This window comes from Myxine glutinosa, chromosome 5, assembly GCF_964187855.1.
Source record: "Myxine glutinosa chromosome 5, kmMyxGlut1.1, whole genome shotgun sequence".
In the NCBI taxonomy this organism is placed as follows: Eukaryota; Metazoa; Chordata; class Myxini; order Myxiniformes; family Myxinidae; genus Myxine; species Myxine glutinosa.
Genome location: NC_136265.1, coordinates 59,893,984 through 59,963,345, shown reverse-complemented (window position 1 = coordinate 59,963,345; position 69,362 = coordinate 59,893,984). Strand labels below are relative to the sequence as shown.

Genomic DNA, 69,362 nt, shown 5'->3' with positions numbered 1-69,362 from the left:
GACGCCATCTGAAACTGGCCTGAATTTCCCTCCACCTCTCCCGGTTTTATTTTACTGTTTATTTTCTTTATATCCTGGCGAATATTTCTTTGTGATTTTGCTACCCTCTCCCTCCCCTTTGGGACTAGCTCGGGATACCGGGTGGGTCGTTTAATTGTCTTGTCTGTTTTGTCTTGGCACCTGTCTGTCCTTTAATTACTTGATCTTTGCCGCTGCATATCAGCGGGATTTCTTTTCCTTGTGATTACCTTTTCCTTGGTGTTGTACCCTGTGTTTTTTCTTGATTTTGAGTAAAGTATTTGCATTTATTCCCATGTTTTGAATTTGCATTGCATTTCTGGATTGGCATACTGTGTGTTTAAGAGTGGGTTGGTGTAAAATTGCATCAGTGTTTGGATGGTAAATTCGCTCGGTCACTTCTGACTACTCATACGGCGCGACCCACCCACAGGGAACGTATTGGTCTCCTGAGCACATGGATTAGGATCTCCGGAGCAAGAGGTAGTACCCCGAACCCTTCACGCAGGGGCCAGGTCATAACAATACTGTCACGGTTCTCGACGCCGGCCTTCTTCCCCTTATCAAGGGGGGATTAATCCCCTTGTCTTTGCTGGGCCTGGCGGAACCGAGACTTGAGACGTCCCTCTCGGACACACGTGGAGTAGGGTTTCGGGACCACTGCTCGCTCGTGCATAATTCCCCGCGCTGCCCTGAGAGCGAGGAAACAAGCCTCGCACGAACCACGTGTGGTTTGAGTACGCCGAGCGGATTGCGTACACGTGGTCCGCGCAGATACTTAGATGTTGGAACCCGATTAGAGCAGTTATACCCATACCACGCTTAGCCAAACGAAGAAACCACAGAAACGGTCGAATCGGGAAGAAAGGAAGAACAAACGGTTTAATTATTTCCCACACGTATATACAAGTTCAAGGACGCAGACCCAGAGCAACCTTAAGCAGTCTTAACTTATCCCTTGGACAACGGGCCCGTCTCACACTCACACAGGGAATTGCAGATGGGTAGATGTACCCCACGCGTCGATGTCGTCGTCCAGAGACGGCCTCCATCCGGGTCTCCACGGCCCCGGCACGTCCCGCGAAGATGGTGGCAGGCGAAGGCAGGGACTCAGAGCGCATCTCTCGAACAAAGCAGATGTTGGGGCGTGATGGCAAAGGGTGGACTTTAGCGTGGCTAGCGGTTACTCGGCTGTTCTCACTCGCGCGTCTCAAATGCACGGTATTCGGTTCAAGTGCGTCTGGCTGCGCCCGCGTATCTGTACCACTCTCGTGCAAGTGCGTGAAGATCATCAAGTTCAACAACTGCGGCGAGTTCTCCTTTGCTCTCGGCTTTCCCGCACTAGTCCATTATCTTTCTTTCTCACAGCAAGTCCTCTGCTTCAGTCCTTTGCTGTAAGTCCTTCGTTTGCCACAAGTCCTTCGCTGTAAGTCCTTCGTTTGCCGCAAGTCCTTCACTGTAAGAAGTCCTGTTGAGGGCTTTCGCGCAGCCGGTTTTATAGCTACGCCCCCCGAACCTTCTGGAACTCACTCAAACCTTCTCACCACGCCCTCTGACGCCACGCCGCCGTCACCACTTCCGAGCTCTGATTGGCGGCTCATGCTTACCGTCAGCGCTTCCGCCACTCCACCCTCGACTCCGCCCCGGTCCTCCTAGCCTGCCTCATGTTAACTCGCCCAATGATCAACCAACGTTTAGCAAAATGGATTGAGCCTACGGATGTAGAATGATCGGTAGAAGTAGGGCCTATTCTCCTGGCTCCTACTCAATGCAGAACTAACAAAGGAAAAGGACTAAGCTTACAAATACTAAGACATAACTATACTATCGCGAGGCTACATGTTGCTTGTGTGACTAACTACGGGGGGGCAAAATTTAACCTTTATTGGGCTCACTCGACAAACTCAAAACTGCAACACTGCCCCCCTCCCTCGTCAGGCTCGTCCCCGAGTCGAACCTACAAAAACTGGAACGACCGGTTTTGAGAAAGATTTGGGACGAACTTTTAATGACGTGTGACACTAAGATGTGGTTCCCCCTAACATTTACTCTAACCCGTGTATGCGACAGTTTTACAACACTAAATATGTCCCACCTACTGCCTTGAGTAGCTAACTAACAGACTCACGCCCACAATTACCCGAATTGCGGAATTATTTTCAAGCTAAACATGGAGCCGGTGGGCAGCATTTTATATACAAGCACAATACCTAACCTTATTTACAATTATATGACCCAGGACCTGTCCTTTTTGAAAAGAAAATTGGAGGGGAGAGAAAGCACAGCAATGCACAAAAACACATTTCAAAAATCACATTTCACAATTCACATTTGCTGCTGGCTGGCATCTTCTTCTTGCTTCCTGCATCTTCTGTGTGCATAAAACTTACAGTTCTTCTTTCCTAGCACATCAATAATAAAAAGGTACAAAACACGTGTTCGTTTTATTTGCCAGCAGGGCCAACCCTATGTGGTCCAATTGTGTGACATTGATGCCACTCAAAACAAGCGGTCCGAAGATGCAAGGTGAGTTTGCAGCAAAGTGCTGCACAGCAAAGTGTAAGGCCACAAAACCTGTGGTCCATAATGTGTAATGTGGTAATGTGCAGCAATGTGTCTGTGGCAGCAAGTGCTGCACTCGTGCAGCAAAGTTATAACAAATGCAAGGAATATGGCAGCAAAGAGCCACGCAATTCAGCTGCACAGGTGTAGCAAAGTGCAGCAAGGGTGCTGCACAGGTGTAGCAAGGTGCAGCTGCACCGTTCCACCTCCAAAATTGTCCTGGGGTGGGGGAGAGACAAAGCACAACCGGCAAAGCGGAAAGGGCACAGAGGGACACAGCAATACAAGGTAATGCAGCATGAGGGGCACGGGAGAGCGAGCAGAGCAAGCTCATCCCTAACCGTTCGTGCCCCCCAATGTCACCCTACACTACCCCTGCCCTTCCCTGTATTTACAAATTCGTCACCACGTCCTGTCTCCCATATCCTCCTCTACTCCAAATTTGTCTCCCAATCCCTCCCTGGATGGAAGGAATGGAACAAACACATTGCCTCATCACGTCATGATGCGTCTTACTTACTCAACAGTTTACAAAGTCTTGGTGCTGATGTGGAGCTTTGTCATCCTCGGTGAATGGATGTGGATGGCGCAAAGGGATATCTCTTCCTAACTACTCTACTGATATTAACATTTAAACTAACCCGGGGTCATACCCTGCCAATTGGCCTCTTTAAACTATGTGGTTCTAAAAACGGAATTCCCCATTGACCACTCTGCGGTGCCCTACGAATTTGGGTCTCACTCCCCAATTTTTCACACTGTCCCTTTGCACAATTTCAGGGCTGGGTCGTGTGGCTCCACTAGCAGGTCTACCTACCTGCACACCTCGCCACTGAAGTCGCCACCCGAGCTGACCTGCTCCTGCGACTACCTAAACTGGGGAAGGCCCCTCCTGGCACTTTACCCCTCTGATGCCCTCTCTGGCATTGGGCTACCCGGGTCCTTCTCTTGGATCCTCGGGCCCCATTGAACAACGACTCACAACCCTAACTGGCTCCCAGAGCCTACCTGCGGCCTCACCTGGCCGACAAACTACCAGTGGCGGAGTGCTCCAATAACCATACTTACCAATTAAGCCCACACGCCCAGCCATGTCACTGACTCATGCACCCAACCAAAGCACTACTTTCCACTTCCCGCACCACAGGTGTCAATATCCAAACAATTTACCTAACCCCTCTACCTGGCTTTACACTACCCACCCCGGGTATTCGTGAATGGGTCCATCTCTCCCCATTCACTCCTTCGCACCATGCATTCCACACCTTCTATTCCACACCAAGCATTCCACACCATTTATTCTCACACCAATTATTTCACACACCCCTCATCTCGCACCCCTTTTGTGCTCACACACTTCCAACACAATTCCTTTTATCTCCACACAATTCCTCGTTATTCTCAACCAATTCCTCATTTGCTCAATACACAAATCCTCACACACACAGTTATTCTCAACCAATTCCTCATTTGCTCAATACACAAATCCTCACACACACACAGCATCATCTAACTGACTACTTCCCCTAAAACTCGTGCTTCCCCGTCTTCCCTTTAGACTATGCACTCCCTTATCGTTATCAACCAGCTAAGCTACCTCCGTCCCCTCTATAGTACAAATGTCCCTCCTTAAATCTTGTCTTCTAAAGTCATCTAAATTCCCTATCATTAACCTAGCCTGCCCTCGGCTAGCTTCGGTGCCCCATGGAGGTAACCATTGCTGGCACCTCCATGTGCATGTCACTGCCATCTCCCTAATCTAATGCTCATGAGCCCAGGTGAGGAATGGTAAAACTACCCTTCCCCCATGCCGGGTAACATTTCCCAACACTACTTCCATTCGTCCACTATACTTGAGCCTCTCCGTGCGGAAATACTCTTTCACAGCTCGGCTTCGCAAAGCCGAGCGATTCATGCGGGTGGTTTGTCTACTGTTGGTTGGGTCCGTCTGGCATTTTCGATCCAGGGGAGGAGGAATGGAAGGGCCAAGGTTAAAAGCACCATCCCTACGCGAGGCCTTGCGGTCCCACGCACGATGGCCCAACCGCCCACGGTCGGTGCACCACATCCGCCAGGGGGCGTGGCTCCGAACTCTCCTACCCCCCCCCCTTGAACCTTGCCGATCGCCTTCCCCGCCAAGGCGCGGCACCGACCATACAGGGCGGGGCCCGGCGCGAACCATGCATGCCGGTCCTTGTGAGACCGCCGCGGCAACGATCCCCGCCAATCCCCGCTGCACACAAAGCACACAGCTCACCGAGGGCTCACGTCGGCTATACGTCATGCTAAACGCTACCCCGGTCTGCGTTGATGCTCGAGCCGCGTTCTCACCACACGCGACCCACTCCATACTCGCACACCAAGGTGCTCCAGCGCCTCCCATACACTCCATGCATTCTGTTACGGCACTCTCCTGTGCACACTCTTCTCTTGCACACTCAGGTGCACACCACCCAGGCGCACTCACGCCGTTCGCACACTCCATTATCACACTCCCTCGCGCACACTCTGGTGCACTCATACCACTCACACAATCCATTACACACTCTGTAACACAATCGGCCATCGCACACCCTCGCGCACACTCTTTTGTTACGTACTCCGTAACATCCACTGGTGTGCACTCTCCTGGTACACACCCAATCACGTGCTCTGGTGTGCACTCCTGCACACTCTCTACAACACGCTCTGGTGTGCACTCTCTCTCACTCTCCTCGGCCATCGCACACTCTAACACACTCTTCTTCGACGCACTCTTCCCACACACATTCCGTCATACACTCGCGCTCCGGTGCACACTTCTCTCGCACACGCGCGCCATTCTCTCGTGAACACCGCACAAAGGACCTTCCACGAGCGCCCAGGCTTCGTCTATGCCCCAAGCGCGCCAAAAATCTTTTCCCGCCAAACACTTTCGTGCCATACACACCCCTACTCACCTTGGGGACGTTCTTCTCCGGCAACACCTCCAAACTTTCCATTTTGTTAGGAAGCACAACATCACAATGCGAACACAAACTTTGTGTGCATTCCATTTCTTCCCTCGATTCATTTCCCGATTCTATCTCTGCCGTCTCTGCGGCCCCAATTGTTTCTGCAATTTCTATGATTTCCTCGACGACCGCCGGCGCGCATAAAATTTTCCTCTCCAATTCGGCGGCCGTCGGCTCTTTTACACCCCGAGTCGCGATTTCTATACCCTTGGTCAATTTAGCTGCGCTCTGCTCTACCCCGCTCTCTACGCGCTCCTCACATCGCGTTACCTCGTCGCATACCAATGCGACCTCCTTGGTCAACCCGCGCCCAATGTTCTCCCCTAATTCTTTCATTTCTTTCTCCGACGCCACCCTCATTTTCTCCAATGTCTCCCCTCGGGTGTCCACTCTTTCATCGAGTTTATTTATGTCATTCTTCAGTTCGCCCATCATTTCTTTCATTTCCCGGGTGGATTTGTCCATTTCCTTCTTAAATAGAGTCAAGAATAACTGCATGTCAAAACCCGCCTGCACAGTGGGCTCGGCTCCCGCCGCCACGTACGAGGCGCCGCCATTACCAGTTGCCGCACCCTTATCTGCTTCCATGACCAACTGCCTCTCCTGGTCTTCCTGTGTGTCCTGGGTCATTAATTTTTCATCTATTTCTACCCCCACCGGCATTCGACTGCTTTGGCTAGCCATGGCACGAATTTAAAATTTTGATTTTAAAAACTAAATTTCGGTTGCTCATGATTTTGGGCCAAATTTGTCCAAAAAAAATTGGTTGGGTTCCAAATCCCACTCCCCGACACCAATTGTTATGGCCAATATGAACAATTGGTGTCCAAAATTTTGTCCAAAAATTTGTCCCAAATTTTTTTGTCCCAGGTTCCAAATCCCACTCCTGACACCAATTGTTACGGTTCTCTACGCCGGCCTTCTTCCCCTTATCAAGGGGGGATTAATCCCCTTGTCTTTGCTGGGCCTGGCGGAACCAAGACTTGAGACGTCCCTCTCGGACACACGCAGAGCAGGGTTTCGGGACCACTGCTCGCTCGTACCTAATTCCTCACGCTGCCCTGGGAGCGAGGAAACAAGCCTCGCACGAACCACGTGTGGTTTGAGTACGCCGCGCGGATTGCGTACACGTGGTCTGCGCAGTTACTTAGATGTTGGAACCCGATTAGAGTGGTTCTACCCATACCACGCTTAGCCAAACGAAGAAACCACAGAAACGGTCGAATCAGGAAGAAAGGAAGAACAAACGGTTTAATTATTTCCCACACGTATATACAAGTTCAAGGACGCAGAGACACAGAGCAACCTTAAGTAGTCTTAACTTATCCCTTGGACAACGGGCCCGTCTCACACTCACACAGTGAATTGTAGATGGGTAGATGCACCCCACGCGTCGATGTCGTCGTCCAGAGACGGCCTCCGTCTGGCTCTCCACAGCCCCGGCATGTCCCGCGAAGATGGTGGCAGGCGAAGGCAGGGACTCGTAGCGCTCCCTTGGACATCGGGCCCCTCTCACACTCACACAGGGAATTGCAGATGGGTAGATGTACCCCACGCGTCGATGTCGTCGTCGAGAGACGGCCTCCGTCCGGCTCTCCACGGCCCCGGCACGTCCCGCGAAGATGGTGGCAGGCGAAGGCAGGGACTCGTAGCGTGTCTCTCGAACAAAGCAGATGTTGGGGTGTAACGGCAAAGGGCGGACTTTAGCGCGGCGAGCGGTTACTCAGCCGTTCTCACTTGCGCGTCTCAAATGCGCGGTATTCGGTTCAAGCACATCTGGCTGCGTCCGTGTATCGGTACCGCTCTCATGCAAGTGCGTGAAGTTCATCAAGTTCATCAAGTTCATCAACTGCGGCGAGTTCTCCTTTGCTCTCGGCTTTCCCTCGCTAGTCCGTTATCTTTCTCTCTCGCAGCAAGTCCTCTGCTTCAGTCCTTTGCTGTAAGTCCTTCGTTTGCTGCAAGTCCTTCGCTGTAAGTCCTTCGTTTGCCGCAAGTCCTTCGCTGTAAGTCCTGTTGAGGGATTTCGCGCAGCCGGTTTTATAGCTAAGCCCCCCGAACCTTCTGGAACTCACTCGAACCTTCTCACCACGCCCTCTGACGCCACGCCGCCGTCACCACCTCTGAGCTCTGATTGGCGGCTCGTGCTTACCGTCAGCGCTTCCGCCGCTCCACCCTTGACTCCGCCCCGGTCCTCCTAGCCTGCCTCGTGTTAACTCGCCCAATGATCAACCAACGTTTAGCAAAATGGATTGAGCCTATTGTTACGAATTCCGGATTTATGTGAATTACTATTCAGGTCATTTCTTATTAATGTTTATTCTATTAAAGGTTGTTGTGGTTAAATGTTTAGAAGCGCTCCTGGTAAGAACGAGACCGGAAACGGGATCGTAAACCAGAAGAAGAAAAAGGAAGAAGGTCGAGAGAGGGGCAGCCATTTTTGATCTTCGAGCAGCTCCGACACGAGCCGAGTCGATCTTTACTTGCTTTGGAACGCTGAGTTTGAAACGCCCGTCTGGCGAGAGGAGTTACCTGCGCGGGGTGATTGCCTGTTACGTGTCAAGTTGCCGTGGGTTCCTGGAAGGAACCAATCAACCAAGCGTCCGGCACTGTTCGCCTCGACGCCTACGAGGGCGTGTACAGGTCGCACCTTGGGCCTCGCGCGCTTTGCGAGCCGTTCACAGCCCAGAGGCCGCGATCATGGGCTCCGACCCCAGTGGCGTCCCGAGGAGGTGTCCGCTGCAGCAGCCGTTCCCGGTACGGGACGTGCACGTTTGGAGCACGTCAGCCAGGGGTCCGTTCAACCGCCCGTGTGCGGAGAAGTCGACCTTCACCTTGGTCTGGAGGGGCCCAGAGACATTGTGAGGGACAGTGACTATTGAGGGGGCCGTGAGTGGGGGAAAGGGGGGGAAATATATAAGATGGCCATCTTAGAAATATTGTTGGAATATTCATACTGAGCGTTGAAGTATTGTGTTGTTGATGATTCCACCCAGGGGTGAATATATGATTGATTGATCCGGATCCTTGGTGGGGTTTCCTTATTGATTTGGATTGTTTCCTTCGTGGGTCCACCGGAGGGTTTAATTAGTATTGATTGCGTTACGAAAGCGTATAAATCATATATCTTTCTGGCGGGGTCCTCTCAAGGTCCGGGGGTCACCGAGACCAGGTGGTCACAGGGAGGACCACGTAACACTATGGATGTAGAATGATCGGTAGAAGTAGGGCCTATTCTCCTGGCTCATTCTCAACGCAGAACTAACAAAGGAAAAGGACGAAGCTTACAAATACGAAGACATAACTATACTATCCCGAGGCTACATGTTGCTTGTGTGACTAACTATGGGGGAGGGAGGGGGGGGGGGGGGCAAACTTGAACCTTTATTGGGCTCACTTGACAAACGCAAAACCGCAACAATACAAAAGGTAAACTGTTCAGCCAGGCTGGGTCGCCCGCTTCGGCGCACCGGCGCACATCTCGTCAGACCGCGGACCACAGTTCACCTCTCCGTTCTTGTTAGGTATGGAAATATCGTCGATTTTTTTTACACCTGTACCCCCAACCCCCACCACCTGTGTGCTCCGTATATTAATTAATTACACTTCCATTGTGTGCAGAAGGTTAGTAGACATGAGTGTACATTTACACGAATTACAAGGACAGGAGGACATAGTTAATTACAAGGATAGGAGGACATAGATAATTGACACATCTGGTACACGAGATTTGAACCTGGGTTGCTCCGAATCACGTGACAGCTGGGAATCTGGGATTCACAGAAACAAGAAAACATGGCGGAACCTCTTTGGAAACTCTTACTGATATGAAACAGGACGAAATGGTCCGAATGTCCAACTTTTAAACTTGCACAGTACGAGGACAGGAACCGCAAGGTCGTTGTTAAACTTGTTTTAAAATCTCGAGAACGAACATCGTCACTCACGAGGCGCCCAGGTTACATTTGGGGCGTGGTCTACGGAGATCCGAGAAACGGTGAAAACTCCGTCACAGTTTTAACAAACGGAAGAAGAAGAGGCCAGCAAGGAAACGAGCACGTGGTTCTCTGTTTCGTTGTCCGTCAGAGTCAGTTCTGTTGTACCGGAATGAATTGTGCCGAAGTTACAAACATGGAGCTGTGTCTGATGAACGGAGATATCTCAGGTGAGGAACACAAGGTGAACCCTCCGGGATCCACGAGGGTCTCCGATGGGAGGAACCTGCTCGGTCCGGGAGAATCTGCCGCGGATAAGGAGTTCAGACCCGGTACGTGACGTTCTTGTTCCCGTGCTGTGCACTATGTATGTTAATAGTTTATGTAGGGATCAAACCATGTACGGATCTGGTTCCCCGCGTACAAAATTGTGTCGATGTCCTGATCGGGTTCCCTCGAACAAGATCGTTTCGATGTCCTGATCTGGTTCCCTCGTACAACTTGTACAAGATCAGATCAGGACATCGACACAATCTTGTACTACAAGATTGTGTCGATGTCCTGATCTGGTTCCCTCGTACAAGATCGTGTCGATGCCCTGATCAGATTCCCTCGTACAAGATTGTGTCGCTGTCCTGATCTGGTTCCCTCGTACAAGATCGTGTCGATGTCCTGATCTGGTTCCTTCGTACAAGATTGTGTCGATGTCCTGATCTGGTTCCCTCGAACAAGATCGTGTCGATGTCCTGATTGGGTTCCCTCGTACAAGATCGTGTCGATGTCCAGATTGGGTTCCCTCGCACAAGATCGTGTCGATGTCCTCAACCAGTGAATCGATCCAGTTCGTTGTAATCGGAGCTCGAACAGACATTTTTATTCCTCAGAGCAGATTCGTTATTAATGGACGAGTTTCGCTGTTTCCAAGTAAAATTTATTCCAGAAGCGCCAGTTCTCGTTCTTCTCGTTCTTGAATCGTTTTAAAACTTCAATACAATAATGAGTTTATTATCGTGTTTGATTTTATTCATCACTTTATCGATTATTGGAGTCGTTATTGAGTTGGTTGGGGTCATTATTGGAGTCGTACGAGTTGAGCCCGCGGAACAGACGTGTGCCGGAGAGTGCCGGAGCGTGTCGGAGAGTGCCGGAGAGTGCCGGAGAGTGCCGGAGAGTGTCGGAGAGTGTCGGAGAGTGCCGGAGAGTGTCGGAGAGTGCCGGAGAGTGTCGGAGAGTGCCGGAGCGTGTCGGAGCGTGCCGGAGAGTGCCGGAGAGTGTCGGAGCGTGCCGGAGAGTGTCGGAGAGTGTCGGAGAGTGCCGGAGAGTGTCGGAGAGTGCCGGAGAGTGTCGGAGAGTGCCGGAGAGTGTCGGAGCGTGCCGGAGAGTGCCGGAGCGTGCCGGAGAGTGTCGGAGCGTGCCGGAGAGTGTCGGAGAGTGTCGGAGAGTGTCGGAGCGTGCCGGAGCGTGCCGGAGCGTGCCGGAGCGTGCCGGAGAGTGCCGGAGCGTGCCGGAGCGTGCCGGAGAGTGCCGGAGCGTGTCGGAGAGTGCCGGAGCGTGCCGGAGCGTGTCGGAGAGTGTCGGAGAGTGCCGGAGAGTGTCGGAGAGTGCCGGAGAGTGCCGGAGAGTGCCGGAGAGTGCCGGAGAGTGTCGGAGCGTGTCGGAGCGTGTCGGAGCGTGTCGGAGCGTGCCGGAGCGTGTCGGAGCGTGTCGGAGAGTGTCGGAGCGTGTCGGGGCGTGCCGGGGCGTGCCGGTTTTGGAGGGTTGAACGAAGCTCTTCCAGGACTCGAAGTATCCTTCCCCCCTCCCCCGGTTCGGTGAAGAATTGCGATTCATGGACGAAGTTGTGAAGTTTTGTTGTTCTCAGGGTTTTGTTCCGAGGGCTCTTTTCAGGATCGTCACTGAGCCCCAAACAGCCGCCTCCAACTGTACTTTGTTTGTGGTAATATTCCCAGGGATGGTTTTTAAGATCCCCGTGAGGTTCTTCTTCCTGATTCCCGTTGCTCCAATTATCACTGGTACAATTCAGCACTCTTCAGCTTCCAGGTTCTTCCAGGTTTCACCATCGTTGTGGTCTTGGTATTTGGTAATTTTCTTGATTTCTGCATAACTTGGGCCAAACTCGCTGGGGACTGATATTTCAATCAGCAATGTTGTCTTTTCCTTTTTGTTCCTGAGTACGATGTCCGGTCGCAGTGCTTTGTTTTCTGTTTTCCATGTTTATGCTGGATGGGATCATCAGGACATACGTGAACATTATGTCCTTGTTTTCAATGAATGTTTTTAGTTCATCTTTCCATGAGCTTTGTGGAACTGGGATATCGAAATTTCTGCAGATGAGCCAGTGGATTGCTCGACTTACCTTGTTGTCCCTTTGGGTGTACAGCTGTTCTGACATGAGTTTTTTACACCTCCATGGGAGGTGGCTCGTGCTTTCTGTTTCCACCTTGCAGAACCTACACTTGTCCGATTGATTCAGTCCTGCCATCTTTTAAAATCCATTGGTGTCGTGTCCTTGTTCTTGAGCATTAATAATGATTCGTTCTCCATCCCCGTTGAGTTGACCTCTTATCCTTTCCAGTGATCCTTCTTTTGTCTATCCCCAATCTCTCCAACTCTTTTTTTTTTTTTAATATATAAATATAACGAGCGTGCCTTCGAGGGATCGGCATCTTTGACCATTTCAATGTCTTTTGGGTCTTTTGGATCTTCATAATGTTTTGGGTCTTCAGGGCCTTTAAGGGTATTTTTGGGTCTTTTGGGTCTTAAAGCTCTTTTGTTTCCTCTGGGTCTTGTCGAGTATTTGGGGTATTTTGGTTCTTCAGGGTATTTAAGGGTATTTTGGGTCGAAATGGTCTTAGGGGTCTTCAGGGTGTTTTGGGGTGTTTTGGGTCTTCGGGGTGCTTTCGGTCTTCGGGGTGCTTTGGGTCTTCGGGGTACTTTTGGTCTTAGGGGTGCTTTTGGTCTTCGGGGTGCTTTTGGTCTTCGGGGTGCTTTTGGTCTTCGGGGTGTTTTGAGTCTTCGGGGTGTTTTGGGTCTTTGGGGCGTTTTGGGTCTTCGGGGCGTTTTGGGTCTTCGGGGCGTTTTGGGTCTTCGGGGCGTTTTGGGTTCTTCGGGGCGTTTTGGGTTCTTCGGGGCGTTTTGGGTTCTTCGGGGCGTTTTGGGTTCTTCGGGGCGTTTTGGGTTCTTCGGGGCGTTTTGGGTTCTTCGGGGTGCTTTCGGTCTTCGGGGTGCTTTGGGTCTTCGGGGTACTTTTGGTCTTAGGGGTGCTTTTGGTCTTCGGGGTGCTTTTGGTCTTCGGGGTGCTTTTGGTCTTCGGGGTGTTTTGAGTCTTCGGGGTGTTTTGGGTCTTTGGGGCGTTTTGGGTCTTCGGGGCGTTTTGGGTCTTCGGGGCGTTTTGGGTCTTCGGGGCGTTTTGGGTTCTTCGGGGCGTTTTGGGTTCTTCGGGGCGTTTTGGGTTCTTCGGGGCGTTTTGGGTTCTTCGGGGCGTTTTGGGTTCTTCGGGGCGTTTTGGGTTCTTCGGGGCGTTTTGGGTTCTTCGGGGCGTTTTGGGTTCTTCGGGGCGTTTTGGGTTCTTCGGGGCGTTTTGGGTTCTTCGGGGCGTTTTGGGTTCTTCGGGGCGTTTTGGGTTCTTCGGGGCGTTTTGGGTTCTTCGGGGCGTTTTGGGTTCTTCGGGGCGTTTTGGGTTCTTCGGGGCGTTTTGGGTTCTTCGGGGCGTTTTGGGTTCTTCGGGGCGTTTTGGGTTCTTCGGGGCGTTTTGGGTTCTTCGGGGCGTTTTGGGTTCTTCGGGGCGTTTTGGGTTCTTCGGGGCGTTTTGGGTTCTTCGGGGCGTTTTGGGTTCTTCGGGGCGTTTTGGGTTCTTCGGGGCGTTTTGGGTTCTTCGGGGCGTTTTGGGTTCTTCGGGGCGTTTTGGGTTCTTCGGGGCGTTTTGGGTTCTTCGGGGCGTTTTGGGTTCTTCGGGGCGTTTTGGGTTCTTCGGGGCGTTTTGGGTTCTTCGGGGCGTTTTGGGTTCTTCGGGGCGTTTTGGGTTCTTCGGGGCGTTTTGGGTTCTTCGGGGCGTTTTGGGTTCTTCGGGGCGTTTTGGGTTCTTCGGGGCGTTTTGGGTTCTTCGGGGCGTTTTGGGTTCTTCGGGGCGTTTTGGGTTCTTCGGGGCGTTTTGGGTTCTTCGGGGCGTTTTGGGTTCTTCGGGGCGTTTTGGGTTCTTCGGGGCGTTTTGGGTTCTTCGGGGCGTTTTGGGTTCTTCGGGGCGTTTTGGGTTCTTCGGGGTGTTTTGGGTTCTTCGGGGTGTTTTGGGTTCTTCAGAGGTCTTGGTGGTTTGAAGGTTCTTGGGGGAATTAAAGGGTCGTCAAAGGTCTGAGGGGTCTCAGCAGTCTTAACGTAATTAAGAGGGTGTTAATTTTACGTGAAGAAGAAGAAGAATACCTTTTAGTCGCATATATACATAACGACATAACGGCATGACCATATACATTTGATCTTTTACAAAAAGACTAGTGGGGTCACCAATGGGAATCCCACGGCATGGACGTGTGTGACATCTGGATATCTTGATTTAGATGCTGCACATTAAATTTTACAAAATGGTTACTGGCGATTCATCAGATCCAGAAATGGTGCAATGAACACTTATGTGACGCCTCACCCCTCTCCACCTGACACTCTCCTCTCTCCACTCTCACGCCTCTCCAATCTCACTCCTCCTCACACTCCCTTCCAATACCTCCTCACACTCCTCTCCAATCCCTCACACTCCTCTCCAATCCCTCACACTCCTCTCCAATCCCTCACACTCCTCTCCAATCCCTCACACTCCTCTCCAATCCCTCACACTCCTCTCCAATCCCTCACACTCCTCTCCAATCCCTCACACTCCCCTCCAATCGCTCCTCACTCTCCTCTCCAATCGCTCCTCACTCCCCTCTCCAATCGCTCCTCACTCTCCTCTCCAATCGCTCCTCACTCTCCTCTCCAATCGCTCCTCACTCTCCTCTCCAATCGCTCCTCACTCTCCTCTCCAATCGGCCCTCACTCTCCAACTCCTTGCTCCTCACTCTCCTACCCCCAGCTCCTTTCTCTCCAACCCCTAGATCCTCGCTCTCCAACCCCTAGATCCTCGCTCTCCAACCCCTAGATCCTCGCTCTCCAACCCCTAGAGCCTTGCTCTCCAACCCCTAGAGCCTCGCTCTCCAACCCCTGGATCCTCGCTCTCCAACCCCTAGATCCTCGCACTCCAACCCCTAGATCCTCGCTCTCCAACCCCTAGATCCTCGCTCTCCAACCCCTAGAGCCTCGCTCTCCAACCCCTAGCCCCTCGCTCTCCAACCCCTAGCCCCTCGCTCCCCAACCCCTAGCTCTTCGCTCTCCAACCCCTAGCTCTTCGCTCTCCAACCCCTCGCTCCTCGCTCTCCAACCCCTCGCTCCTCGCTCTCCAACCCCTAGCTCCTCGCTCTCCAACCCCTCGCTCCTCGTTCTTGAACCCATCGCTCCTCGCTCTCCAACTCCTCGCTGCTCACTCTCCAACCCCTCGCTCCTCGCTCTCCAACCCCTATCTCATCTCTCTCCAACCCCGAGCTCATCACTCTCCAACACCTAGCCCCTCACTCTCCAACTCCTCACTCCTCACTCTCCAATTTCTCGCTCCTCTCCAACCCCAAGCCCCTCGCTCTCCAACCCCAAGCCCCTCGCTCTCCAACCCCATGCTCCTCGCTCCCCAACCCCTAGCTCCTCGCTCCCCAACCCCTCGCTCCCCGCTCTCCAACCCCTTGCTCCCCGCTCTCCAACCCCTCGCTCCTCGCTCTCCAACTCCTCGCTCTCGAACCCCTCGCTCCTCGCTCTCCGACCCCTCGCGGCTCGCTCTCCAACATCTCGCCCCTCGCTCTCCAACCCCTCGCCCCTCGCTCTCCAACCCCTCGCCCCTCGCTCTCCAACCCCTCGCCCCTCGCTCTCCAACCCCTCGCCCCTCGCTCTCCAACCCCTCGCCCCTCGCTCTCCAACCCCTCGCCCCTCGCTCTCCAACCCCTCGCCCCTCACTCTCCAACCCCACGCCCCTCACTCTCCAACCCCTAGCTCCTCACTCTCCAACGCCTCGCTCTGCAACCCCTCGCACCTCACGCTCCAACCCCTGGCCCCTCACTCTCCAACCCCTGGCTCCTCACTCTCCAACCCCCGGCGCCTCACTCTCCAACTCCTAGATCCTCACTCTCCAACCCCTAGCTCCTCACTCTCCAACCCCTAGCTCCTCACTCTCCAACCCCTAGCTCCTCACTCTCCAACCCCTAGCTCCTCACTCTCCAACCCCTAACTCCTCTTCAACTCCTCGCTCCTCTCCAACCCTCCTCATTGTTGTTGCAGCAGCATCCTGTGCGAGTCTGTGATCACGTTCGTCGAGGGTCTCGTTCTCCCGTCTCGGTCTTTTTCTTGCTGCAGTATCGTGGGGTCACCCGTGGAAATCTCACGGGCGTGGACGTGTGTGACATTTGGACATCTTGATTTAGATACTGCACTTTATAAATTTTACAAAATGGTTACTGGCAATTCATCAGATCCAGAAATGGTGCAATGCACACAATTTATTTATTTCACAAAATATGTGACTCCTCACTCCTCTCCACCTGACACTCTCCTCTCTCCAAATCCTCACACTCCTCTCCAATTCCTCACACTCCTCTCCAATTCCTCACACTCCCCTCCAATCGCTCCTCACACCCCCCTCCAATCGCTCCTCACACTCCCCTCCAATCGCTCCTCACACTCCCCTCCAATCGCTCCTCACACTCCCCTCCAATCGCTCCTCACTCTCCGCTCCAATCGCTCCTCACTCTCCGCTCCAATCGGCCCTCACTCTCCAACTCCTCGCTCCTTGCTCTCCAACCCCTAGCTCCTCGCTCTCCAACCCCTAGCTCCTCGCTCTCCAACCCCTAGCTCCTCGCTCTCCAACCCCTAGCCCTCCGCTCTCGAACCCCTCGCTCTTCGCTCTCCAACTCCTCGCTCTTCGCTCTCCAACCCCTAGCTCTTCACTCTCCATCCCCTCGCTCCTCACTCTCCAACCCCTCGCTCCTCGCTCTCCAACTCCTCGCTCTCCAACCCCCCGCTCCTCGCTTTCCAACCCCTCGCTCCTCGCTTTCCAACCCCTCGCTCCTCGCTCTCCAACCCCTAGCTCCTCGCTCTCCAACCCCTAGCTCCTCGCTCTCCAACCCCTAGCTCCTCGCACTCCAACCCCTCGCTCCTCACACTCCAACCCCTCGCTCCTCGCTCTCCAACCCCTCGCTCCTCGCTCTCCAACCCCTCGCTCCTCGCTCTCCAACACCTCGCTCCTCGCTCTCCAACCCCTCGCCCCTCGCTCTCCAACCCCTCGCTCCTCGCTCTCCAACCCCTCGCTCCTCGCTCTCCAACCCCTCGCTCCTCGCTCTCCAACTCCTCGCTCCTCGCTCCTCTCCCATCTCATTCATTTTGAAAATGGAAGTTTCCACGCAACGCATGAATTGTCACGATCTTCAAGAGGAAGTGTCTCGTAATCATCAAATGGCAAGTAAATTACATTGTGAAAATTAAAGGTTTCAAATAAACCTATTTAAAGTGTATGCACACATAACTAATAAAAAAAAAACGAAGAAAAATCTCTCGGTAATTTCCTGAAACATATTTTCGTTTTTACTTCCGGATAATAATGTTGAATGAAATAAGAACGAATAAATATTTGACGTTTTGTGACGACTGCCATCAAAAGTAAAAGTAATATATCTTAACGGAAAAGAAAAAGCGAATTTTTAATATATGTCTACATTTTCCCCGACTGTTATTTTAGGCGGTGTATTTTCGTGTATCATCGTGGCGCGATTTAAATATATATATCTCTGCATTTTCCCATGTGTGCGTGAATGTTCTCAATTATTTCTGACACCGAGTCGAAAACAATCGATAAACAGGAAATCGGATGGTGAATTCGAGATAACATCGTGAGGGTGACTCAAGGAATGGGCTTTATTTTACAGGCCTTTGAGAAATCATTTCGTTCCATAAATGGAAACTTTCATAGGATTCTCTTCCCATTTTTTTCAACCGAGTCTAAAACTATGTTAACGACTGTTAAAAATGAAATGTTATATCGAATTAGAGTTGAAATGAACCTGTGTGAGAGAGAAAGACAGCACGGGCCGAACTAAACAGGCCTCAAAGCTATTCGAGGTAATAAAATGGTGGATATTTGTTTACATGAAGCCTTTCCCAGAATGGGTGGAGCTACTCTGTAAACGGAGTAAGCCACACCCCCAGACAGACAGACAGACAGACAGAATCACCTTCGCCAATTATAATATCGATAATAAGATATACAGTCACGTGAAAAAGTAAGTACACCCCATGTAATGTTTTGACTTTATCAACATATTTCAACATACAGCTATTTGATCTTCATTTCAACAATATTGATAGATAAAGGTGATATAATATAACAAATATCACGAAACATTTACATTTTGTAGTCCATTGTATAATTTAAATAAATATAAATGCAAATTTCGCATGTGGAAAAAGTAAGTACACCCTTGGCTCGAATCGGTGGTATTTGCCCCCTTTGGCAGAAACAACTTCAAGTAGGCGTTTCTTATAACTGTCTACCAGTCTCTGACATCGACTGGGAGAAATTTTTGCCCACTCCATGCAGAATTATTTCAGCTGTGCAAGGTTTGAGGGGTTTCTTGCAGGCACAGCTCGTTTCAAATCCCCCCCACAACATCTCGATGGGATTTAGATCCGGGCTTTGACTTGGCCATTCCAGAACCCTCCATTTCTTTCTTTTCAGGCATTCCTTTGTGGATTTACTAGTATGTTTAGGGTCATTGTCATGTTGCAAGGTCCACCTTCGGTTGAGCTTCAACTCTCCGACAGGTGGCCTCACATTATCCTCAAACACCCTCTGGTACAATGAAGAATTCATGGTGGTGAGCTGTCCAGGCCCTGATGCAGCAAACCTGCCCCAGACCATAATATTTCCTCCACCATGCTTTACAGTTAGTATCAGGTTCTTATGGTCAAATGCTGTCTTTGGTTTTAGCCAAACATGTCTTCTGGTACTGGGGCCAAATAGCTCTACCTTTGACTCATCTGTCCAGAGCACATTGTTCCATAAGTGCTGGTCTTTTCCGAGGTGTTCATTGGCAAACTTTAGTCTTGCCCTGATGTTCTTTCTGGACAGCAAAGGTTTCCTACTGGCAAACCTCCCATGTAGATCAAATTTGTGCAGCCTCTTTCTAATGGGAGACTCGTGCACTTTGACATCAACAGTGGAAAGAGCTACCTGTAGGTCCCGTGATGACATTCTGGGGTTCTTAGAGACTTCTTTCAGCATCTTGCGGTCTGCTCTCGGGCTGACCTTGTTGGGGCGGCCTGGCCTGAACAAGTTGGCAGTTGTTTGGAATCTTCTCCACTTGTAGATGATCTTCCGGACAGTCGAATGATTGTTTTCAAATTGTTTGGAGATCTTTTTAAATCCCTTCCCCGACTCGTAGGCATCTATAACCTTCTTTCTGAAGGCCTCGGGGAGCTCTTTTGATCTAGGCATGGTGACGCCGCACACTTTAACAACAAAGAGCAAACCAAACTAAATGTCTGAGGTTTAAATAAGACAGGTTCCTCCAAGATCCTCTCTGACGATGTTTTAATCAATTGCACCTGAGCTGGTGCACCTGATTCTAATTGTAGGTATTTTAAGTAGTGATAAATGTAGGTGTGTACCTACTTTTTCCACATGCGAAATTTGCATTTATGTTCATTTAAATTATACAATGGACGACAAAATGTAAATGTTTCATGATATTTGTTATATTATATTGTGGCGGACACGAAAGCTCACTGGCGTGAGGACATCATTCCGCGCACCAAGTGGGCGGCGGCCACGCCCGAGGGGTAGGCGTGGCCGCGGGATATACACCGGGCGTGCAGCCCGGAGCGCTCCAGTGCTACAGTTGAGCTCTTATAATAAAGACTCTTGAACTTACCGCGTTGTCCGCTTCCTCCTTGTTATACAAGTAGCGCGCGTAGCACCGCGCTTCATTGGTGATCCTCCGACGTTCTGGTCAGCCTTCGCTGACCACCCGAACCCGCCACAGCAATGGCAACCAACGCGGTCCAAATCAAACTCCCCGAGTTCTGGGAGGCTCAAGCCGAAGTTTGGTTCCTGCAGGCAGAAGCCAGTTCCGACTTCGAGGCATCACGGTGGACGAGACCAGGTACTGCCACGTGGTCGCCTCCCTCAGGCCCGGCACGGCCGCCCGCGTCGTGTCGGTCCTGAGGAACCCACCGGCCGACGGCAGGTACGAGGCGATCAAGCGTCTCCTCCTCGCCACGTTCGGCCTCACGGTGGACGCTCGGGCCGACCGCCTCCTGGACCTCCCCGAGCTCGGTGACACACGACCGTCGGTCCGCATGGACCATATGCTGTCGTTGATGGGCGACGAAACCCCGAACGCTCTATTCCGGGCGTTATTTCGATGCCAGCTGCCGGCACGAGTCCGCCTCGTGTTGGCTGGTTCTGCGACGACGGAACCCCGAGCTCTCGCTGGCGAGGCCGACAGGTTCTTCGCGGCTTTGGACACCCAGGTGAGTTTTGGCGCGGCTCTCGGGGCTGACCCTGATGCTGATGCACCACACCTCATGGATCTCGAGGCTGATGCGCACTTCGTGTCCGCCGCCACGCCCCGCCCACCACTGCCGCCGCGGAGAAAACCGCGGCCTCCGCCGCCTTCGCCGCAAACCTGGTGTTTTTTCCACGCCAAGTTCGGCCACGAGGCTCGGCAATGTCGCCCGCCGTGCTCATTCGACAGGTCGGGAAACGCCCGGGCCGGCCCTCGGTAGTGGCACTGAGCGCCGGCCGTTCAAACAGCCTACTGTTCATCACGGACACCTTATCCGGGCGCCGTTACCTGTGCGACACGGGAGTGCAGGTGAGTGTCATTCCCGCCGGTACGTCTGACAAGCAGTCCGCGGGCCAGGGCCCCGCGCTGCTTGCTGCCAACGGTACGTCCATTCGCACGTACGGAAAACGCTGCCTTTCTCTGCGGTTCGGAGGGCAGGTTTTCCGGTGGTTGTTCGTCACTGCCGACGTGCCTATGGCACTGCTCGGTGCGGACTTCCTGTGTGCCAATGGTCTGCTGGTGGACGTAAACCACAGAAGGCTTGTCCAGACTGAGACGTTCAGCTCGCTCGCGTGCGCGCTGCCCGCCTCGTTGAGCAGCTCCCGGAGCGGCTCATCGAGCGGCTCGCCGAGCGGCTTGCTGAGCGGTTCGGTTCCGGCCAGGTTCATCTGTACGCTTCTGGCAGCGAACAAATTCACCCGCCTCCTCGCCGGTTTCCCGGCCCTCACGCTGTCATCTTCTCTGCGGGGGCCGTCAAGCACAGGGCGGAACACCACATCCCCACCGCCGGGCCACCGGTCTACGCCCGGGCACGCCGCCTCGAGCCGACGAAGCTCGCCATGGCGAAAGCGGAGTTCGCTACGCTGGAGCGGCTCGGCATCGTGCGGCACTCCGAGAGTGCTTAGACGTCGCCGCTTCACATCGTGCCAAAGCCCGGCGGGGGATGGCGACCGTGCGGGAACTACCGGCGCCTCAACGACGCCACCACCCCCGACCGCTACCCCGTCCCCCACATTCAGGACTTCTCCGCCCGGTTGGCGGGCATGTCCTTCTTTTCGAAGGTGGACCTCATACGCGGCTACCATCAGGTCCCCGTCAGGCCGGAGGACATCCCAAAGACTGCGGTCATCACGCCATTCGGACTTTTCAAATTTCTTCGGATGCCCGTCGGTTTGAAGAATGCGGCTCAGGCGTTCCAGCGACTAATGGACAGCATCTTGCGCGACTTAGATTTCATCCTCGTCGCCAGCGCGTCCCGCGAAGAGCACCGACACAATCTCCGCACGCTCTTCAAATGTCTGGGCCAGCATGGCCTCATCGTGAACCCCGCCAAGTGCCGGTTCGGCATCGCCGACATTGACTTTTTGGGGCACCGCGTCACCAGGCATGGGGCCGTCCCCCTACCGGCCAAGGTGGAGGCGGTGAAGGGGTTTCCGTGCCCCCGCACGATCAAGGGGCTCCAGGAGTTCCTGGGCATGGTAAACTTTTACCATCGGTTCCTGCCCCGCATCGCCCAGCTCCTGCGCCCCTTGCACGAGGCCCTCCGAGGCAAGCCGGGCAAAGGTGACGTTACCTGGACCGAGCAGATGGACGCGGCGTTCGTGGGTGCGAAGCTCGCCTTGGCTAACGCCACCATGCTCGCGCACCCGGCGCCCGATGCACCGATCGCCCTCACCACCGATGCCTCGGACTACGCGGTGGGCGCGGTGCACGAGCAATGGGTGCGTGGTGCTTGGCAACCGCTGGCGTTCTTCAGCCGGCAGCTTCGCCCGCCCGAACGCCGCTATAGTACCTTCGACCGCGAGTTGCTCGGGCTTCACCTGGCGGTCAGGCACTTCCGCCATCTGTTCGAGGGCCATGCGTTCACGGCCTTCGTCGACCACATGTGCGATCCAGTGCTACAGTTGAGCTCTTATAATAAAGACTCTTGAACTTACCGCGTTGTCCGCTCCCTCCTTGTTATACAAGTAGCACGCGTAGCACCGCGCTTCAATATCACCTTTATCTATCAATATTGTTGAAATGAAGATCAAATAGAAGTATGTTGAAATATGTTGAAAAAGTCAAAACTTTACATGGGGTGTACTTACTTTTTCACGTGACTGTATGGAGTGTGATGTAACACCAAATATATATTTTCCTGCTCCGTTGTCTTTCTCCCAGTTGTCGTTTTATATCAGCTGATATTTTATCTTGTGTTTTTTTTTGTCTATTTTGCAATTGTTGGGGCTTTATTTGTTGCAGTTTCGGTTAGGTATGTGACATCATCTAAACACACTTGTGTTTGGAGGCTTTTTGCAAGGTGCCTGAGAGATGCCTTTTCTGGTTTGTTGTGTTCATGTTTGTACACAAATTGTAATCAGTAGTCAGTTGTTTTCACGTGCTCTGCTAGTCCTACAGTCGTTGCTCTGTGCACTTGATTGAGTTCCATCAGGCTGCCACCTCCTCCTTTCCTTGGCAGGTACATTATTGGGATGCACTGATTTTTGTGAAACATTTTGCGGATCATGAGGAGTTTCCTTGTTTTGATGTCTAGTTTTTTTGATTTTAGCTTGAAGCCAGTTTACTATTCCACAGCTGGACTGGAAAAATGGTACTGCTAGTTGGTTTTTCACCACCCAGCCATTCCCATTGTTCCCGGCTCCCCCATAGGGGAGGGAGATGGGCTCATGCTCGGGACAGGGAGGTTTCACTCCTAACCTCTGATCCCCCTTTCTCCGGCTTACTTCCATAGTCTCCGTGCTCCCCAACCCACTCGGCTAGCTCACTCGTGAGAAAGCAGTTCTTCCGTGCACATTTTTTTTTTACCTCAGACAGGAAAAAGATTTTTTTTTTCCCCGAAAATAAAAGAAAATGTCCCGAAAAACACGATGTTGTACTTCGTACACCAATTTATTATTGAATTTGGACACCCCGGCACTACCATTACCGCCCCCTCGATGAGAGAAAGAAAATCGTCAATGAAAATTCGATTCCGAGAGCTGAGCGCAATTTGTCCTCAGCAGGTGTTGAACTCGCAACCCTCAAACACAAAATGTCTGCGAGGTTCGAATCCCTCACTCCTATCACCAAATGTCATGTGACTACCCTTGGTGAACACCTCAGGGTAGCTCGGATGACCAAACAAGCTGTTACTCCGAGGCGTTAAGTTCAAAAAATAGAGCGGAGTTAATGCGCGTGGGGGAACAAGAGTGAGGGAAGAAACTGGAGCCTTATTTGAACTGCTTCCACCTGACGTCTTCACACCTGGATAAATAATCTCAACGGACACGTTTAAAATGTACAAGAATAAATGCCGGCTTTATTAAAAGAAATGCCGGTGATACAAAATAATGCACGGTAAATAACATCCTAAATGGGACGTCCCGCTCACAGATGCAGTGCACAGACAAAGGGAAAGATAACTGAAAATAAACGTGTTTGGTTATTCAATAGTCTTTGAGAATCCTGGTTGAAGGGATTCAGGAAAACCCACAACACGTGCAGTCTGGACGCGGCTCTGGTGTTGGTGGGAAATCCGTTCACTCCCGCGCTGCTTGGCCTCAGTCCGCCTTCATTCACGAGGCCACACTCGCTGGCGCGAAACAGGCCTTACTCGCGAAGGGTATGACAGGCATGCAGCCTGCTCTTCCACACCGTGCTTATCCACCCGTCCTCTGCACGAAAAACCGCAGTTCCCGGGCTGCGGTTGTGCCTCTGCACGACCACCAGCAAGTTGTCCCAACACGGCCGCTCGTTCCAAATCAGAATGGGCAAGATACGAAATGTCACAAATATCGTCTGACACCATTGTTGCTAATAATTTGAAAATGATGATGTCGTGGGTCACGTGGTTTGGCATTCATCTTGGATAGAATGATGAACCTTGTCTGATCAAAACGAAACTTCACAAACGTGATCCCTACCCATACATATGCAGAGTCTGTATTTTTGAAGGTCATATGTCATGTGGTATGGCAGCCATGTTAGCTTGAAAGCCGATATTTTTTTTTTAAACCTTCTCTGAAACCGCTTCACTGATCGATGTGAAACCTGTCATGGTTGGTGAAAATGTGATACATGAAAACAAATGAAGGGATTGAAATCAACCTTGTTTCTTTTTGGGACAGTGAACGAGGGCATATACCCGTTGTGGGACTATGTGGTGGCATATTTGCGACAGTTGCATTGCTCTAGTTTTAATGATTGTCTCATCATAGAAATCCAATGGAGTGAAAATTAGACATTGCATATAATGAAACAAATGACAAAATGATCAAAACAAATGAATTTGTCCCACATAATCTACAATGATAAGAGTGAGAATTGCTTTGTATTACATGTCCCCTTCTGCTCCCAATGAATGTCTAAGCAAAAAGGGCTAACTCGATGGAAAATTGGCAAAGCGCCAATTAAACTAACTAGCAACGTACCCGTCCTATGGGCGGGGCTTCAATTGGGAAGCCCAAATGAAAAGGCAAAATATCAGCAATTGAAGGCTTTTTTTTATTATTAAACGATTCATATAAACATCCGTTGAATCATATCACACGCAAATCATCAAAATCTAAACAGTACATGGTGCCCATTTTGAAAAAAGATTGAATTCTGCAAAACGGAAGCGGCCGCTACACGTCTTTCTCAGTCGCACGTTTGTGTGAAGAGTGCACGCCAAATCTGTAACACGGAGGTGGCCGCGACACCTGTTTCTCAGTCGCTTTGCACACGCTGCCATGTTACTTCTGAGCCGCACGTTTATATCAGAAGAGTTCGTGAGGAGTCGATCTACTCTCTCCTGGTATGTAGAATTTCAACAAAAGCCACATCACTGTTCATATCGGTAAATATTGTTGCGGATTCGGGGGTCGGCTCTCCCCTTATCAAGGGGGGGGGGGGGTTAATCCCCTTGTCTTTTTAAGCTGGCCGTCCGGAGTCCTGGAAGCTACAACGCTCCTCCCGGTCGGTCTTGGGTCGGGTGATTGGTCAATTTGGGTCCCAAATACCTAATTACCAACACCGACCGCGAGCAGGGATATAACTCCCGCTCGAACCACGGATAAGATGGAAATTGCCGAGCGGTTAGCAATCCGCGGCCCGAGCCATTAACCAGGAGACTAAACCCGATTATCGCGGTTCCGAAATCGTGCCACAGGTACTCGATGGAAAGAAAGGACGGAGGCGATCGTATTAGGGAAAAACCAAGAAATAACTAGGTGGTTTATTTACAATCAAGAAGAAGAGGAAACGAAAGGAATATACAAGGAAGAAGAAGAAGGAGCAGGACACAGGGCAGGCTTAACTATACAGTCTTAACTAAACGACTCCAGACAAACACAACACACTCACACGGGATTGTCGTGGTAGGGTGGAAGGTCCAGGTAGATGTCCAGGCTCCTCGTCCGGTCCCGACTCGTGCCGTGGTGGTGATGGAAAAAGGCAGCAGGCCGGCAGCGCGCCGCGTGTCATTGACCGCAAGCGGACCTTACATATATCGGGGGGGGGGGGGGGGGGAACGGGAGGCTGCGTACATAATAAACGTATATCGTGCCAAACGCGCTCTCTCTCTCGATCAATGTTCGTATTAAAAAGGCAGTTCGTGGCGCAGTCCGTATGAAAAGGCTTTTCCACGATCAGACGTTTCCGCACAGTCCGTGCAAAAAGGAGTCCCCCAGCACAGTCCTTTACAATCGAGCTCCCTCACGCAGTCCGTGGAAAGAAGTCCCCGAAAGAAGTCCGTAAAAGGGCTTTTCGCTCGCGCTTATATAACGCGCTTTATTTCAGATCACTACGCACTCCACAAAGGCCACGCCCGCCAGTGATGTTTCATCAGCCCTGGTTGGCTGGTCGGGGCTTACCGGCTCCGCCTTTGATGGCTCGTTGACAAGCCAGACCTTGTTCCCGGCGCTCCGCCCCCTTCTTCCTCGAGCTTGACCGCGTGGTTAATGGCGGCGCCTGTGCGCACGCTAACCAAGGCGCGTAACAGAATTGGGAGAGAGAGGTTGGCAAAATGGCCAGAATGGATTGGGACCTATTCTTATTTAATTGATGCAGCGCAGATTCAACTATTGGGAACACAGCCTTAACTAGACACATAATAAGGAAATAACTGAGATTTCTAAGGTGACCTACGTGTTGCTGTGGCCTATCTATGGTTGCTACCTTTGACCTTTTAATGATGAGAATTATTTACAAGTACTTAAAAAGTGAGGGTTCTAAAACCGTAACAATATTATTCCATCGTGTTTGGAAAAACTGGAAAATTGGAAAACTTCGAATATTGGGGAAAAAATTTGGAAAAACAATACAGCCTATTTTACTCCAAGGGGTCCCAGGAATACCCACCCAAAATATCGTTGCGATCATTTCAGCCGTTTTTGCAGTACCTTCGAATGGACGGACGGACATTTGGTGAATTATAGTAAGTTGATAACTTATGATAATAACTTGTGATATTAACTTATGATATATGATATTAACTTATAAATAACTTATGATAATAAAGCCATGTACTACCTTTCAGTTAAATATGTTGAGTATAGAAAAAAAGTGCAGAAAATCGCAGGTGGGATGGACAAACAGAGAGAAAACCTTTAGTCCCCTCTGAGAAGGAGTAATAATTATGGTCCCTTCACTGATCGCTGAGGTACACCATTACTTACACCCTACCGGCCTGACATACTCCCACTCGCAACCACTCTGCTTCCTGTCATTAATCCAGTTTTCAATCTAGTCAGCTACCTGAACTGATACTGTGCGTTCTTTCACTAATCCAGATTACTATCTGAACAGCCACTCTGTTTTATGTTTTGTGCGATATTTAATTTTCAGATTTTATTGTGGCTGTGAAGGTGGAGTCCGAGTTCTTGGCCGAGTCCTCATCGCTTGACAAAGGTGTGAATGACAACAATCTCCATGTTATATTTCTACTTGATTGTTCTCCACTGTAAAATGGGAATGATATGCTTATTTGTTTTGTGAACTGAGCTTTCTTATCGGTCTTGACCAAACGACAATCATAACTTTATGAGAGACTGTTGGCCGATGTATTACTTTGATGCTATGTTCATGCGAATTATTCCAGCGATTCGATGTGGAATTAGTTTTTTATGATACAGTACATCCTTGTTTTACACGCACGTCGCTACGATCCTGGAAACATGGTAGTTAGGTTCTGAGTCATGTACAGGTTGTCCCAACACCTTAGCCCCCCCCCCCCTGCCCAGCCCAACGTAGGAGAGGTAGGGAGAAACCACGAATAGGGGGAAAAAGCGTTATTATTCGCCATCTCGTGTGCACAGTTTCAAAGCTTTGCTTCAATATTTGGTGTGCCCACCGCCCGCTGACCGAACTGCCCCAAACGCATGGGGTAGGATTCCAAGAGAGACACAAACAAGTCACGATCGAACTCCATTTCTTCGAGGACATTAGTCAAAGCAGTGAGAAGCTCTTCCCTGGTGTTCTGGAGGCGTTGTTCAACTCTGTCCTTGAGTATCGCCCCCAAATGTTCACAGGCGTTGAGGTCAGGCGATGCTCCCGGCCACTCATCGTTTCCGAAAAAAATCGACCTTGTTCGCCTTCAGAAGATTCTGGGTCGCCAGTGCGCTCATGCACGGGGCTCGGTCATGCAGAAACGTGGTCTCCTTGATGCTGAGGACATTTTCTGGGTTCGTAAGAACGGAATAACATGCCGGGTCAGCACAACGTCTCGGAGGTATTTGCCGTCCCATGATTGTCCTTGCTCTTTGATGACCCACATCAGTCTTTTTGCTGTGAACATCAAGAAGATGCCAACGCACCGTGCTGTCTTCAATTCCTCTCGAATCTTGAGTTCTTGTGGAATGTTATCATTGTGAAGAGCCCAAATTCTGTCGTTCTGGAAGTTGGGAAGTCGAGCCTTATAAATGATAAATTCATCAGAAGGGGCCAGGAAAAGAAAATCATCAGAGGTCCACTCGCTCAAAAACTCACAAAACCTCATTCGATCCTCAACGTTCTTCTCCGTCAGCTTCGGTGCTGGAATTTGGTGAAAAGCCTTTGCGCCAATGGACTGAAGGAACCTGTGGATACTTGATAAGCTCTTCTTCTTCCCTCGAACCCGTTCAATCTCCTTTTGGAGCCCTCGAATGCTTTTTGTCTCCTTGGCAAGCGATTCAATGATGGTATCCCTGCTTTCCTGAGACAAACATTGTGCTGTCTGTTCGGGCCGGCTGTCCATCTCGCAATCGAAGGGATCACGGTTCCAATTGCATTTGACGAAGTCCTCAGAACTGTTCCGGTACTTGGCAACCCAGGATCGGGATCTGATCTCTGGCGACTCGGAACTCGATAGCCATGATGCGGCATATCCACCTTTTCTTCTCGGAATCACCCGACCACGACATCACTTCACAAAATCTGCAACAGAACAAGAAAGGCTCATTAGATCATTATGAAATTTGGTATTTGAGATGTCAAATGAATGATCCTTCCCGCTATATGCCCGCCATTGTACAGTGGCAACCCAGTAGAGCTGGGCAGGGGGCGGGGGGGGGGGGCAAGGTGTTGGGCCACCCTGTACTGGAACGGTTTACCAGAGTCACCCTGTCACTCGTCGTAAAACCAGAGCATTCATTAACCCATATGTTTTCTGCGCATGGCTTTCTTTTGTGGATAATGGACTCGTTAACACCATAATGTCTATTTGGTGGATAATAGACACGTTAAAACCATAATGCCTTTATTGTCACCCGTCGCACCGCGGAGTGAAAGGGGGACTATGGTTTTCCCGTGCGTGCGAACGTGCATGCGTGCATCCATGCGTGCATGCGTAAGCGAAGGACCGAATTCTAATTTGATGTGTGGGTGCAACCCACATCAAAATCCAAGATGGCGGCCGCCATGTATGCCTGATGCCATGTATGTCTGAACCTTGTGAGCAGAATATCTTGAAAAATAAGCGTAGTACCAACTTCTAATCTGGTGTGTGGGTGTATCCAGGCATAAGGAAGAACACTATTGAAAATTGGGTCGTCACGTCAAACTCCAAGATGGCCGCCACCATATATATGTCTGAGCCTTGTGAGCGAAATTATCTTGAAAAATAAACGAACTACTAAATTCTAATCGGGTGTGTGGGTGTATCTCCGCGTAAGGGAGACCGCTATTGAAAATTGGGTCGCCAGGTCAAAATCCAAGATGGCCACCACCATATATATGTCTGAACCTCATGAGCGAAATATCTTGGAAAAATAAACGAACTACTAACTTCTAATCTGGTGTGTCGGTGTATCTACGCATAAGGGAGAACGCTATTGAAAATTTGGTCGCCACGTCAAAATCCAAGATGGCCACCTTGCGTCTTCCACTTTGTCAACTCGCATCACTTCAACGACAGGGGACCTAGGCGTAACGCTTGTTTGGTGGAGAATAGACAACACAATAATGTCTATTTGGTGGATAATGGACTCGTTAACACCATAATGCCGTTATTTGGAGGAGAATAGACTCGTTGACACGATAATGTCTTTGGTGGATAATGGACTCGTTAACACCATAATGCCGTTATTTGGTGGAGAATAGACTCGTTAACACCATAATGTCTTGATTTGGTGGAGAATGGACTCGTTCACACCATAATGCCTTTATTTGGTGGAGAATGGACTCGTTAACACCATAATGTCTTGATTTGGTGGAGAATGGACTCGTTAACACCATCTTGCCTTTATTTGGTGGATAATAGACTTGGTTAACACCATAATGTCTATGTGGTGGTTCATAGACTCGTTTACACCATAATGCATTTATTTGGTGGATAATGAACTCCATAACACCATAATGTCTTTATTTCGTGGACACTGGACTTAACACCATAATGTCTTGATTTTGTGGACAATAGACTTTTTTTCTTTTCTTTTTTTTTTTGAACACAATTTCGAGGCTCGTGAAAGAGGTAACATTAATCACCCAAAAAGTCAATCCGACACATAAAACACAAAAATAAGGGGAGTGGTAGACAAGATGTGGAGATAGGGGGAAGCACACAAACACAACATTTGAGAGTAGGGACATCAGGAGAAATGTGGGAGGGGATGGGGGTGGGAGAGGTATAAAACATGAACACTGCAAGGACTTCCAGGAAAGAAGTTGGAATTTCCAAAAAAGTGTATCTGGGGTGAATTAGCGGGGTAGAAAAGATCAAGGTTTTGGATGGGGGAAGATAAGAAATGGTGGTGAACAGCTGTTTTAAAGACCTGGAGGGAGGAGTGGGATTGATGGGAGTTTGTTCCAGAGGTGGGGGAAAACCAGAGAGGACCAGAGAGGAAGTCCGCAAGCCATGCATGGAGATTTCCATGGATACCATAGGAGGAGTGTTTGGTGAGCAGAGCTGGGTGCCAGACTGTATTGAAGGCACGTGATATGTCAAGTGAGACAGCTCTGATTTCCTGTTTGGCATTGAGGACCTCCATCCATTTTTGAGACAGCAGAAGCAACATGTCAAGAGTAGAATGACCTGGTCTGAATCCAAATTGATGATCAGAGATCAAGCCATTGGAGAAGAGGAAGGATTTGATATCCGAAGCAATGATGGATTCCATGACTTTACTGATAATTGGAAGCAGGTTGATTGGTCTGGAGTTGCAAGGATCTGTTTTTGCACCTTTTTTGTGTAAAGCGGTAATGTTTGCTGATTTCCAAGATACTGGCAGATGACCTTGAGCAGAAGAGAGGGTGAAAAGAACAGAGAGAGGGTGAGATAGAGCGGGAGAGCAGGATTTTAGGACCAGTGGGCTGATACCGTCTAGTCCAGTTGCAGAATCAGAGTCGAGGTTTGACAAAAACTTCTCCACCTTGTCAGGAGAGAAGGACACAGAGTCCAGGAGCAGTTGGGTTCGACTGGGTAAGGTGGGAACAGAGAGAGATGGGTTTTGGACACAAGATTTTGAGGCAAACACAGAGTTGAGGCATTCGGCTTCGTCACGTGCGGTGTCAACTGTGTTGCCATTTGAGGTAAGGGAGGGGATGGAGGGGGAACAAACACCAGAAACGGATTTGACCAGACGCCACCAGGATTTGGAGGAAGGAGACAGGTTTGAGAGTTCAATCTTGAGTGTGGAGAGATAGTGCTTCCTGGCACTCCTGAGGGTAGACACACACTTGTTCCGAGCTTGGTGGAAGGAACTGAGATTGCCTTCAGTTGGATTTGCCTTCCAAGAGGCAAAGGCAAGTTGTTTCAGGGCAACTGCCTCACCACAAGATTCAGTGTACCATGGACGGGAGGAAGGGTAAGACAACTTGTTAACACCATAATATCTTTATTTGGTGGATAATGGACTCGTTAACACCATAATGTCTGCCCAATGAGGCAGCACTCTCGCCCCAACCAAGCTTATCCAAAACCTCCACTCTCTGTCACAAAGACATGACTTTCCTCGACCTTTATGCACTTGGTTCCACACCAGCAACAGTTTTTGTCTTGGGAGCTATGGTACAAATCATTAAAGGCAATAATAACCGAAAATAAAGGAATTTATTATTGTTCCAGAGAGAGTGAGATAGTGAGATAGGTGCAGTGCAGTACTTTGTTGTACCGTGTGTCTCAGTTACCACGGCAGAGGAAGAAGAATGCCGACCCACACAATGGGGGAAGGATGGGGAGAAAATCTATGCCGAGAACGGACCCGCGTCAACACAGAACGGTATACAAAAAAATTACATGTGTAACCTTGAAACAGCGTAAACTGAACCCATTTAAAGAAGGGAAAGCTGTATATGAATATTGTTGAGTCAAATTGTTTGATTCTAAAATTTGGATGGAGGATTAAAAGTGACAAGTATTATTATTACCATCGCCAGAGGAGAGTTATTGCATTTGAGTCCCTTTGTGCATTTGTTTGTTTGTTTGTCTGTCTGTTTGTCTGCACAGAATACATATGATTTTCTCTGCAACCGTTGGTCTGATTGACAGGAATTTTCACCATAGGTGCACCATCTCCTGTATAATTAAAAAAAAAAGATAATTATGACGTCACGTGGTGTGGGTACCATCTTGGAAAAACCGAAAAAGTTGCACCTCTATATCTCCGAAAGAAGTGCATTGAACAAATTGAGACATGGCTCATTGCAAAGAATTCTCCATGGGGAATATAATATGTTAATGATGATGTCATAGGTGCCTCCATTATGACGTCATAATTCGACAAGTACAAAAGTTCATCCGATCAAGATGAAATTTATTGAGCGTCTTCTACAGACTTGACATTTAATATGGAATATTTTTTTTTTCTTGACTTCGGTTTACTTTCTGAACTCGGTATATCAATCTGGTGAGTTTCTTTTACGCTTCGGTGATTTCTTTGTTAAAATAACCATGTCACTGATTGTCTGTCGCAGCAAGAAGTCAATAACAGGATTGTATCACAGGTGGCGTGACAAAATGTACGGACAGGTACATTTGACGATTGGCTTCACAATCGGGTATATAAGGGTTGTTGCGTTCTATATTCGTGGAAAACAACTGCTGCACGTCCACAAAGGTTATTGCCGCTTCCCCTGGAGATGGTCCGTCAACTCGACAATGCTGTTTGTCATTTAGTGGTGGCTTTACGAAATTCCGGCATGAAACAGCGTGCTATTGCTTGGCAGTATGGCATCACAAGGTCAGGTGTCAAATATCCTGAAACGAAATGCTCAGAGGGGTGTCCCTACTCCAATACCGAGGCCAGGACGTCCCCGCAGAACCACAAGGAGGGATGATCGCCAGCTGCACCGGTTGGTCCGCAATGGCCATACCAAGTCAGATAATCGGCTTGGGGCTGAGTGGCAGCAACTGACAAATGTGCTTGTATCCAGAAGGCTAGTCAACCAACGACTGGTTCAAGCAGGCTATCGTGCCAGGCGTCCCCTGAGAAAGCCATGTCTGACCAGACAACACCGCCAGCGCCGATTGCAGTGGGCCAGAGAGCACCGTCAATGGCAGCCAGGACACTGGAATCACGTGATCTTCAGTGACGAGTCTAGATTTCAGGTCTATCGTCAAAATGGCCACGTCCGAGTGCACAGACAAGTGCATGAAGCCGACAACGAAGATTGTATAGTGCCAAGAGTCCAAGCTGGAGGTGGCGGGGTGACCGTTTGGGCTGCTTTTCATGCAGGGGGCAAAACTGACCTGGTTGTTCTGAATGGAAACCTGAACCAGTTCAAGCACAGGGCCATTCTGGAAGAAACATTGCTTCCATTTGTTCGTGCAGCCTTTCGAGGAAACTTTGTCTTCCAGGATGACATTTGCCTCATCGTGCTCGCATGATCCAACACTTTCTTGCTGACCGTGGTGTAGAGCATATGGAGTGGCCTGCCATGTCCCCAGATATGAATCCGATAGAGGACTTGTGGGCAGAATTAACACGTCAAATCGACAACTTGGACCAGCAGCCTGCCTCTGTCCGTGAATTGCAGCAGGCTATTGTAACTGCATGGCAAGCGATTCCTGTCCAAACCTTGGCAAAACTCATGAACAGCATGCCTCAACGTGTATGTGCTCTCCTGAATGCTCGTGGGGGTTACACGAAGTACTGAACTGTAAATTTACTGTCCGTAATCGGTCGTAATTTTCACTTTTGTTTTTGTTAAAAAATTTTTTGGCTAATGTGCAAAATAAAGAGATACTTCTGGGAAACGCACAGAAGTTTAACACAGTACTGTCCATGAATTGAGTTCGATATCAGTTGACATCACTTTCAAGGATCAATTCATTTGCCTCGAAATGTCAAATCTGGTTTTTGTTTCTTTTAAAGTTCACATTAACAAAATCTAGAATAATTTCAACATAATTCCAATGAACTTTTGGTTCCAAGTCATCTTGAAAAGTAAGTTCACCCCCAAAAAAAAATATTCCATATTAAATGCCAAGTCTGTAGTTATAAATTGGTGGAGAAAAAAAAAACAATCACGTGGTACGGCCGCCATATTTGTTTTAACGCAAAAGCCTTAAAAACCACTATAAACACATCAGGGTGAGGGTCTGCAATCTCTGATTGCTCTTTCTTGTTATATTTCGTTTTACAACCCATCGAAAAATCGTGATTGTTATGGCAAGATGCGGATATGGAACAATCTTTCAGCATTGAGCGGTTTCTCGTTCTTTCTCGACATAAAACCGCCTCGCATCAATAAGTGGTTTCTGCGAGGGAAGAACTTTTAAGATTGTTCATCAATGACAGAAATTAAAACACAGAGATGAGCAGAGACGAGAGCCAGTCACCATTTGTGTTGTAGTGTAGTGCAGTGCAGTGCAGTGTAGTGTAGCATTGTGTAGTGTAGCATAGTGTCGTGTATAGAACAGAGTGCAGTATCGTAGAATAGAGAAGAGGAGAATGCAGTGGAGTTGAGTTGAGTAAATCAGGATGCAGCACAGTGCCGAGTCATTCAGGTGGGTTTACTTGTGGCTTGTATTTTATCTTTGTATTAAACTCAAGTTTGGACTCCAACAATCTGACAGTTAGACATCAATCAATCAGCAAACCTTGGATTTTATGACAGTTAATCGGGTAGTTATTATGTTTCCCAATGTTCATGTAACTGTCCACTTGATTTAGTATCACTGTAAATGAAAATCCCTGGTATGTTATCCTGCTGTGTCCAAGCAGTTATGTGATGCAAGGCAACTGGAAGGAAAAGCTTTACAAAAATTGGATATAAAAGAAGGACAAATTTTCCTATCCATACAATGCCCAAGCTTTGAACCTTGTTTGTTTTGTTTTTTTCTCCTCATCAACAACACACAACAACATGCATTTTAAGGCCATTTTCCCTGCTCGAGCGGGGGTTAGCCTTGCGGACCCCATGACAATCTTCTCCATTTTGCCCTATTTTCTGCATCTCCCCTTGTTAACCCCCTTGCCTGCATTTCTTCTTCCACCATCTTTGGCCAAGTCTTTCTCCGTCTTCCCCGTCCTCTACTTCCTTCTACAATACATTCATTTCCATCACTCTTCTCAACCAGTCACTTTCATCCTTCCTCAACACATGACCAAACCATCTCAACCTGTTCCTCTTCACAGCATCAATCACAGGCTCTATTCCCATCATCTTTCGCAATTCATCATTTGTCTTCCTCTCTCTCAACGATACTCCGCACATCCACCGGACCATTCGCATTTCCACCCTTTCCAGCCTTCGTTGCTGCTCTGCATTCATGACCCATGTCTCGCTCCCATAAATCATGACACTTCTCACACATGCAGCATACACCTTTCCCTTCAGCTTCAACGACACGCCCCTCCTCATCAGCACGCCACTCAGTTCCCAAAACTTCTTCCATGCACATCTCACTCCAGCAACCGTTGCCGAGTCTCCTCATCGAAGGACGTTTTTCTTTTCAGATTTGATTGTAAAAGTGAAGGTTGAATCTGACTTTGAGGATGATTCAACGTCTCAAGAGAAAGGTCTGAACCAAATGAACATTTTGCGTGTTCCAGTTACAGACGTTTTTGTGTTTATATACATTGTATCGACTGAGGTTATTCTCTGGTATTTTAGCATCGGCATTTTGCGTTGTCACATTGAGTTCAAATTTCTAAAATTTTCATTTTTCATCTGATTGACTTTAAAATTGAATGGCATTTGCATATGGAGTCACTAAATTGAAAAACCAACTATTGTAGAGGTCAAAAGGTCAAAGGTCAACTCAAGGTCAAACTTCCAAAATCATCAATTTTCATCCGATTGACTTGAAAATTAAACAGCAATTGCATCGTACATCACTGAATTGGGAAACCAAATACTTTAAGGTCAAAACGTCGAAGGTCAACTCAAGGTCAAACTTGTAAAATCCATTTTCATCTGGAAAATTGTCCATTTCATCCTATTAACTTGAAGATTAAACAGCAATTGCACAGTCCATCACTGAATTGGGGAACCAAGTATTTTTTGAGGTCAAAAGGTCAAAGGTCAACTCGAGGTCAAACCTCCAAAATCATCAATTTTCATCCAATTGACTTGAAAATTAAACAGCAATTACAAGGTGCATTACTGAATTGGGAAACCACATATTTTTCATGTCAAAAGGTCAAAGGCCAACTCATGGTCAAACTTTTAAATATCAATTTTCATCTGAAAAATCATCAATTTTAATCCGATTGACCCGAGCTTTGATTAATATCGTCAATTTTAACCTTGAAGAAATGGACGATTTGATTTATCCATGGCAACTTTTTATTTTGGGGAGGGATGGATTTTGCAAGTAATGTGTTCTGCATGACGTCTTCTTCTTTTATTTGTTTATTGAAATTCACCCGAAACAAGGGTGAAAGCTACTCGGTTTTTGGTTGCATGCGGTACAACTGTAATTGGTAATTTGCATTCTGCACTGACTCCAATCTGCCAATACAGATTACCGAAAAATGTCCGATATCTGCCTATTCCGATTAACGGTTCCGATATCCGCTCAGCACAAATCTCCACACAGTGGAAGTGTAATCCCCAGGGCCCCTGATCGATAAAACATTGAAAGCTTTGAAGGCCATTGCGTAGGCCGAATGGCATTCAAAGAACTTGAACAGGCCGAAAGGCATGGTGCCTGCTGGCTTCGCGATGTTATCTAAATATGATGGTATGCCAGAACGAGGTCAACTTTGGAGAATAATCTGGCACCATGGAGTGCAGCAGGAAAATATAATAAATAGAAGGGAAGTCAGGTACTTTCTGTAAAGGGCACATCAGTGTGGATGGAAGGCACGACATATTTAGCGACAACACAGTGGATGCGACAACTTTACCGAGGACACTAAGCTGTGTTGGGGGAACCGAATAGATGGCAATGTTTGACATTTATGAGGAGATTGAAATAACACAATGCATCCGTACCAAGGGTTTTCTCTGCAACCGTTGGTCACCTGTGGACAATATTAAACGCCCACAGAAATAACACACGTGAACTCAAATTGAGGTGGAGGAGATCTCCATAAGTAGCCATGGCACTGTTGTTGGTGGCATGCAATGAATATTGTTGTTGTTTTTTTACCCTGCACTTGCGAAGCGAAAAGCGGGTTTAGCCATTCGGCTGGATCCATACGTGCGTACGCATGTGTGGTGTGTCTGCATTTTTAAAATTCATTTTCTCGTCAACTGTTGGTCTGATTGACATGAAATTTGAAATGTTACCATGGGAGCACCTCTGCCTGTGCAAATTTTTTTATTCATAATTATGACGTCATTGGTCACGTGGTACGGACGCCATCTTGGAAAAATGTTACACCTCTGTAATTCCCAAACCGCTCAATGGAAAAAGTTGAAACAAGGCTCATTGTCAACTACTCACCATGGGAAATAAGATATGCTGATGATGACTTCAGCGGTGCCTTCCTTATGACATCATAATTTGACAAGTACAATGCTTGATCTGATCAGTATGAAAAAAAATATTTCCTCTGCAACTGTTAGTCTGATAGACACAAAATTTGTACCATAGGAGCCCCTCCTCTGGTAGAATATTTTAATGATAATTATGACATCATAAGTCATGTGGTACAGGCGCCATCTTGGCAAAATCAAAAAACGTTGCACCTCCATATCTCTGAAACCGCTCCATGGAAAAAAATGAAACATGGCTCATTGTAAAGAACTCTCCATGGGGAATAAAATATGTTAATGATGATGTCATCAGTACCTTATTTATGACACCATAATTCGACAAGCACAACAGTTGATTCGATCAGTATGAATTTTTTTTTCTCTGCAATTCTTGGTCCGATTGGCACAAAATTTTGACCATAGGAGCACCTCTTCCTGTAGATTATTTTAATGATAATTATGACGTCATATGTCACGTGGTACAGGCGCCATCTTGGAAAAACTGATAAACATTACACCTCTATATCTCCAAAACTGCTCCATGGAAAGATTTTGAAGCGTGGTTCATTGTAAAGAACTCCGCATGGGAAATAGGTGTTGTTGATAATGTCATTGATGTCGTAATTATGACGTCATAATTTGACAGTGTTGGGGATATTTTCCTACAGTGGTATGTAATAGATGAACCAAAAATTCAATGTCCATAAACTTGTCAGAAGAGAGTCACAAATTTCAATTCCCGAGGAGGACAACACTTTCTGTCTTCAAAGAAATACACAGCAAGAAAACAATAACCCTTATCAAACCAAGGAGAGCATGCTGCAATTCACAAAAGCACACAAGGAAATACAGGGCAAGGAAACAATAACCTTTATCAAACCAAGGAGAGCACACTGCAATTCACGAAAGCACACAAGGAAGATTTACAACAAATCCTAGATCAAAGTCCGAAGTGAAAATCCTGGTACAGTAGGGGTGCACAAAGAAATATCATACCAAACACCAGCATGCATAGAATACAGTTAACATACAGTATGAACATACAGAATCGACCAGCCACGTGAAGTATCGTGGCTATTTGGACATCCATTCTGATTTTTTTCCATTTTCAAGTGGGAGGAGCAAGTGGAGGGGGGAGGAGCGAAGAGAGGGGAGGAGAGCAATAGGATTGGTTGGGCAAAGTTTGGGTGGGAGGGAGCAAGGATCGGGGGATACAATGTGATCGGTCGAGTGAAATCTTGGGATGGGAGTGCCCCCCGCTGGGAGCAGATCTGCATTTACAAATCCTTTAATGAGAAGAATGTGTCTGGTTGAGACTTCTCGGCGCCAAGACCCTATAAATCATAACGTTACGTTTAACTTTATTATAACTTTGCAGCAACGTTTTATAATGCCATTGCAGGGACATTTATGATTTAATATTTAGAAAATATACAAACAGGCATTAAATAAGAAAGTCATTATTTAATAAAAGGTCACTCAGTAGCTATGACAATCGCATCCTTTTCCAATCTGCAAACTCATCTTTTCCTCATAAGTAAGAGGTATGAACCCATACCAGAGAGCCAGAGAGAGCTAGCCTACATGGATTTTCTATAGGATTTTTATATTTTAGACTAACCTTCATCAAATACTAATAAGCTATTTGATTCAGTGTTTAATTATTATCGTTCTTTTGAAAGATTCCACTGAGAACACTGACAATTCCATAAAACTATTTATTAAATAAACTACAAGTGAAAAAGAAAAAAGCCTGCGCTGAGCTTATCTTAACAACGGTCAGCGAAGAGTGATTCATCCACTCCCATTGTTCGACTCTGCAAAATAATTACCAAGTATTTGCATTCGTACTAAGTCGATTATTCAGTCACAAAGAAAGCTTGTTTACCGAGCGCATTGGTAAGCAAGCCTCGATAAACCAGGAAATTACTTCAAAGAGTCTGGGTAGACATTGTGGCATCAGTTGTATTATTTATTTATTAACCAAGAAAACAATATCTTTTTCTCTAATTTGCTTATATAACTCCATAAGACATACCGTATTTTCCGGTGTATCAACCGCGGTTTTTTACCGACGGGAAAACCCTAAAAAAGGGGGTGCAGTTGATACACAGTAACAGAAAAATTTGTGCATTGAAAAACTGTCATATCAACGGGACGTAATCTTTATATTACTTTGGGGTTGCGGGGATACAATGATGAATGATCGTCAATTACGTTACTAAGGTAGGTTCAACGCCGATTACTGCTGCCAGTCAAAATACAAGAAAGTTTGAAGTTTGTAATATTTGATTTTTCTATGCGTGTTTGTGAAAATGTGTACTTTCACTAGTCCTCTTTGAATGACAGGTCACATAGTGAATGGAGTGTGCTAAATAAAGACAGGATTAAGTCACAAAACAAAAGCGTCAACATGGTAAACAGGATGTTTTGCATGGGACATTATGACGTACCGTACCTATTGTCCAACCAACGCCGCGGTAAGGCCACATAAAAATAAAAAGTTGTTGAGCGTCCTTTTTCTCAAAAGTTCGGGTAGGGAGGGAGGTTTTTTTTTTGGTTTTTTTCCCCTACTTTCCATTGAGTTTTGTTGACATGGAAAAATATGAAATAAAGACTCCTTTCTCCTCAAAATGATTTTATTTCTTCATTCATCGGGTTCCATCCTGTGATCCGTGGCCGTGTCTGCAGCCAACACAAATTTGAGAAATGAGCCAAGAGTCTTTGTCACATCAGAAACTTTGCAAGCTGGTGAAACTTTCGTCATGTCAGTTTTACTGGGGCCGGCGAATACTTTGACAAAAGTACCGCGTGTATCGTCGGGTAATGGCTCCCAATCCCCATCATACTTGCCGTCTGAGAACTCTGCATAGAAGTCCGAGATTGTAACATCCAACTCGATATTGCACGCAAACCAGTTCTTCACCGTCTTGGAAGAGCCCTCACAGGCTATTGATGCGATCACAATAGGCATTGCAAGCCGATTCGAGCACGAATCAATACAGATTTCAGCGGGAAAAATCTCACACAATAGCCGCCATGAATGGTCAACGTAAAATGGGTGAAGTTGCCTGAGACACTTGCGACGCTCTGCGCAGCACGCACTGCGCATGCGGTGCAGAACGGCGCCAAATTTGAATGTGAAAAGATCGTTTTTTATGATTTTTTTCAAAATAAAAAATAAAAAAAGTTTCGGGTCGGGTGTGTTTCGTAGGGGCGGGCGGGGACGATCAACAACTTTTTTTTTTTTAATCTGGCCTAACCTATTGAAGTCGGCTTTGATGCCGCCGCATGGGCTGGGCGAATGTATAAAACGGAGAGGTCAACGGGGAGTTTCACCATTCGTTCTATCCTGTTCGAGCTATCAAGACCAAGATTCACCATTCGCTTCTATCCTGACCAAGACCAAGTTTCACCATTCGCTTCTATCCTGACCAAGACCACGAGATGGCACCGCGATCATTCACAGCAGCTTTCAAGCTCAGTGCCTGCAGGTTTGCAGAAGAGTTTAGTAATTGGGCGTCCGGCCGACACTTTGGAATCGACGAGTCTGTCATTAGACGCTGGCGGACTAACAAGCAGACGCTGGAGATGATGCCGAAGAAGAAGAAGGCGATGAGGGGCAAAGCAGCCCAGTGGCCGGCCTTGGAGGAGAGACTGCTAATGTGGGTGAGAGAGAAGCGAGCCGAGGGACATGCCATCGCGACACTAGCGTTGCGACTCCAGGCCCGACTCATCGCCAGCGAAACAGGGGTCGATGACTTCACGGCCAGTACGTCTTGGGCATACAGGTTCATGGGTCGTCATGGCCTTTCCATTCGCCGGCGAACCCACATCGCACAGAGTCTCCCTGATGACATAGCAGAGAAGACTGCTAATTTTCAGAAGTTCGTGATCAAGTTCCGCAAGCAGCACGACTATCCCCTAAGCCGCATCGGCAACGCAGATCAGACGCCGCTGACCTTCGATGTGCCTCGAGGGACCACCATCTCGGCCAAAGGTGACAAGTCGGTGTCCATCACTACAACGGGTCATGAGAAAGATCGTTTTATGGTTATGCTAGCGTGCACCGCTGATGGGGGAAAGCTGCCGCCGTATATCATCTTCACGAGGAAGACGCCACCAAAGGATAAATTTCCTCCGGGTGTAATCGTTCGTGCCCAGGCCAAGGGGTGGATGGACCAAGCACTGGTAGATGACTGGCTCCGCGTCGTGTGGGGGAGACGAGTTGGTGGGCTTTCGTGGCAACGGAGCATGCTCGTCCTCGACGCCTTCTGTTGTCACAAGACAGAGGAGACCAAGTCAACGCTGAGGGGGCTCAACACTGATCTGGTGATTATTCCGGGTGGCATGACGTCGCTGCTGCAGCCGCTAGACGTTTCAGTCAACAAGCCGTTCAAAGACGGTCTGCGGCGCTGTTGGTCGGAGTGGATGCTGTCGGGGACAAGACCTTCACCAAGACTGGGAGGATGAGGAAGGTGGACCTCCCAACGATCTGTAGCTGGATACTGAAGGTCTGGGAGGAGTTGCTGGCAGCCATCATGGAGCGGGCCTTCCTCAAGTGCTGCATATCTAATGCCCTTGATGGCACTCAAGATGACATCATCTGGGAGGATGAAGTGGCAGTGACCGACGATGGAGAAGAGGATAATGACAACGATGATCTCGCCTACCCAGACTTGGATGATGATCTTCGTAATGTCTTCACTGAAGAAACAGATGACGAGGACTTCTTCGGATTTTAGAGACTAAACCCAACGGCCCTTTTCCGACGATGGAGAAGAGGATAACGACGACGAGGATCTCGCCTACCCCGACTCGGATTGGACTGAAGAAACTGATGACGAGGACTTCTTCGGATTTTAGAGACTACCGGTAAACCCAACGGCCCTTTTCAGGGCCCCACATTGGCAAGAGCCAAAACCCAACGGCCCTTTTCAGGGCCCCACATTGGCAAGAAAGAATAATTATAATGTTTTTAAAAATTCTCTTTCAACTCATTTCATGTATTTTCTCTCTTTCCTTTCATCATATTTCGCTTTCCAGCTTATTTATTTCTTCTCTTCTCTTTTTTAAATTTTCCTGATTTTTTTTTTGTTTTTTTTCCTCGAAAATCAGATTTTTATTTTTAATTTTTTTTGAAGTCGAAAATCGGGGGTGCGGTTGATACACGGGTGTGGTTGATACACTGGAAAATACGGTACTCGATCTAACATTACCATGATCGATCTAACATTACATTACCATTTGCCATGACAATATGTGGTTCACCATTGCCTCCACTAAGAATTTACTTTTCTCGAGCAAACGAACTTGGTCAGTGTCGGAGATAACTTGCCAACTGTAGTAAATCCCAAATTCTGCATGGAATGACGTGGAATGCAGAACGAATTTTGTCAGTCGGAAATAACTTGCCAACTGTATGAGATCCAAAATTTTGCATGGAAACCACAAAAAAAACTTGCAGACTAGGAAAGCAGGTTTGTGGCTCAGAGAAATTACTTGCTTCATAAATTTACACTTCCACAACAGCGACAGCATTTAGTCTGATCAGTTTGAAATTTATTGAGCGTGATCTATGCAACAATTATATTGGAGGATATAAATGTATGACGTCATCGCTCACGTAGTCTGGCAGCCATATTGGATCAAAGAAAAACAAACAAAAAAAAAACGTTCAAAGACGGAAGAATTGCCTCGCACCAAGTTGACAGCGTAGGGTAAGTATTCTTTGACTTCCATCTACGTCCGTTCAGTGGCAGATAGTGGAACAATACTCACCTCTGTCCCTGTATCCACAAGAAAACAAGGCACCCTCGTATGGTCCATGAGGAAGAGGAGGCGACTGACATGTGGCACAGGTGAATTCGTCACCTTTGGTTGAGGGTGTCATCATTTCTCTGCAGACGGTACGAGCACTGTGCGCTCCTCTGATGAGCATTTGCACTGAAGATCACGTGGCAACAACACCAATCCGGAGTGTTTACGGAAGGTGAAGGGAAATGTTGGCGCAATGTATGGCGTTTCTCTCCATCCTTTGAAGAGGTACACGATGCTGGGCATGACTGGTGTTTCGCAGCATGGAGCTCCAGGGAGAGCTTCTTGAGGTCTGCTATTTCAGATTGTAGTTGTGTGATGTGCTCTGCTGGAGGTGTTGCATTAGCCACAGTCGAGATGATCAGCGAGATCCACAGCGGTGGGTTGTTCGAGCTTTGCTTTCGCTGCATTTCTTATGTGGATGTGTGTTGATAAAATTTGCAAGAAAACTCAGGAAGGAGTGACTGGTCAAATGTAGCAGGGCAGTCACCGAGAAGCTGCTGCAGGTGACATAGTAGTTGCGGGTCTTCGATCTCCTCAATCCTAAGATCTAAGAAGTTGTTGAAAGCAGCAGTGCTCAGAGCGAGAGAGAGAGTCATATGCTTTGAGCACAGTTTTCAAAGTCATGTGCTGGTCATTAATTGGAGGCTGTATGTAGTAAAATACGTCTCAACTCAACATCATTGCATACTTTAGTGACATGGAGCCAACAATGTATTTGAACCGCAACAACTTAGTGGTAATGTTTTCGGTGTCGAATTGGGCTTCGACTTGCATAAACCACAGCTGCGAGTTATTGGACCAGAAGTGCGGCAGCTTCAAGGAAAGCGCTGCCAACAATGAAGCTTGTTGAGTGTACGTAAAGGGCATGACTTAGTGTTTTTTCACGGCGACTCATTGAGTACCTGTTCCTTTGAATCACGTTGGTGTCACCAATTCAGCGTGGAAGAAATGAGATCCGAGAGCTTGGGATTTTGAGACGCGTCCTTATAAAACAATAAAACCTTGATAAAAGCCCTTTGCCAGGAAACTCGGCACCGGAAAACACCCCCATAAAACCAAAGCTAAAGGGTATTCACTTAAGGAAAGCAAAGCAAAATGATGCTGCGGCAATGCCTTTTGAAAGCACGTACAGTAACTCTTTCTTGATGCGATTGTGCCCAAGTTCTCCACCTGGCCTCGCCTCTGCAGGAGGTTTTGCAAGATACACCCTCACCATACCCCCTCACCATATTCTGCTATATTGTTTAAAATCACTGCCCCGCCTGTGAACATATTGCTGACAGTGCACCCCAGCCAGATTCCTCGTGCAAGTGTAATTCTATCTCACTCGAACATGCAATCCATACTATTTGGTTCATGAGTTATCAAGTGGCCACTATATTCGTCATGTGTGTGCGTCTGTGTGTCTGTCTGTCCGCAGCATAACTACCCGATATATCATCCGATCTTGATGAAACTTGGGTGGGAGGTTGATCTCATGATCGAGTTGTGTCCTGCCTCGAGTGGGCAAATTGCGCCCATTGTGGGCGGAGCGACGCCCGAAAAATATGTCTTTTTAGGGGGTAATCGAGTTCAAGCTATATCTTCTCCGAGGGGTTTGGTGGAATCTGACAGGGGTTTTGATATTTGGCTCGGCCAATGTCACATGTCTTGCCCGATCGAGCTCGATTTTCCTTTTTCCTTTTTTTCATTTTTTTTCATATTTTTTTTCATTTCATTTTTCACCGAATTTTCGGTATTGTGTCGCTAACTAACCTCATAACTGATTATATATTATTTTCTATCTCATTTCAAGGTCAGTAACCTTCATTTTGACATTTCCGGGCCTGGCCTGGCCTGTCAGGGCCTGTTTCGGGTATCGTCCGTCCTTTGTCATTGAATACCGCTCGCTCGTGAACCATCGTCGTCTCCTGACTTGTCTTACCACATTTTTGCTGTGGAATTTCACCCCATCCCATGCTCACCGCCCCTCACCCCCACCTTTCCACATCATAATGCAATGATAACTTGAGGTAAGCAATATTGGTGTATGAGAGGAATTGAGTGTAACAAAAATTGAAAGGCTGACTTTCCATGAACAAAGCAAAAAGGAGCGACAATTATTTTTCCCACCTTTTTTGCCCAACGCTCTTGAGAAATTTCTTGGCAATGACTATAATCCAGCAGCGGTTGAAGAAAATACATGTGGTTGTTGGGTGGGTTTTAGGGTGTAACCACCTGCAGAAGAAGTCAAAAGGTGATGATCAAAAGTGGCCCCTTGTTTCACCAGGCCGTGGCTAATGTTTGAGACTTTAATTTATTTTTATGCCACTGCTCCCCGAAGGTGGCCGGAGCCATTATGTTTTCGGGTTGTCCATCCGTCCGCCCGTACGGGCTAAACCTCGTTTTTCTCAGCAACCACATGTCTGATTGAGACGAAACTTTCAGGGTGGGAGTGACATCCATGCAGAATGTTTTTATCCTCATTGTGACATTAAAGGTCACGTGGTATGGCAGCCATCTTGGAATAAATGCAAAAAAAAAAAAAAAAATTTCTCAAACTGCTGAATGGAAAAATTTTAAACTTGGCACATTGTCAAGTACTCCCAATGGGGAACAAAAGCATGATAATGATGACATCATCGGTGAAGTGGTATGCCAGCCAAAAATGTTTTAATCAAATTATTTATCCTAAAAATCTGAAATTGCATGGGCATGATCTTTGACCCATTTCTATTGAAATATTAAATTTATGACATCATCAGTCACATGGTTTGGCAGCCATGTTGGATTTAACCTGAAACCTTTAAAAAAACATTTTCTCCCAAACCACCAAATCGATTGACTTGAAACTTTACGTGTCATTGACTAGGCATGGTGATTAAAAGATGATCACAAAAACATCATTGGTCACATGGTGTGGCAGCCATATTAGATTGAAGGAAAATATTAAATAATTATATCTCTGAAACCACTTACCCTATCGATGCGAAATTTTACAAATATCATCTTACACCATTGTTGCATGTAGTTTGAAAATGATGACCGTAGGTCATGTGGTTTGGCAGCCATCTTTGAACGAACGTTATCCAATCAACACAAAACTTCACAAACGTGATCCACTGCCCATACATATGCAGAGAAAATATTTTCTTACGGTCATATGTCATATGTCATGTGGTGTGGCAGCCACATCAGCTTGAAAGCCGATATTTTTTTTTAATCCCTTCTCTGAAACCGCTTCACCGATCGATGTGAAACCTGTCATGGCTGGTGAAAATGTGATACTTGAAAACAGCTGAAGGGATTTAAATCAACCTTGTTTAATTTTAGGACAGTGAACGAGGGCATCTGCCCATCGTGGGACAATGCGGAGGCATATTGGCGACAGTCGCATTGTTCTGGTGATTAATTTTTTTAAATTTAACTTTAATTTGACTTTAATTTTTTGAGATTAATAATCCCAGGTCACTAATTTAGGTTTCAGAGAATTATCTTTATAAGGCAAAGGAATGCAGCCAGCTATTCTGCATCAGCGAGAACACCAAAAGTGTCATTTCAGCATGTACTTCCTCTATTTCCAGACTACTCTGCCTTTTCAGATTCACGAGTTTTTTTTTTTCATTACCCCTCCTTTGTTGACCTTTTGTTAAGTCGGAAAATATGTTTTTCTGTTGGAGACCCCATGCATTTCTCCTCACTACTTGGAATGATTGTTTGGGTTTCAATTTGCTTGTTTATCCTTTCCTCTATTGTGATGAACTGTTGTCACATGGTTTGCAGGTGAAGCTCAAGTAGTTAAGTCAGAAACTTACAAAAACAAGCTTCTTCAGACATCCAAGGATTCTTTGAGCAATGATCATGTGAAGCAGGAACAGTGTGATTCTCAACCCATGGAGCCAAGCAAATCTACTCAGCTGCTCGAAGGTAAACTGGACTCTCAAGAGATCACATCACATTGTGTTTACTTGTTTCGTTCATTCTTTCACGATGAAATAATTTTCTTTCAAACCTTGCAGAATGACGTCCATTTAAATTGTTTTGACTCAATTGTCTTGCTTTGTGAACGAGACAGGGATACCTGTTTCATTTAAAATACAGGTCGCACATAAAATACACATGTTCAAGGTCGTTTCATCACATCAGACAAGTCGATCACAACCAATTTGCACCCCTCTGGATGTCAGGATTTCTCAGATTTATGGACGGATTTGGACTAAACTTTGTGTAGAGGTTGTGTGTGTGCCCAGAATAAATTAGACCTGGATCCAGATTCAGATCTGCGAATGTTTGAATTGATTTTTTAATCTGCATTTACATTCATAATTGAGATATTGGCCCAAAATTTAAAGAAGTTATGGATGGGTTTTGAAAATACTTGGTGGATGTGCTTGGTCGGTGACGAGTACAAGCCAATTACATGTGGTTGAAGTCCAGCTGCACATCCGGCCTATCAGTGGAATACAAAACGTAAACCGTTCAGTGTGGAGGAGTGAAACTCACTACCAAGTGCCATTAGTAGTACAAAAAGGGGGTTCTGAGGGAAAACCTCTCCACAGAACCACTTGCTTACACTCGTTCCACTCGCTTGTGCAATTCACTCGCTCTCGCTCATTCCGCTTGTTCTCGCTCATGCCCCTCATTTTCACTCACTATCGCTCGCTTACCTACTCTGTCTTATCTCAGAAACCCCGCTTTTGTACTACTTGTGGCGGGGGGGGGGGGGGGGGGGGGACGTGGGGCAGGGAGGAGAAAGGAGAGGTGTTAATTATTACAGATGGTAAATGTAATGGAAATCAATTAATTCCACGACATTGTCCTGAAGGTAGGTTTAATGAGAATCTTAACTTATCTTAATGACAATCTTAACTTATCCCAAGACAAACGGGCCCAGACACACACACACACACACACACGCACACGCACACGCACACACACACACGGAGGTAGAAGGTTGGGGTTGATGGTCCAGGGATGATGTCCACAGCTCGTTTCGGTACCTGACTCACCCCGCGTAGAAGATGGTGGGACGAAGAGTAGGGTGGTCCAAAAAACATCGATCTCTCCGATTTTGATGCTCTACTGGATTATTGTTAGAAATGGTCTAAAACATTCACCCACCAAATATTTTCGCTCAATTCCATCTAGAAACTCATACACACTTCAATTGAAATATGGCGTTTTTCACCAAATTTGGCTAAATGAGAACAATCCAATAGCAACCTAGGTGGAAAAAGTACATGCACTATTGTACTAAGCCATTTTGTGGTTCATGACTTTTTGCATGCGCTTGCGAGTGTGAAATCATCATGGTCGAAACATGTTTGACAATGCTTGAAACTTGTTTGAAACATGTCATACATGTCTGACTCATGTTTCGACCATGAGGACTTCACAGGGGTATGTACCATCAATGACATTATTTAGGAAAAAAATATTTCTAAAGTCTTTGTAAGTCATTAAAATTGACCAAAATGACAAATTTATATGTTGAGTGTGCATGAGTTTATAGATGACTCGGATGCAAAATATTTTTTGGGTGAATGATTTAGACCATTTCTAACAATAATCCAATAGAGCATCAAAATCCAGATAAAAAAGTGATTTTTTTGCATTTTTGGACCACCCTAACGAAGAGGGTTGAGCAAACGGCGGCGTTCCTCGCGTGTCATTGACGCGGACCGGACAATTACGGGGGGAAAGGTGTGCTTGGCTGGCGGTTACTTCGCGGCTCAGCCGTGTATGTAATAGAAGTACCGGCGCTATTTGCGCTCCCAATGCAGTTCAATGCCGAAGCGCCTCTCCCACAAGTCCTCTGCAATGCGCCGCTTCCAATAGCCCTTCAAAGCCATTTCTCAACGAGACCTTTCACAGTCAAAGCTCCCCAGCGAGTTCTTTACACAGGCAATCCTCAACGAGTCCTTTAGACAAAAGCGCCTCTCCCAATCGTCCTCTTGCCAAGCGCGTATATCCTCACTCATCAGTCCTCCTTGATAAAGCGCATAAGTCCGGTTACAATGCCCCTCGCTCATCAGTCCTCTCAATAATCCCTTTTACAATGCACGAATCGTGCCAGTCCTTTGGAAGGGCTTTGCGTGCACGTTTATATAGCGCCGCCCAGCGAACCCTCTCGAATCTGCCAGCCGCGCTCTGACCACGCCCCTCACACCATTCCACCTGAGCCCTGGTTGGTCGTTGGCTCTTACCGGCTCCGCCATTGACGTGCTGCTTGACGTGGCCACACCCCCGACCTCGCACTCCGTACCCTTTTCAGGCCTACCTCGTGGCATTTGGCTGGTTTGAGCATCCTAATGCGAGGGGCAATAGGGCACAGACTGGATGGGCGCAATGGGGAATGGGGAGCAGACTGGATGGTGCCCAACGAGGTCGATTGGAGGGTGGGCTGCAAAATGAATGGGACCTACTCTTATTTCTTTTACACAATGCAGGTATCACTATTGGGAATGGCCTTATTCTACAAATATACTATGACATAACTAATGTTCTAAGGTGGCCTACGTGTTGCATGTGGACTAACTTTGGGGGCAAACCTTTGGGATGCTTTTAAACCTTTAACCTTTATTAATCAAATATGTACATTCTCAGAACCGCAACACTATTATAAACATCTCTCGATGTTCTGCTCTGAGAGCCTCCCGAGCCACATAACATATCATTTTAAGATTGAAGTAAATTATTTTCCCATTGATCTCTTGACATCCATTAAATCTTTTTAAACCCCTCAATCTGTATGCTTTACTTAGGCTTGTTTTTGTTATCTCTTCAATTTGATTTCTTTGATATTTACCACATTCATTATGTTTTCCATTTAAATACCAAGGCTGTGATTTTATCCACTCTTTAGTTTGGTTATTGCTTGGTTCTAACCTTTATATAGCAACACAACCCCTCACCTTTTTTATTAACTCAACTGGACTATGTCCAGCTGAGTTTTTGTCGACACCCAGTGTCCGTCGTACGTCTGTCTGTCAACAATTCGACGTCTGCGCTCTAAAAGTCACAAATATTGATTAAATTTGATGAAACTTGTTATGCAGCATCTTTAAGACAAACTAGTTTGGGATTGCATTTGGGCGTTGTACGCCCAAAAATGGGCGCGGCAGGGCGGCCATATTGAAAAATCAATTTTTGCCTTTAGCCCATATAAACTACTAGCTGAGGTACCCGGCTTCACCCGGGGTTGAATAAGAATAATACAAATATATGATGAAAAGAACATGTATATTTTAGAGCAATATCACAGTACATTTCCTACATGACGTTTTTTCAATTTTCAATTTCTCAAAACCTCTGGGTATACATTTCTGGTTTTCTTACTTGGTGCCAAGAACATGTATATTTTAGAGCAATATCACAGTACATTTCCTACATGACGTTTTTTCAATTTTCAATTTCTCAAAACCTCTGGGTATACAACATTTCTGGTTTTCTTACTTGGTGCCAAGACATAAAGATTGCTTGGTTTTCCAACCCTCGAGCAGCCCACGTACAGCTGGCCATGGGCAAACACTTGTTCTGTGAAGTTCAGGCCTACAACCTTCATTGATTGCCCCTGCGCCAGAAATATGTCTTGAAATATTCCTGAAATAAGTTGTTGACCTTTTGGCCTATGTTAACCTCAAAAATAATTGGTGGTTTAATTCAGTGATCTGATATGCAAATCCTCTTCAAATTTCAAGTCAATTAGATGAAAATTGACGATTTTAGAAATTTGGCCCATATTGATATTTTCACCTTTAGACCTCAAAAATAATTGGTGGTTGAATTCGGTGACCCGATATGCAAATCCTATCCAAATTTCAAGTCAATTGGTTGAAAATGTAGGATTTTAAAAACTTCACCTTAAGTTGTTGACCTTTGGCCTATGTTTACTTTTTGGCCTATGCTGACCTCAAAAATAATTGGTGGTTCAATTTCAGTGACCTGATGTGCAAATCCTCTTCACATTTCAAGTCAATAGGATGAAAATTAAGGATTTTAGAAATTTGAAATTGTTGTTGACTTTTGGCCTATGTTGCTCTTTTGGCCTCTGGTGATCTTAAAAATAGTTGTTGGTTGAATTAAGTTTGCTGATATGTAAATCCCATTCAAATTTCAAGTGAATCGGATGAAAATTGAGAATTTTAGAAACTAAAAAAAAGTGGTTTACCTTTGGCCTACGTTGACCTTTTGGCCGACGCCGATCTCAAAAATAGTTGGTGGTTTAATTCAGTAAGCCGATATGTAAATCCTATTCAAAGTTCAAGTCAATAGGATGAAAATTAAGGATTTTAGAATTGAGGCTGACGACTGTTGAGAAACTCAGTTGGGAGGTTTACTGCCTGATCTTCATGTCACTTTGTCAAGAGAATCATAATTTCTTTCATGACCGGGCAGCGAACGTCATTATGTGTGACTTTACGTCACTCCTACGGACGTGAAAACATTTGTTTTCCTTAAAAACATATTTAAAATAAATAAAATAGTACATAAATTAACAATAAAATAAGCTAAAAAACAATTTAAAATACAATAAAAAGCACATTAAAAATATATAAATATGTACGTACAGTATACTGTACAACCGCTGATTCGCATTCAAAACAGGCGACGTACAGTATTCCTTTACTGTGTCTGTGTTAGCCATGGATCCGAAGATGGATAATGCTAGTGTTTCCAAGCGTAATGTGGTTACGATGGACGATAAGGTAAATCTGATTAAAAGGTATGGAAAAGGTGGAAAAGTGTCGGTGAGTAGCGCACAGACCTTATCGCGAATCGGAACCGCAATGCGTCATGGGATCGGAAAGGGGCAATAGTGCCGCCACAAACTACACCATGGAATTGCAGCTGGCCCGGTTTTTAAAACCATCGATATTAAAATAAAAAGTAGCCTATAACCACCGGAATTTTATGCTGATTCCGAATCTGTGTCTAAAACTTTTCTCCGATGTGTAGTTCTTGAGTTATAAGCGGACATCCAGAGAGACAGACAGACACTCCTCCTTTATATACAGAGATATAGTTTGTGGTTCTATTATGCATATTCTAACCATATTGATATAGACCAGTTGAGTTCAGGTTCCCTGGAACCTCTCTAGTTAATCCTTATTTGTACTTACCAGTACACCCGCTCGTGGCAGGAAGGGTCATTCCTCTTTGGGGAAAATAGATTACAGACGATCGATGATGGGGTCTCAAGAACATTGGGAGTGTGTTCATTTCCCAAGTTTCTTGTGGAGAGATCGCCAAGTGGTTTAAGCATTCGACCAAGCACTCCATTCAAAACCATAAAGGAACGGCTGGCTTGGCAAGCGCAAGCGAGCTGCTTGGCAAATGACCACACCCCAGGCTTCCTCCATTTCAGTTTCGTGTTTCGCAATTTCGCAAATCAAAAATTCACAACGAAAAACGCCACCGTAGCGGCAGAAAGGGTCATGTTATTAACCCAACCCTTGTGGGGTATATAGAGTACTGTAGATCTTCGCTCAGTTCTGCAAGTAAAACTTACCTCACAGATGTCGGGATTCCTCCAAATTTCTTCATTTGGTGTTATAAACAGCATTAGCAACTGTTTAAAAAGCTAATCATACGTGCTTGTGGTTTATAATATTTTTTTACTTCTGGTAGAGGCCGTTGCTCCCATGAAAACGCCATGATAAGCTATTTATAAATGTTGATTCGATGTTTGTTCGAGGAGGAAAAACCTCCTGGGGAGGTGGGATATTATTGGTATTAATATTGTTTTATAATAACATTAATGCTATGCTCTAATCGTTAGTTTTGTTATCAGAAGCGGGTTTGGAAAAACGCCATGATAAAGCTAACTTAACATCGACATACACCTCAACACGCAACCCCATTGACGGAAATGGTGGAGAAAACCCCCTCAGGGAGGGGGACAAATGAATGCTCTGGAACCTTCATTATGTAACCCTTAGTCATCCTGTCAAATTTGGTTGAGAATGGACAAGTAACGACAAAATGTATCGGGGTCAAAAAATCATCAGACAGACAGACAGACACCAATTTGCATATTTTAGTATGATAACCTGAGGCTTCCATTTCGGTGGTCATTCATTAACACACTCATTCAAATCCTTGTGTAGGTTTTGACACATTGAATGGAATTCCTTTCGAAGCTCATTCAAATGTCTGCATTGCTTTTGAGGTTGGTTGGCTTTGCAGTTCACCTCTTGTTCAAGTGAGTTTGATATGCTGTAAATAAAAAGAAATACAAATAGTTGTTGATATACAGCAATACCCCGTTTTACGCCATTTCGACCTACGTCAAATCCGACTTTACGCCACTCTTCTAGGGTAAATTTCAGTTCAGCGAACGTCATTATGTGCAACTTTACATCACTCAAACATCATAATACCAACACATACCAATACGAACGCATACCAACGAGCCAGCTGCTGATACAGGAGAAGGCGAAGTCTTTGTTTCAGGATCTTCTGAAAAAGTACCCGGAGGATAAGGACACAACCTTCGTTGCACGCTCTGGATGATTTGCACGCTTTAAACGGCGCTTCAGCTTGCACAACGTCAAGATTCAGGGCGAAGCCGCAGCTGCCGACACCGTAGCCGCTGAGGAATTTCCTGCCACATTGAAGATCATTGAGGACGAGGGATTCTTGCCCGAGCAGATCTTCAACGTCGACGAAACGGGCCTTTTTTGGAAGAGGATGCCCGACAGATCCTTTATCACGAAGGAGGAGAAGACCATGCCAGGCTACAAAGTCGCAAAGGAGCGGCTAACGCTAATGCTTGAGGGTAATTGCACCGGTGACTTCAAGGTGAAGCCGCTTTTGGTGTATCATGCGGCGAACCCCCGGGCACTTAAGAACATCCCGAAGGCGTCTCTTCCCGTCATTTGGATGAATAATATGAAGGCATGGGGAACCGTCATAATTTTTGAAGAATGGTTCATCAATCATTTCATCCCGACTGTCAAGAGCTATTGTCGAGAGAAGAAAATTCAATTTAAATTGCTGCTGATTTTGGACAATGCACCTGGCCATCCCAATAACCTCGGTGATTTCGACCCCAATGCAAAGGTGGTGGACTTGCCACCCAACACCACATCGCTCATCCAGCCTATGGACCAGGGTGTGATAGCGCTTTTTAAGCGCTACTATCTCCGCCGCACTCTTCGTCAGGCTGTCGATGCAATGTCTGAGGAGGTAGGCATCAACATCCGGCAGTTTTGGAAAAACTATAACATCTATCAGGCAGTGCTTAACATCAATGCTGCATGGTTATGGTGTTTGTCTTCATTTTAAGGCATTTTTAAGGCATTACGCCCGGTTCACGTCAAAAACCGAGTTACGTCACGGCTTATGAAACCAATTAATGACGTAGACCGGGGTATTGCTGTACAAGGTTTATCATTTCACAATTAATGATGTATGAGACTCATATTAGGAACATTAAACTTACCAATATTGTTGTTGAGAGATAAAATCATTATCTTCTTCATCAGAGAGGTTAATCCTTAATCAGGATCATTGCGAGTTTGTCGATGCTCAAAATGTGCTTAACTGCTCTGGGTTCTGGGTTTAATATGCTTATTTGCTCTGGGCTCTGGCTCTGGGTTTAAATAGGAATTTACAGTCACATGAAAAAGTAAGTACACCCCATGTAAAGTTTTGACTTTTTCAACATATTTCAACATACAGCTATTTGATCTTCATTTCAACAATATTGATAGATAAAGGTGATATAAAATAACAAATATCATGAAACATTTACATTTTGTAGTCCATTGTTTAATTTAAATAAGCATAAATGCAAATTTCGCATGTGGAAAAAGTAAGTACACCCATGGCTCCAAAAGGTGGTATTGGCCCCCTTTGGCAGAAACAACCTCAAGTGGGCGTTTCCTATAACTGTCTACCAGTCTCTGACATGGACTGGGAGAAATTTTTGCCGAACTCCTCCATGCAGAATTCTTTCAGCTGTGCGATGTTTGAGGGGTTTCTTGCACGCACAGCTCGTTTCAAACCCCCCCCACAACATCTCGATGGGATTTAGATCCAGGCTTTGACTTGGCCATTCCAGAACCCTCCATTTCTTTCTTTTCAGCCATTCCTTGGTGGATTTACTGGTATGTCTTGGGTCATTGTCATGTTGCAAGGTCCACCTTCAGTTGAGCTTCAACTTTCCGACAGATGGCCTCACATTATCCTGAAGCACCGTCTGGTACAATGAAGATTTCATGGTGGATTCAATGATGGTGAGCTGCCCAGGCCCTGATGCAGCAAAGCTGCCCCAAACCATACTATTTCCACCACCATGCTTTACAGTTGGTATCAGGTTCTTGTGGTCAAATGCTGTCTTTGGTTTTGGCCAAACATGTCTTCTGGTACTGTGGCCAAATAGCTCTACCTTTGACTCATCTGTCCAGAGCACATTGTTCCAGAAGTGCTGGTCTTTACCGAGGTGTTCATTGGCAAACTTTAGTCTTGCCCTGATGTTCTTTCTGGACAGCAAAGGTTTCGTTCTGGCACACCTCCCATGTAGGTCAAATTTGTGCAGCCTCTTTCTAATGGTAAACTCGTGCACTTTGACATCAACAGTGGCAAGAGCTACCTGTAGGTCCTGTGATGACATTCTGGGGTTGTTTGAGACTTCTTTCAGCATCTTGCGGTCTGCTCTCGGGCTGAACTTGCTGGGGCGGCCTGGCCTGAACAAGTTGGCAGTTGTTTGGAATCTTCTCCACTTGTAGATGATCTTCCGGACAGTCGAATGATTGATTTCAAATTGTTTGGAGATCTTTTTAAATCCCTGCCCAGACTCGTAGGCATCTATAACCTTCTTTCTGAAGGCCTCAGAGAGCTCTTTTGATCTCGGCATGGTGACGCCACACACTTCAACAACAAAGAGCAAACCAAACTAAATGTCTGAGGTTTAAATGAGACAGGTTCCTCCAAGATCCTCTCTCATGATGTTCTAATCATTTGCACCTGAGCTGGTGCAGCTGATTCAAATTTTACGTGTTTGAAGTAGTGATAAATGTTGGGGTGTACTTACTTTTTCCACATGCGAAATTTGCATTTATGTTTATTTATATTATACAATGGACTACAAAATGTAAATGTTTCATGATATTTTTATATTATATCAATATTATCGTTATATTATATCAATATTATTTGTTATGTTATGTTATTTCAGGCTAACCCCTGCTCTAGCAGGGAAAATGGCCTTAAAATGCATCTTGTTTCTTGTATATCACCTTTATCTATCAATATTGTTGAAATGAAGATCAAATAGCTGTATGTTGAAATATGTTGAAAAAGTCAAAACTTTACATGGGGTGTATTTACTTTTTCACGTGACTGCAAATGCTTTTTTTGAGAAATGGCACGCTCTCTGCCTGCTCTGTCGCTGACTTCGTTTGTGGGAAATCTGGGTGCGGTTTTTTGGTAAAAAAACAAACAAAAAAAAAAAACTGAGAACAATACTATACTGGCAGGGTGTGTGCAGCATTTTATTTTTCCAGACTGAAGGGATTTCACAAACCAAATGAATTTAACCCATGGTATTCAAACCACCAAGCACAACCAAACAAACAAGCAATAACCAAACCAAAGAGTGGAGAAAATCACAGTCTTGGTATTGAAATTGAAAACATAACAAATGTGGTAATTATCAAAAAAATCTTATTGAACAGATAACCAAAACAAGCCTGAATAAACCACACAGATTGAGGAGTTTAAAATATTTAATGGATGTCAAGAGATCGATGGAAAAATAATTTACGACAATCTTGAAATGATATGTGGCTGAGGAAGCTCTCAGAGCAGAACATCGAAAGATGTTTATGATATCATCTCTGCTCAGGAACGATATTTAAACCAAGAGCCAAGTTTCAACACATGTTTTGTAAATATAATTGACGGCAACGAAAGCCATGAGAAAATTAAGCTATTCCCTAAAATAGAATATCAACAAATATTCGTTCATTTGCTGTTCGAGTATAATGAAAATATGATAGGTGTGAATAATGTGAAAGACCATTGTAATAATCGACCCCTCTCCTTTCCCTTCCCCTCCTCCACCCCCTTTCCCCCACGAGTAGTATAAAAAGGGGGGTTCAGAGATAAGACATCGAGCAGGTGAGCGAGCGATGGGGAGCGGAACGAGCTGGAGCTCGTGGAATGAGAATGAGAGTGAAAGCGAAAGCGAAAAACCTCTGATTGTTATAAGCTGTCCAGAATGACGGAACAACCTTTATGAAGGTAGTTTGTGTGTCCTCATTAACTTTTTGATTAATTTGGCCAGTTCGAAAACTCCTCCTTTTTTGAATCTTAACTCGACCCTCTCCCTCCAAAATAAATGTTTAAAAAAGGATGACATTCAAATTTACTTGAATAATATCTGCTCTTGAAAAATACTTATCAATTATGGACAAATTTGTGTGAATGATTGCGTTTTGTGACTTGTCTTCACAGAGAACCAAATGAAACTGGATTCTTGTTCCAACTGTTCCCAGTTGGTCAACGCACAAGTTTTCAATCATAACATGACACAGACAGTTACTCAAGATGCTGGTACATTTCGCAGCATGTCTCGTAAATGTTGCACAGAGATTCTCAATAATATACAAGGAAGTGGGAAACCACACAAGTGTTCTTTCTGTCCGAAAGCCTTTACTTGGTCATCAGATTTACACATTCATCAAAGACAGCACACTGGAGAGAAGCCACACAAGTGTTCTTTGTGTCCTAAAGCCTTTTGTCAGTCAGCAACTTTACGCATTCATCAAAGAATACACACAGGAGAGAAGCCTCACAAGTGTTCTTTGTGTCCGAAGGCCTTTACTCAATCATCAAATTTACTCATTCATCAAAGAACACACACAGGTGAGAAGCCTCACAAGTGTACTTTGTGTCCTAAAGCCTTTCGTCAGCCAGCAACTTTACGCATTCATCAAAGAATACACACAGGAGAGAAGCCTCACAAGTGTTCTTTGTGTCCGAAGGCCTTTAGTCAATCATCAAATTTACACATTCATCAAAGAACACACACAGGTGAGAAGCCTCACAAGTGTACTTTGTGTCCTAAAGCCTTCACTCAATCATCAAATTTACACATTCATCAAAGAACACACACAGGTGAGAAGCCTCACAAGTGTTCTTTGTGTCCTGAAGCCTTCACTCGATCATCAAATTTACACATTCATCAAAGAACACACACAGGTGAGAAGCCTCACAAGTGTACTTTGTGTCCTAAAGCCTTCACTCAATCATCAAATTTACACATTCATCAAAGAACACACACAGGTGAGAAGCCTCACAACTGTTCACTGTGTCCTAAAGCCTTTACTCGATCATCAGATTTGAGGAATCATCAAAGACTGCACATGGGAGAGATACTACACAAGTGTTCTCTGTGCCCTAAGGGCTTTATTCAATCATCAGGTTTACACATTCATCAAAGATGGCACACGGGAGAGAAGCCTCACAAGTGTTCTTTGTGTCCTGAAGCCTTTACTCGATCATCAAATTTACACATTCATCAAAGAACACACACAGGTGAGGAGCCACATAAGTGTTCACTGTGTCCTAAAGCCTTTATTCAATCATCAGATTTACACATTCATCAAAGATGGCACACGGGAGAGAAGCCTCACAAGTGTTCTTTGTGTCCAAAAGCCTTTATTCGTTCATCACATTTGAGGGATCATCAAATGATACATGCAAGAGAGAACCCACACAAATGTTCTTTGTGTGATAAGGCCTTCACTCGATCATCAAATTTAAGGGATCATCAAAGAACACACACAGGTGAGAAGCCTCACAAATGTTCAGTGTGTCCTAAAGCCTTTTCTCAATCATCAAATTTACACATTCATCAAAGACTGCACACGGGAGAGAAGCCATACAAGTGTTCTGTGTGTCCTAAAGCCTTTACTCAATCATCAGCTTTAAGGAATCATCAAAGAATACACACAGGAGAGAAGCCTCACAAATGTTCAGTGTGTCCTAAAGCCTTTACTCAATCATCATATTTAAGGAATCATCAAAGAATACACACAGGAGAGAAGCCACACAGGTGTTCTTTGTGTCCTCAAGCCTTTACTCAATCATCAGAGTTAAGGAGACATCAAATAATACATGCAGGAGAGAAGCTTTAAATGTGTTTGTGCACAGCGAGCTATTTGCTTCTTCGTCATATTTTTCTCAACATCACAGAATACACAGACGACAAATCTTACACGATATCTTGCAGCCTTTCCTCCTCCTGCTTTGCCTAGCTCTGGACCCACTGAATATCGTCATCAATGAGCAAGGACACAAATACGATCTAACATCCAAAAGATAAATGACCAAAGAACCTGTAGAGGTGACACATCTTCTGCACATGGTTGATCTAAAACTGTTTTCACCAAATGATAAATTGGCAGATCAACTCAAACAAGTAAAGCGCCACTCAGAGGACATTCAAATGTAATTTGGTCTTGACAAATGTGTCAAATGCACATTTCTAGATGGTAAAACAGAAAGAACACACAATTTCTCAATCGATGGATGGACAACAATACAGGAACTAGAAAATGAAGCATCCCAAAAATACCTTGGAATATAAGAAGGTCCCCAACAACAACAACACAACATGCATTTTGAAGGCCATTTTCCCTACTAGAGCGGGAGTTAGCCCAGAAGGTCCCCAGGTGCAACAAAAAAAAAAAAAGCGTATAATAATCAGCAAAATGTTATTTCGCAGAATAACACTAATTGTGCAGTAATCCCTCTTTCCGATGAACAATATCAAAGCTATAGACCAACTTGCAGTACCGGTATTCCAGTATGGTGGGGTAAATATGAACTGGCCACAATTGAAGATCATTGTGGGGGAATTTTCCCTCACTTCTGTCAGGTTCAAAGTATTCCAGAGTTCAATCATTAAAATAAATTAGTCTTCACCAATCAAGTTCCAAGCATAACAGATTTTATTAATACTTGCAAAGAGATGTTACAGATTTCAATGTTAATTTCTACAAGCAGGAGAAAACACCTCACACATTAAGTTACATTTTGCCAATCACGATTGAGCCAATGAAGGAATTTGCTGGGATGCTCTCTCACTGGATGCTCCAGTCAGTCTCGCTTTTATACTCCAGCACACAGCCGATTACATCATGATCAAGGCCTAATGTGGATACAATGTGTTGGATTATGTCAGTGGATCAAAGGTTTTACCACACACAGATAGAAGAACGTACACAGTTTGGCGCTCGGACTTCAGAAGAAAACGGGCAGGGGGCGAGTTTGGGGCACCGCCGCATGGGCCGCAGCCGGCTACACCTCCAGCTGGCCTGGAACGGCCTCGTGGCAAGGCCGGGGGCCACGCATGGGAGGACGGTTGGCTGAGCAGGGAGGGGGTCGAGCAGTTCCGGTGCGGGAAGCACTCGACCAATCGGAGGGCACGCCGAGACCGGCGTCACAGGCCAGGTCATAAAAGGGGGTGCTGCACGACATTCACGTGCTTGGCTCGGAGCAGCAGCTCTCTTGGGTTTTCATAGCATGCAGTCGCAATTGCACTCCTTTGGCCCTCTCTCCCCTTTTGCCGTTTTTCTTCGCGAATCTATTGGCACTGTACGAGATCTGTTGGTCCCTGCGCTTCTCTTCATCAGCTGACAGTTCGCTCGTGGTGCTTGGAGCGGTGCTCGGTGCTTCTGGAGCTTAGAGTGGTGAACGGGACCTTGTGTGCAAATGGCGAGGGCGTTGGCTCGGTCCTAGCGAAGCGTGCGAGGTGGATGGAGGGTTCCTCCATGCCGGAGTTTGGAGCCGTGCTGCACTGCAACCGACGGACAGATACGACCGCACACCACATCACCATTACACGGCGTTTCTTTTGTTCATTCATCTCTGTGTCCTGTTGTTGAGTCTGGTGTGTGGGAATCCAATTTAGGAATTCGATTTATCGTCGCGTATCCCTGTTCCGATCCTTATTGCAAATAAACCCTTGTATTATTTTCCGTTCCCTGCAAATCTTGTGCCGTTTGAGTTCGTTACCCTTCCACAGTTACGCGCTCCCGCTTCTTCCTCTTCGCTTCTTCTCTTCCCGCATTTGATAGCACAATCCGTGTTTGGTCGTCGCCTCCAGTAAATCTGTTCTGGTCCATCCGGGGTCCCTGGTCTTAACCGAAGGGTCCGTGTGACAACTGTTGTCAAGGAGTGAGATAGAACCCTAAAAAAAAAATTGGTGTCAAGAGTGGACATCCTGGAAACAAATTTTTTTAGTCGGAGGCGATCAATTTGAATAGTCGATTGGTGCGTGGGACGCGAACAGCGCGTCAGTTAAAATTTAAATTTTATTCTGAAAATAAAATCCGCGCATAGTAGCGATCTTCTCTCGATGGAGGAGGAGATGAGCTATATGGAGGAAGAAAGAATGGAAGATGCGGGAAGCATTGGGAGTGAGTCGGAAGTAGTTGGGGTTGAGCATAGTGGTGGACTCCACATTCACATGCTTTATGCAGAAAACTCAAATTCAAATCAAATCGTGGATTAGTCTTTCTGTCTGCCTTCTTGTGCCCCTCAAGAAAAGCGGGAGCTCAAACGTGTGTGAACTGGGCCAAGGTTCACAAGAAGCAGGTGTGAAGTGGGCGGGGACAACTCGACACACCCATACCCAGGAAGGTGTTCGGCAGTCCAACAAATCCAAAAAGGAATTAGTCCAAATTGAGTCCCCATATCAAGTCCAAATCCACAAAACATCATTGAAAAGATGATGTGGTTCTCCAGATACGAGCTGGGAAAAATCTGTCACCGCTACAACTTTTGCAATCATGAATTTCGTCAAAGTTGTTTTCATATTATTATTTCGAGCAAGTATAGAACGAGCATAGAACGGATATCTTATGCAAACCGCAGGTGCCCAAAGGCGAGCATCAGAATAACAAACAATTAGCTGGTAAATCATACGAGCGAAATGTAGCAACCAAGGGTGGTGGACGCGGTTGTAGCTTTTAGACCTGAAGTAATTGATGAATCAAGAATTCAATGTCCAAACCTTTTGTCAGAAGAAGGATTGACAAATTTTAATTCCCGAAGAGGATCTCACTTTTGTTTACAAGAAGATACACAGTAAGAAACAATAAACCCTTTCCAAACCAAGAAGAACACACTGCAAATCAAGAAGGGCACACTGCAAGATACACAACAAAATCTTAAGTCAAAATCCTAAAGTGAAAATACTACTCTGCAGTCCAGAGCATCCTTTTTTATACTTGTGAAGAAGAGAGAAATGGGGATGGGGGCTGAGGGGGACAGGGAGGAGCTAAGTGGGATTGGTTGCATGAAGGGCACGAGATGGTGTTCATGGAATACTTACCCTGCGCAGTCACCTTGGTGTGAGCCAACTCTTCTATTTTTGAACGTTTCTTTTGTTTTTATCCAATATAGCTGCCAGACCACGTGAGCGGTGACATCATAAATTTATATTCTCGAAATAATTGTTGCATAGATCATGCTCAATAAATTTCAAACTGATCAGACTAAGCGTTGTCCCTGTCGAATTATGATGGCCTAATTATGGCACCAATGACATCATCGTTAACAACACCTATTCCCCATATGGAGTTCTTTACAATGAGCCACGTTTCAATTTTTAAAATGCTGACGGCACACACTTTACTTTACTGAAATGCAGACACAAATGTTATATTTTCATCAAAAACCGTTGGGATTTCGCCAAATCTGTTTTGGTCATGTGTTAATACACCTCAGCGATTGACAAATCTGAAATCAGAATTTCATTTGAGGTCAAAATGACCCAGTGAGGTCGCTCCGTACTTTGACTGCTCATCCTGTGCAGTGTGATTAATTAATTCCATTACTACTCTGGAAGACTCTTCTGCTTCACGCAATAATAACTTCCAGCTTCCAGACCGCACATCCAATCATCTTGAAATTTTGCACACATATTACACTTCAATACCTCTACTATAATATAAAGGGGGAGATTTGAGATTTGAGAGGGAGATTTGAAAGGGGGAGATAATATGAAGGGGGAGTGGCTCCAGGCCCTTCCAAGCCAGCATTTTGTCACATCCACAAGGGTGAGGGGGAGATTTGAAGTGGAGCAGTGAGGGGAGAGTTTTGTTGAGGAGGGGTAGGGGGAAAGTAATGATGGAATGTGAGGGAGTGGAGGAAGGGGATATGGAATGGGATGCTGGTAAAAGAAAGGGTTGGTATGATACAGGCAAGTGGAAGGAAGGAGGGAACAGAAAATGTACAAAAGGAACAATTAATGAAATATGAATATCCATAATGAAATATGAGATAAGTTTGAACACGCTGGAGGAGGGGTGGAATAAAGGCGTGTGTGGAGAATGTCGAAAGGAAAAGCTGTAAGGGTTAGAATGATCGAAGGATTTATTTGAAAGCATACTTTTGAAGAGGAAGAAGAGTGAATTCTCGTAGGTTTTGCAAAGTTAAAGTTAAATGCAAAGTTAAAAATTGCAAAGATTGAAGAGAGCAGGAAGTGGGGTGGTCTGGAAGGTGTAAGGTTTGAAGGTCAGGAATTTAGTTTTTTATTGAATTTTTTTTTTAACGGCACAAAACAGGGGGTACAATTGAGAGGAATTGGAGAAGGGGATTGAGGAGAAAACAAAAGGGCTGAAGGTGGTAGACAGAAAAGACAATAAAAAGCGATTGTGGAGTCTAACTAGGAAAAGTTATGCCTCAAATAATCTGGTTCAAAAAGTACGACGAATACTCGCAAATTGGCACAAATTTTAAAACAAAGCCAAACACGGAGAGGACAAAATAAACAGCAAAAGCACAGCAAAAACGACCAGGAAGACTTGCTTGTCTTTGAGGACGTTTGCACAGACGAAAATCGCACGGCCAGAGCTTCGAGACCGGAACCGGAAGAAATCAACTAAAACTAGAAAAGCAGTACCCTGGGGACATTCAAAATCAATTTGGTCTCGACAAATGTGTCAAATCCACATTTATATGACATAAATAAAAAGGCACATACAACATCACAATTTATCAGAGTACAAGAACACAGGAACAGAAAACTAAGCATCCCACAAATACTTCAAAATATAAGAACGCCCCCTCAGGACAACATGAATTATAAGGAAAACCCTTTCTGAGTGCAGTAAAAACCCCGATATTTGTGGGTTCGACATTCACGGAATCTGCGTATTTATGGTTTGCAAACTGACCTGCTTACACATTTGCGGTCCTCTGCTTCGCGTATTCAGTTTTTTGTGACCACAAAAATATCTCCCACCAGCGATGCACATAACAGTTTAAAAAGCATCTTCAATAAACCACAAATGTGTTGGGCTTGAAGCAGCTGCACTGCACATTAACCATGCCCTGCCACCAACGCCCATAAACAATGGTCACAAGACCCACCCATCCCCAATCTACCCACAACCCCTGCACGACTACTAATGTGCAGCTTGTCCTGTGTTTCATTTTTTTCTTTTCATTCTGCTGCCTTTGACATGCTGCGATTACGAACACTCGTGAACTTTTGTGCACATCGTTCGCTCATGGGTCCGAAGCCTATGAGTTGTGCAGGAGGCCCCCAAAGGCAGCAAAAGTCATGACCAAGGATGTTCACATCAAAGAAATGGAGAAGGCAATAATTGTGTGGATAGAGGACAATGCCCAGAGGAACATTCTTTTAAGCAGACCTCTGATTTGTGAAAAGCCAAATAAATGTACGATCGTCTGGCTGGCATGGGCTGTGTTGCAAACACGAGTGATGTAGGTACGAGTGGCTCCAGGCCCTTCCAAGCCAGCAGGGGATGGTTTACCCACTTTAAGCAGTGCTACGGTTTCGGCAATGTAAAGCTCACAGGCGAGTGGGCTTCAGCGGACCATGAGGGAGCTCATCTCGAAGCGAGAGAGAGGACAGCATGAGGCTTCAAGGTTGCCAAGAACTGGATATCTCTTCTCCTATGCTCCAATGCCAAAGGGGACTGCAGGGTTAAACTGGATATGATGTATCATTTCTGAATTCCACACTTTCCATCACATCTTGGATGCTATTGAGCTCACCCCCTGAACTTGGCACCAGGAAATGTTGGAAGGATTTCAACATCGTGCACTGCATCAGCACCATCAAGGACTCTGGACGAGGTCAAAGCCTCCACCATCATTGCTTATTGGCACAATTTATGGCCACAGGCAGTGAAAGACTTCAGAGTCTTTCCCGACACCACGGAACGGAGGAGGACAATTGCTGGATTGGCATGGGAGATGGGAGGCAATGGCTTTGACGACATGCATCCTGAGGAATTGGAGGGGATCATCACCTCGCATAGTGAGGAGCTGACAGGAGGAGTTTGGAGGCCATAATTAAGGCTCCTGAGAAGGAGGCTGGCAGAGAAGAGCAGGAAGAGATGGCGAGGCCCAACCTGACCATCAAGTTCTTCGCTCATGTTCTGCAGGATATGAAGTCAGTCGCTGACAGGTTGCAAGATGCCGACCCAATGATGGAGCGGTACCTCCAGTTTAAGAGGGTGTTGGATGATGTTCTACTGCCATGCAAAGAGGTGCACAGATTCCTGCAGCACTCGGCAAAATAGCTCACAATGGCCCATTTTTTTTGCGCCCTGGCCCCTACACCTCATCACCTGCATTTCGCCTGCATTTCCTTTGATTGAGGACTCATCAGCACCTTCACCTGTGTCCTCTTCAGAGGAGTTCTTTGAGTTTAATACATTCTCAATAATCATCATCATAAAACGTTACATCACACTGTTCTGTGCCGTATCTTCAATAAAAATTGGAAACAGTACATGCTGTTGTTCTTTTATCTGCAAGCATTTAAAATGAAACTGTAACCATGTGCATTCGTGTTCATGAAATTTTGCCTGATGAATCTCAAACCCCGGGAATCTATCCCCTTTTTCCCCATTGAAAGAATGCCCCGACCATTGAAAGAATGCAGATTCGACATTCGCAGCATTTTTCAGAACCATATCCCCCATGAATTTCAGGTTTCTATAGCACTGAAAGGGGAACTCAGACTCTCAGACCACCTCGACGCTAATCTATCCCTTGAAACCCTGCATAATAGATGTGATGTCTTTTTCTGATTTGCTATTTTTGAAGTGGGTATATTTGTGATTAAAAGTCAATCTTCTTCTTCACATTGGTGCCACCTCGTGAAAGCGACCATCACTTCCATATTGTCTTCGAATAACAACATATGATTTAACTCAAATGGTGAATAATTTTCAAATTTCGACAAAGATATGTTGTCGATGCGTCCTTGGTGGTTGTAGTCATGCACACCGAGATGGTTTAATGCTGCACCAATGGCTAAAAGATTCCAGGGTTGACAGAAATTGGACAAGGTTTGCTCAAAATACCTGAGTGTGGATGGGGCCTCCAAAGTGGTGAGAACATTTTACAGATGTTAGAGAAATATTTGTGTCCATAAACAAGATGTCCACACATTTTGACCACTTGCAAAGATTTAATATCACTGGAAGAGCTCACTCGATTGAAACCAAGTTACAATACAAGATACACAGCAAAACAACAGATTGGGTGAGTCTCTTCTCGATCCTGGAGAGTTCAGTTCTTTTTTTGCTGGGTTTCTCTTTGATGTTGGGAAGAAGGGGGCAAGGGAAATTAATTGGTCGCTAAGGTCACAGTCAGCCTAGCGCCAGAACATGTGTCTCACATTATGCAAGCCATGAGAACCGGTAGGTATGCTTTGAGATGTCAAACTGAAAGATGTGGGTCAGAGGGGTTACCGCTTTGAGCTGAGGTATGCATTCTCTTGGGTAAAGTGTTGATCTGGCAGCATCTGGCAATCATTTTATTTGCAGATCCCAGCGGGGAGTAGAGTCAAAGTAGATGAAGTACATCTGGTTTTAATCGCAGAGGGGAGATTCTTACTTCGGAAGAAATCGCTGAGTATGCAGTTTCCAGCTCCACAGAGAGTATTGCATTTTTCACTCCACAGGACTTTGGAATTAATACAGCTCTTTTCACATTATTATTTCTAGCTTAATGGGCACACATGTTCTATGATTCAAATGCAGTTTGCTCCAAGTGTTATAGCTTAATCTTTATTAGCATTCCATATTTCTAAAGATTATATAATATTGTTATGTCTCTAATTACTTATACAAAGCAATATTCATGTTTCTGTGTTTTCCTGAAATAGGAAGAGGGTACGAACAGAATTGAAATTAGCTGCAAGTAAACTCACTCACAGGGATGGTCTCATTGTTTGATTAATTTTTAGAAGTTGTACTTCTACACAGAGAACTATTATGAAACAACAGAGATGGCTGTACCTTGTGGCTATTCTCCATTATTGAGAGAAGGTGCCATTCCCGTGATAAAGTGGAAGAAGCAGCCGTCACACTAATATCTAACACCTTCTTTGTGGAGCTACCAGCACATGAACACGGGTGATTTGAGTGGTGAATTGAACATCTGTGTTGGTCTGCCGGCGCCCTGACTCACCTCGCTGGATGGTCTGCCTAACATCACCGCCACCTTGCACATCTGAAATTACACATCTGAAGAGCTCAAAAACCAACACACCATTGTCTCAGTTGCCATTACTCAACTCTGATATCCCATAAATACCACCCAAGAATGGACTACAAAATGTAAATGTTTCATGATATTTGTTATATTATATCACCTTTATCTATCAATATAAAGGTGATATAATGTTGATATAAAGGTGATATAAAGGTTGCTATCTTTATTTTAAAAAACTCTCTTCCTCACTCGCCCTGCACTGCCCTCTCTCCATCTCACCCCCAGGAATACCTTTGGCTACGGCTTCCCCTTCGCTCCCACCTTTTGTTCATATGTGTGTTGTACCGTCCACCAAACAGTGATGACTCCATCTACATCTCGCTGTCTGATAATATGGACCAACTTCTATCTACCCATCCCAACTCTCTCTTCCTCATATGTGGTGATTTCAATTGTCACCATGCCAGTTGGCTGGGTGTGCGTACCTCTCTCACCAGCCATGGCTCTTCAGCGAAGGACTTCTGTGACTCACTGTGACTGACACAATCTGTCAATTTCCAGACCCGGATCTCAGTCAACGGAGCATCTTCACTTCTGGACTTGGTTATGACTAACTTCCCTGAAAATGTCTGCTGCTCTTCTTCTGCTCCAATCGGCTCATCTGATCATGTGCTTGTTAAAGTGGACATCTCTCTGACCATTCTCAGAGAGCCTCCTCAGCGTCGACGAGTCTGGCATTTCACTCAGGCCAACTGGCACGGTCTTCAAGCAGCCATCAATCATCTGGACTGTTCTCCCATCTCTACCGCCTCTGACATCAACTCATCCTGGGAATTCTTCCAAAGTATATTGCTCTCTCTCTCATGCACAGATTTATCCCATCTCGTCTTCAGTTGTCATTCCCTCCCTCCCGTCCATGGTACACGGAATCTTGTGGTGAGGCTATTGCCCAGAAACAACTTGCTTTCGTCTCCTGGAAAGCAAATCCAACGGAAGGAAATCTCATTTCCTTCCACAAAGCCCGAAACAAGTGTGTGTCCACCCTCAGGAGAGCCAGGAAACAATATCTCTCCGTTCTCAGGACAGAACTCTCTTATCTGTCTCCCTCTCCCAAATCCTGGTGGCATCTGGTCAAATCTGTTTCTGGTGTTTGTTCCCCCTCCTGGATTCCCCCTCCCCTCCCTCACCTCAAACGGCCACACGGCTGACTCCGCACGTTAAAAACCTGAATGCCTCAACTCTGTGTTTGCCTCTAAATCTTGTGTCCAAAACCCATCCCTCTCTGTACCCACCGTACCCAGTCGTACCCAGGTGCTCCTGGACTCTGTGTCCTTCCCTCATGACAAGGTGGAAAAGTTTCTGTTAACCCGAAATTAACTCACCGCAGGCAGGTAGGTGGTCTTTCTGTTAACTGTTACTGTTAACTGTTAACTCACCGCAGGCAGGTAGGTGGTCTTTCTGTCTTCTACCGACTCCTCTCCGGCCTTGCACCCCCTGCTCTCTCTGTGCTCTGTCCCCCAAATATTCCTACAGGTCGCACAAGATCTGCCAGCAACCCTCTGATGGTTAAACTGCCGAAATCTCGGCTCTCTGCTCACCTTCACTCTTTCATTCCTCTTTTCTCCCGCCTC

General features: G+C 46.3%; 1 protein-coding gene across 2 annotated transcripts; it reads left to right on the top strand.

Moving 5' to 3' along the window:
- Nucleotides 1-26,942: 26,942 nt before the first annotated feature.
- Nucleotides 26,943-61,341, top strand: LOC137427504 (uncharacterized). Of its 2 annotated transcripts, XM_078778104.1 has the most exons (4): nt 26,943-27,000; nt 31,689-31,784; nt 47,017-47,160; nt 57,697-61,341. In XM_078778104.1, the coding sequence occupies exons 3-4, from the start codon at nt 47,127-47,129 to the stop codon at nt 59,379-59,381; spliced, it is 1,719 nt and encodes a 572-aa protein (XP_078634230.1). In that variant the 5' UTR covers nt 26,943-27,000; nt 31,689-31,784; nt 47,017-47,126; the 3' UTR covers nt 59,382-61,341. The 2 variants fall into 2 exon arrangements, with proteins under 2 accessions (XP_078634230.1, XP_078634231.1); XM_078778105.1 differs by lacking the exon at nt 31,689-31,784.
- The last annotated feature ends 8,021 nt before the right edge of the window (nt 61,342-69,362 follow it).

Bases quoted from the DNA above. Each gene is read 5' to 3' on its own strand.
- LOC137427504 (XM_078778105.1), top strand. From the start codon at position 47,127: ATGGAGCCAAGCAAATCTACTCAGCTGCTCGAAG. The intron at 47,161-57,696 runs GTAAACTGGACT...TTGTCTTCACAG, and splicing joins ATCTACTCAGCTGCTCGAAG to AGAACCAAATGAAACTGGAT.